Source organism: Hyla sarda, chromosome 4, assembly GCF_029499605.1.
Source record: "Hyla sarda isolate aHylSar1 chromosome 4, aHylSar1.hap1, whole genome shotgun sequence".
NCBI lineage: Eukaryota > Metazoa > Chordata > Amphibia > Anura > Hylidae > Hyla > Hyla sarda.
In genome coordinates, this window is record NC_079192.1 from 4718729 (window position 1) to 4790817 (window position 72089).

Below are 72089 nucleotides of genomic sequence, written 5' to 3' on the forward strand. Positions count from 1 at the left end.
GACGGGGAACAGGTCAGGTACGGGAGCCGAGATGCGCATCGCGAGCGGGCGCGTCCCGCATCGCGAATCGCATCCCGGCTGGGAGTAATATCGCAGCGCACCCGGTCAGCAGGTCTCACCGGGGCGCTGCGAATGAGAGAACACTGCGAGCGCTCCGGGGAGGAGCGGGGACCCGGAGCGCTCCGCATAACAAGAGTGATGTGGGAGGCGGTGTTGCCAGCGTTCAGGGTCCTGAAGCAGACACTGTTGAGGAACCTGAGGAGGGCATCAGTGACGTGCAGACACAAGTCGATGATAATGATGAAGCTGATCGCACTTGGGAGCCGGGTACAGAAGGGGCTTCATCATCATCAGGTAAAGAGGGTTGCAGGTTTCCCGTGAGGCAGCAGCTGAGCCAACAGGGTAACATCATTAAAGGATAAAGGAGAAAGTTACCGTTCTCAAGCTCTTGAGAATGGTAACTTTCTCCTTTATACTTTCATTATATTGAGGTTGTCTAGGGTACACAACCTTTTACCTGTACTCGTTAGATTCTGTATACATATCTGTTGAGCTACCTATTCCTTCTTATTCAAAAGGTGGTAGCATGGTTGGCAGTCAGCATGGTGGCAGAAGTGGAAATTCTGGAGCCAAAAGTACATGGGGTAGACCACCTGCTTCACGGCAGCCTACCTTCCCGGGAGGTAGTGGAACAGGGTTTCCTGGAGTCGGCAGCAGTAGCAGTCAATCAGTGCGGACTGTTGGTGGGAAAATCAGCTACTCGGCGGTGTGGCAGTTTTTCATCATGCATCCGGAGGAGGTTAACGTAGCCACATGCAAAATGTGTCGGCAGAAGGTGAAGAGTGGCCAGGGTCCCAATGTTGGCACCACGGCCCTGCCTCAACATATGCTTCGTCACCAAAAAGCAGCCTGGGAGAACTGTGGCTCTGATGCCACACCGTTCCCTGTTTCAGCCAACCAAGTTTCCACCCCCTCAGCCGAAGGGAGCTGTGTGTCATACCCACCTTCTGTCGCTCCAGATGCTCCTGCTCCTCCTACTTCGAGTCAGTAATTCCGCCAGCAATTCATCGGCTAAGCCATGTCCAAGAGACAACAGTATTCACTCACTAATACAACAGCTCAGAAGCTGAATATGCTCATCTCAAAGGTGTTGGTGCTGCAGTCTCTCCATTTTCAAGTGGTGGACTCTGCACCTTTCAGAGAACTAATGGCTTGTGCCGGGCCAAGGTGGAGAGTGCCAAGATATCATTTCTTTGCAAAGAAGGCAGTACCAGCCCTGCAAAATTTTATGTAAAAGAAGGTGGGCCAGTCCTTGAGCCTCTTGGTATGTACCAAAGCACACGGCAGCACCGATGTCTTAAGCTGTAACGACAGTCAGGGACAAAACATGTCCTTTACAGCCCACTGTGGTTCCTGCAAAGCAACAACAACAGCAACTTTGAAAGGCCAAGCCACTTCTGCCTCCATGCTTTTAGGCTGTTGGTCCTGTGTGCGATTTGCCTCCTCATCCTCCACCGTGTCCTCAGCCTCCATTGCATGGACAAGTATCAGTGCCCCTCCAGCATTCCATGTGTGCAGGGCACGGCGGTGCTAAAAGTAATTCATCAGGAAATCAAATCATGGCTTACTCTACGAAAACTATAAAAATGGGAACCATGGTGACCGACAATGGGAAGAACATCTTGTCTGCACTGTGACAAGGATGCCTGTGACATGCTCCCTGTATGGCACACGTGTTCAATCTGGTTGTCAATCGGTTCCTGAAGTGTTCCCCCCATCTGCAAGACATCCTAACAATGGGAAGGAAACGTTGCATGCACTTTAGCCACTAGTACAATGCAAAGTACACCCTCCTTGAGCTGCAGCGTCAGAAAGGTATTCCCCAACAAAGTCTGATTTGCTACGTTTCCACACGTTGGAATTCCACCCAATATATGTTGGACCGACTAGACGAACAGAAAAAAGTCGTCACGATTTCTTGATAATCCAAGCGCATAGGGGTACTCCTCGGTGTAACCTCATTGTCAACCAGTGGCAGCTCATACGTGACACCTGCCATTTGCTCAGGCCCGTTGAGGAAGCCACATTATTAGTAAGTCGCCAGGATTACGGGATGAATGATGTCATCCCAGTGCTTCATTTCTTACAACACATGTTGGAAACAATGGCTGGTCAATGCAATGGAGACATGGGGCCTACACCTCACAGCCACATGAGCCATGTGGGGGCTGAACTGGAGGAGGAGGAGGAGAGGGACGGGCACAGTGAAGCACAGTTTATGTTTTGCAAGATGGGCATTTTTTCTACTTATCTGACAGGAGAAGAGGAGCAGAAGCAGCTAGAGAAGCTGAGGGTTGTGAGGAAGGTGAGACAGAGGACCCAGAGATGTGGAGAAGGAGGCAGGGAGTCCCTCAGAGTCACTTGTACAAATGGCACGATGCATGCTCACTTGCTTGAGTAGTGACCGCCAAATTGTCACCATTTGGCAGCTGGATGACTTCTGGCTCTCCACCTTATTGGACCCTCACTACCGGCACAAAATGGGGGATTTTTTTACACCCACTGAGAGAGATTACAAACTGACTTACTACATAAATATCCTACATAGTAAGATGGCTGATGCTTATCTGCGCCATCGTCCATCCTCTTGCAGGTTTGATTCGGGGGGCCCTCTTCACTCACCTTCACTGCATGGCTGCTGGGTAGAGGAGGGGTGGCAGGCGCAGTACCAGCTACATCAGCAGCAGCCTGAGTCTACAGTCGCTGATGAGTAGCTATCTTCACCCGCATAGTGAAGCAACTCATCAGAAGCAGGTAGCCCTGGAGTAAGACCAGCACCACCTGAACCAGCAGGTGATGGCATACCTTGACATGCCCATGCCAACACACCTTGAAGATCCACTGGACTTCTGGGCAGCCAAACTTGATTTGTTTTCACAACTAGCAGAGTTTGCCCTGGAAAAGCTGTCCTGCCCAGCCAGTAGTGTGCCATCAGAGCGGGTGTTTAGTGCGGACGGGGCCATAGTCACCCCAAGGAGAACTCGTCTGTCCACAGAAAATGTGGAGAGACTGACCTTTGTTAAGATGAATCAGGATTGGATCAGCCAGGATTTCCACCCACCAATGTCTGATGCATCAGAGTAGATTGACCATGGGGCCACACCAACACTTCACAAATATGGATAGTGCAAAACATGTTTAAGGGGATGCTCCTCAGTTACAGTTACAAGTATTGAGGATATGCATTAGCTAAAACTTAACTTTTCTTAGGATAAAATATATGTACTCATTTTTTTTTTAAATCAAACAAAAGGAAAGGTGTGCAGAAAAGACCATGTGCCACCTACACCACCAAGTGTATCAATTTTAAGATACAAGTACAAGCTTTTTTACATCAGCCACTTCTAGCTTTATGTGCCCACTTATCCAATGGCACAGAAGATGAATGTGCTCATTTCCAAATTGTTGGTTTTAATAAATTCAAATTAAATTAAAAAAAAATTACATTTAAAATCTGCCACATATAGACGCTCTGAGGCAGATATTCTAATAGCGATGCCTGCAATCTGCATGTGATACTGAATAACAGTATTATTTCACTAACACAGCACATTCCCTATGTGTGTCGAACAAAGCAAAGTGTTTTACATCCCTATAAAGCCTCTCTGTAGGCCAGAAATAGCCATTTTTAATAGTGATTCATCGTAAATAAATTCGTAACAAACCATTTTTTTTCGGAAAATTCGGCAAATCGGCCAAATCGGATTTTTCTAAAATTTGCTCATCTCTAAAAAAGACCAATAGGGGTCCCCATACCATCCAGAAATTGATCATGTCTGGTGGCAGCTGCATTTTTGTCTAAGTTGAAGCACAGGCCGGGACAAAGTTCAAGAAGTGAGGGCGGGACTATCACTTCTCTGTGCTCAGTACTGTCCTATCAGACTGCAGCATAAAAACAGAGAGGAGGGGTTACAAAGCAGTCTGCAGAGATTGGTTGAAGAGACCCAGGGAGGAAGATGAGTGATGCAAAGTGAGGACACACCCTCTCCAGTGCACAGAATGACAAATCAAGTCAGCAATAGATGGAAGGTATTTGTGAGAGAAATATAGGTGCTCAACACATAAAAAATAGATTTACATGATCAGTATTGGCTACTGAGTGCAGCAGCAATTTTGGTCAAGAAATGGAGGCTATTAGCACACTTTTTGATCAAAAAGTGTCCCCCATCCACCATGCGGAGGTGGTCTCACTTCGGATGGGACCCTAACACGCTCATTCGACTTACCTCTGTTGGGCATATTGCCCCTGACTGGGTGATTAGTTAGAAGTGTAAGGAGTGTTATTACAAGTCACTAGTGATGTCATGAACATGAAATCTTCGGTTCGCGAAGGACGAACGCGAACTTCCACAAATGTTCGCGAACCGGGCGAACCGCCATTGACTTCAAATGGCAGGCGAATTTTAAAACCCGCAGGGACTCTTTCTGGCCCTAATAGTGATTTAAAAGTTGTTTCAAGGGGACTAATACCTGGACTGTGGCGTGCCGGAGGCGGATCCATGGCAAAACTCCCATGGAAAATTACATAGTTGATGCAGAGTCTGGTTTTAATCCACAAAGGGCATAAATCACCTATTATTCCTAAATTCTTTGGAATAATGTGCTTTAGCCCCCTTTAGGCAGCACATAGTTAGATCCCCCCATTAGGCAGTGCATAGATTCCCCCATATTAGGCAGCACATAGTTAGAGATCCCCTTTAGGCAGCACATAGGTAGAGCCTCCCTTTAGGCAGCACATAGAGCCCCCTTTAGGCAGCACATAGTTAGATCCCCCCTTTAGGCAGCACATAGATTCCCCCATGTTAGGCAGCACATAGTTAGAGCCCTCCTTTAGGCAGCACATAGAGCCCCCCTTTTGGCAGCACATAAATTCCCCCATATTAGGCAGCACATAGTTAGAGCCTCCCTTTAGGCAGCACATAGAGCCCCCTTTAGGCAGCACATAGATTACCCCATATTAGGCAGCACATAGTTAGAGCCTCCCTTTAGGCAGCACATAGAGCCCCCTTTAGGCAGCACATATTTAGATTCCCCCTTTAGGCAGCACATAGATTCCCCCATATTAGGCAGCACATAGTTAGAGCCCTCCTTTAGGCAGCACTGGTATTATTTAACAGCCAAAAAAGGTTGTTTTTTTTATTTGAACAACTGTCACAACAAATGTGATTTGCACTAGTGTGACAATGAGCAAAAAAGGTTGCCAGCGGAGTTCCCCTTTTAAGCAGAGGTTCCCAACCAGGATGCCTTCAGCAGTGCAAGACACACGGACTGAACTTATAGCCCTTTTAATACTGTAGTAAGTTGCTTGAAGGAACTTAAGTTTTACACAGGAGTTCCCCTTTTAACCAGCGGTCCCCTCCCAACCAGGGTGCCTCCAGCTGTTGCAAGACACACGTACTGAACTTATAGCCCTTTTAATACTGTAGTTAGTTGCTTGAAGGAACTTAAGTTTTACACTGGAGTACCCCTTTTAACCAGTGGTTCCCTCCCAACCAGGGTGCCTCCAGCTGTTGCAAGACACACGAACTGATATTTGAGCCCTAAAAAGGGCTTTTTGGGTGCTGTCCTTAAAGCAAATGTTAGACTAGTGCTTTAGGAGTAAAGTGGACCCTGAATACACCACCTAGCAGCAACCTAGCTATCGCTTTCCCTATACAGCAGGAGCAGCTTCTCTGTCCCTCCACTTTCTAAGCCTGCAGCATGCAGAATAAATATAAAATCCCATCCCTTCCCCAATATCGCGCCACACCCCTACCCCTTAATTCCCTGGTTGAACTTGATGGACATATGTCTTTTTTCGACCGTACTAACTATGTAACTATGAATGAAGGTAAAATGGTGTCCGTGCAAGAGGTAGGAGGGTCTGGAAGGGAGGGACTGCTGCTGATTGGCTGTAATGTGTCTGCTGACTCTGACTCACAGGGTCAAAGTTTACCGCAATGTTAAAGTATAGGGGGCGAATCAAACTTCATATATGTTCGCCCGGCGATGCGAACGCAAACATGCTAAATTCACCGGGAACTGTTCGCCGGCGAACAATTCGCGACATCTCTACAAGTCACGTCAATTTTATTTATATGTAGAAATAAGTTATTTGCTCATTCTTGGGTGGATGGTGGATGAGAGACATGATAAGAGCCTCCATTTTTTTTGACCAAGAGTGCTGCTGCAACCTTTTTGCAAACTCTTTAACTTTGACATTAACTTAGTCTTAAAACTAGTTCATGCCCACTTAAATATATTCATAGGTTACCTTAGCAGTGTTATACAGGGCTTTACATTTCTTAGGCAGTAATTTACACAACTTTTAGGGTTATTGCTGTTATCTTCTTCACAATCACATTGGCCCTCATTTACTTAGGAAGTCAGGTCGGGTTTCTGGTTGTATTAGAAGCCGACACCTTAGTTTCCTTGCTTATTTACTATTGTATCGCAGTCAATGTCGCAAGTAATTTTTTTTTGTGTCGCACGCTCGTATTTGTGTCGCATTTTTTAAGTAAAAAAATAATATATACATTAGAAACAATCAAATAAAAAAGAAGCAGTCACTAATTTATCAGACAAAACAATCACCCCAATAAATACAACATATCAGGCTTTCCATAGGTTAGATAGGGCTATTTGCAACAGGTCAGAGATGTGGGGAAAAAAAAAAAAAAAAGACAATTTGGGTGCTTTACAATGATAAATATCTGTGAAAGGGCCTTCTTTGTTGGGAAAAAACCCTTTTTCGGGTTCCATCCTTCCCAAGTCGGAGGAAGAACTCGGGAAGAACTGTCGCGCACTGGCGCATGATGTCTGCGACATGTCTGCGCCATGTCGCAGAAAAAATGCAACAAAAAAACCCGACAAAAGTTGTCGGGTTGTGAATAGTAAATGAGGGCCATTATGTATAAAGTTTGTTTTATATATTCTCATAAAGATTTGTCTCTGGGAATAATCGGCAAATTCTTTATCTACTGATTCCTCCATTGAACAGAGCCCTGTAGACTCCTCAGACGATAGCAGAGATATCTCCGGGGGGTTCTTCTACCTGGTCCCTTGTCTTCATCTTGTAGATAAATATCGGCAGGTAATGCTTCACATTCAGGGGTCTGGTGGTCATAGAAGCTGACGCTGCTCCTGTGTAACATTGTCCTCCATCTCCCCCCAGCGACCTGAGAACAAAGAGAAGAAATATTCATCTGAACATGAAGAATAAAGAAATATCTGATGTAAGTGATGATCGATAAATCTTCACGTAACCTACACTAAAAAATCCCATAGATAATTCCCATAGGTCTGGAATATGTTTATTGTAAAATAGGTAAAAGGTGCTTCATAATGTTCTTGATTTAAGATTCTAACCCTAAAAAGAAAAAGAAAAATTGATCCATGAATTGGTCTTGTTTTTCCAGCACATCCTAGTTTCTTTATTGGATTAAGATTTTGAGAATTTGGAGATCTTGTCATATAAGTTGATACATGTATCTTACCATGTATTAAATGTCACTGAATTGTATTGTAAACTAATAGTACACAGACAGTTATTTTTCCTTCTGATTAATTTCCAGTATGAAGGGCTTTATCGTTGGCCACTCACCCAAAAAACATCCCCCCCCCCCACACACACACACTTGTTGTTATCCACTCACAGTGAGGACTTATTTGAGGGGATAACAGACTCAGTTTCCGCTCCCAGTTGCAGACACTGCGTCCTACCTTCTGCACTGACTTCAAGTCTGACCACTTGGACCCTGAGCCACTTCCCCACTCTTCAGATACCCATTGCCTCTACTGATATCCTGAGGGTCTGGCCTTCTGGCTGCCATTGTCTTCATCTGCTTTCCCTATATTACCTTAAAAACCTTTTGAGGCTGGAAACCCACCATCTCAGGGGGGTAAGAATTCACACAGGAGACACTTCTTCCCTGAGCCTCATCGAGACTTATCTATAAGAAAGTTTTTCATTTCCTTGTGCAAACTCCATAGACTCAAGAAAGATCTGTTTTCCCTCAGGTTTGTAGACTTGTGGAAGACGCTTCACTCTTTGATCGATGACTATGGTTATCATTCTCTAGCTCACAACACCTATAGCACCTATGGTCGCCTGTACCATATTTTTATTTCCATAATCTTTTCCACAGATGCAACATTGTATAGAGTGATAACCTTAACCTCCTCACTGGGCCTCATCTAGACTGCATAGTTTTTTTCTCTTTGGTCGCATCCTGCTCTGGTGTTTCAGTTCCTTCCAGGGTTTCACATCCCTCTAGAAAGGTATTTTCTTAGAGACTTCATAATAACTTGATAAATTGCCTGTGTCTGGAGGAAATTACTTCCATGATCACAGCCTGCATGATCATTGGCCCGCTTCCCAGACCAGATTTCAGCCCTGCTTTTCTGGCTTTCTAAGGATCCTGGGAGAATGTCTTTCCCACATTTTTTTTCTTATAGTGTCTTTATTGGATGTGTGAGACAGATTGTAAATTTAATTCTGGATAGCCACCATCCCTAACCTGCTTACTCCTTTGGTTGGTAACCCCCTTCTTCTTGGTGACGGCCCTTGGATCTCCGTTATTGTGACCATCTGTCTCGCACCAATATTGAGTTTATGCTTTCCATGACCCTGCTCTTAGTAATCCAGTGATCCATTAGTAAAATGTAAAAGGTTCTCGTCAGGCATTTTGAAGAGGCTATAAGACAAATCCTTCCTAACCTGGGGAACTTGGGTTATAACAGATACAATTTCTTACAATACAATACCAATGAACCTCAATCCCTTTTTCCCCTTTAACCCCCAAAAAGGGTAAATTTTTTAAATAAACATATTTGGTATAGCCGCGTGCGTAAATCTCCAAACTATCAAAATATAATGTTAAGGATCGCGTACGGTGAACAGTGTAAACGTAAAAATGTAAAAAGTCACATTTTCTTAAAAAAAAAGAAATAAAAAGTGATCTAAAATTTTTATATATGCAAATGTAGTATCAATAAAAAGTACAGATGACGGTGCAAAAAATTAGCCCTCATACCGCCCCATATACGGAAAAATGAAATAGTTATAGGTTGACAAAATAGGGCAATTTTATATTACTGATTTTGTACAAAAAGTTTGAGATTTTTTTTAAGCAGTACAAAAATATAAAAGTATCTAACCATGGGTATCATTTTAATCGTATTGACCCAAAGAATAAAGAACACATGTCATTTTTACCGTAAAGTTTATAGTGTGAAAGTGAAACCCACCAAAAATATGCAAAATTGTGGTTTTCATTAAAATTTCCTCTCTAAGATTTTTTTTGGGGGGTTTGCCATACATTTTAAGGTAAAATGAGGGGTTGCATTAGAAAGTACAATTGGTCAGGCAAAAAACAAGCCCTTATATGGGTCTGTAGATGGAAATATAAAAGAGTTATGGATTTTAGAAGGCGAAGAGAAAAAAACTAAAACGCAAAACTGAAATTGGCCTGATCCTTAACCCCTTAACGACGCAGGACGTATATTTACGTCCTGCGCCGGCTCCCGCGATATGAAGCGGGATCGCGCCGCGATCCCGCATCATATCGCGTGGGTCCCGGCGCTAATCAACGGCTGGGACCCGCGGCTAATACCACACATCGCCGATCGCGGCGATGTGCGGTATTAACCCTTTAGAAGCGGCGGTCAAAGCTGACCGCCGCTTCTAAAGTGAAACTGAAAGTATCCCGGCTGCTCAGTCGGGCTGTTCGGGACCGCTGCGGTGAAATCGCGGCGTCCCGAACAGCTGATCGGACATCGGGAGGGCTCTTACCTGCCTCCTCGGTGTCCGATCGACGAATGACTGCTCCGTGCCTGAGATCCAGGCAGGAGCAGTCAAGCGCCGATAATGCTGATCACAGGCGTGTTAATGCACGCCAGTGATCAGCATAGGAGATCAGTGTGTGCAGTGTTATAGGTCCCTAAGGGACCTATAACACTGCAAAAAAAAAGTTAAAAAAAAGTGTTAATAAAGGTCATTTAACCCCTTCCCTAATAAAAGTTTGAATCACCCCCCTTTTCCCATAAATAAAATAAAACAGTGTAAAAAAAAAAATAAATAAACATATGTGGTATCGCCGCGTGCGTAAATGTCCGAACTATAAAAATATATCATTAATTAAGCCGTACGGTTAATGGCGTACGCGCAAAAAAATTCCAAAGTCCAAAAAAGCATATTTTGGTAACTTTTTATAACATTAAAAAATGAATAAAAAGTGATCAAAAAGTCATATCAAAACAAAAATCATACCGTTAAAAACTTCAGATCACGGCGCAAAAAATGAGTCCTCATACTGCCCCGTACGTGGAAAAATAAAAAAGTTATAGGGGTCAGAAGATGACATTTTTAAACGTAAAAATTTTCCTGCATGTAGTTATGATTTTTTCCAGAAGTGCGACAAAATCAAACCTATATAAGTAGGGTATCATTTTAACCGTATGGCCCTACAGAATAATGATAAGGTGTAATTTTTACCGAAATATGCACTGCGTAGAAACGGAAGCCCCCAAAAGTTACAAAATGGCGTTTTTTTTTCGATTTTGTCGCACAATGATTTTTTTTTCCGTTTCGCCGTGCATTTTTGGGTAAAATGACTAATGTCACTGCAAAGTAGAATTGGCGACGCAAAAAATAAGCCATAATATGGATTTTTAGGTGGAAAATTGAAAGGGTTATGATTTTTAAAAGGTAAGGAGGAAAAAACGAAAGTGCAAAAACGGAAAAACCCTGAGTCCTTAAGGGGTTAAGGTCAAAATAGGCTTGGTCCTTAAGGGGTTAAGACACCAAAATGACAGTAGAGTAAGTTGACTTCACATACTAGATTTTATTGTCTGTTCCATTGTTTCATGTTGCAGTGATGAGCAGCTATGGAGGCTGCAACCTTCATTTTGATGCAACTTCCCTTCATTTCCTTGTTTGTATTTTATTGGTGCCTTGACTTAAAATGAACACAAAGGTATCAGAAGACACTATGGATTTTTCCAAGTATTCCAAAAATGATCCCTTTTCAGGAGTTTAAATAGTAAAGAAAAAATTGCTTTTGTATAAAAGCTGAAAAAAAGGTCCCTTTTTGGGGGATTATGGGTTGTGTATGTGTAGACCTGATTGTACATAGCAGTAGCAAAGGTGATGGCCGACTGGTGGGGCTGGTATAAGCCAGTGTATAGCAGGAGGTGGCAAACTGGTGGGCATTGTAGTAGCCAATGGACAGCAGGTTGATGGTAGTACTGTCTAATCAGTGGCATTTGGCACAGGATGTTATAATTTTACACTGATCCATGCCTGATTCAATTTAACAAACATACATTTTTCTACATTGCTGGCAGACAGTCTTGTTAACTTAGGGAGGACTACCCTGCTTGCTGCGCTGAACACTCTCCCTGATGCCACATTGGAGGGTTGAGAAGTGGTTGTTCGTGTTTTTTTTTTTAAATTGTTTTTTCCACTGGTGCGACAGTAGTGCCCAGCATACAGCAGGAAGTGGCGGACTGGTAAGAATAGTAGTTCCCAGCGTTCAGTAGTAAGTTTTTAAAATGCTTTTAAAAAATTAGGTTTTTAAATATTTTCCAGGCCTAGCTGGTAGTAGATAGTTTCAGAGGAATAACTTGTAGCTTGTGGGCCCCAGTGCAAAATCTGTAACAGATCCCCATATCTACCATGTGTCATCTATGCCACTGGAGTCTTTTTATGGGGCAAAGGTACCTTGGGGCCCTTTCAGGCACAGGGCCCCAATGCAAATGCTACCTCTGCATATCTTTTATTTATTTACCAGGCAAGCAGCCTAAAACAGGAGGTGGTAGTTTGGTAAGAGTCATAGTAGGCAGCATACAGAAGGAGGTTTAAAAACTGATGTTCTTCAAATGTATTCAAAATGAGGTTAACCAAAGAAACAAAGAATGTGTTGGCAGATAAGAACTATTTGGCCCATCTAGTCTGCCCAATATTTCTGAATATTGTGTATTGTCCTTGTCCCTATCTTACATGAAGGTTAGCCTTATGCTTATCCTGCATATCCTTATGCTTAAACTCCTTCACTGTATGTACAGTTACCACTTCTGCAGGAAGGCTATTCCATGTATCCACTACTCTCTCAGTAAAGTAATGCTTCTTGATATTACTTTAAACCTTTGCCCCTCTAATTAAAAACTATGTCCTCTTGTAGTAGTCTTTCTTTTTTAAATAAACTCTCCTCCTTCACTGAGTTAATATTCTTTATGTATTTAAAAGTAGTGATGAGTGTCAGCGGGCATATTCAAATTTGCGATATTTCCCGAATATATGGATGAATATTCTTCCTATGTTTGTGAAATTTGCATATTCGCTATGTTCGTTTTTCATGAAAAAATTTGTAAATACATTTGCATAGTGCGCATGCACAATTATATATTTTACCTAAAAGAAGGGAGGGATCCGTGTCCAGTCTGTAAGTGCCGATATTTACATACATATTCACATAAATATTCACATAATAAAAAAAATATTCATCATTACGAATATATATCACTGAATTCTAAATATTCGTGAAATCGCAAAGGGCCGATATTGGTGGTAAAAATTTGCATTTAGAATATTCTCGCTCAACACAGTTTTAAAGTTTCTATCATATTCCCCTTTTTCTCATCTTTCTTCCAAGCTATACATGTTAAGGTCCTTTAACATTTCATGGGAAGTTTTAACCTGCAACCCATGTAATAGTTTAGTATCTTCTCTGAACTCTCTCTTGAGTATCTATATACACTTCTGGAGATACGGTCTCCAGTGCTGCGCACAATAGTCCAAGTGAAGTCTCACCAGTGCTCTGTACAGCGGCATGAGCACTTCCCCCTATACTGCTAATACCTCTCTCTATACACCCATGAGCACTTCCCTCTTTCTACTGCTTAGACCTCTCCCTATACACCCAAGCATTCTGCTAGCATTTCCTGCTGCTCTATTACATTGTCTACCTTCCTTTAAAGGGGTACTCCGGTGAAAACCTTTTTTCTTTCAAATCAACTGGTGGCAGAAATTAAAACATATTTGTACATTACTTCTATTAAAAAATCTTAATCCTTACTGTACTTATTAGCTGCTGAATACCACAGAGGAAATTCTTTGATTATTGGAATGCTCTCTGGTGACATCACGAGCACAGTTCTCTCTACTAACATTATTATAATAATAATAACACTTTATTTAGCGGGATTTGAACCCAAGTCCCCAGCACTGCAAGGCAGCAGTGCTAACCACTGAGCCACCATGCTAGCCTTAGTATATGTCTGCTATGCAGATGTCTGCTATGCAGATGTCTGATGTCTGCTATGCAGATGTCTGCTATGCAGATGTCTGCTATGCAGATGTCTGCTATGCAGATGTCTGCTATGCAGATGTCTGCTATGCATGGTTGCTAAATTGGACAGAGATGTAAGCAGAGAGCACAGTGCTTGTGATGTCATCAGTGTTCCAAAAAGAAAGGAATTTCCCCTGTAGTATTCAGCAGCAAATAAGTACTGGAAAGATTAAGATCTTTTAATAGAAGTAATTTACAAATATGTTTAACTTTCTGCCACCAGTTGATTTAAAAGAAAAAAGGTTTTCACTGGAGTACCCCTTTAAGTATTTTAAAATAATGACCCCTGAATCCCTTTCCTCAGATACAGAGGTTAGGAATGTATTACATATTCTATATTCAGTCTTTGGGTTTTTACATCCCAGGTGCATTATTTTGTACTTATTTACATTAAATTTAAGTTTCCAGAGTTCTGACCATTTATCTTGTTATCAAAAGGTAGCAACTGCAAGGGTGATGGCAGACTAGAGGGACTGTACTATTCAGTGTAAAGCAGGAGGAGGCAAACTGGCAAGCATTTTAGTAGTGATGGAGAAATATCTCAGGCATCAATCTCAGGTGTGGCTGCCAATTAACAAGACCGGTCAGGAGTTACACTGAATGACCACACGTACACAAGGGTGTGAAATCAACAATGCTCTAGCTTTATTTAGGAAGCATGTATTTTTATATGAATTAAAACAAAAGGGGGGCAACCCTCAGCCCAAGTGTCCTTTTTGCCCAGATATAGGGGCGCAGCCAATCAAATACTTAAGCTAAAAGTATCCAACCACAAGCAGTTCTGCACAGATGTGTGTTCCGGAATAGTGAACCATCTGTATCCTGAAACATAGATTTTACAGAGCTTTGTCTGTTCCTTTATTCTGTTCCTAAAATTAAAGCAACTATAGCGATTCAGAAAGTCTGAAAATAATAATTGTAATTATTTTGTAGAGTTCATTTATTTCAACCATTTGATTTCCTTATCAATTTCCCTCCTTTGATCACAGATCATCACTTTCCTCCTTAACACCACTTATGATATATTAAAAGAGTATCCTAAGATGTAAAAACTTCACTATTCATGTAAAGGAGGGGAGGGAATTTGTTCTAGTGATCAGTCAGTCACATTCTTGTGACTACCCATCTTCTAAAGAATTCAAACTGATTGTTTCCAGCCTTTGGCTTTATAACTTTTATTGTAACACAACAGCAGATCTTGATTGCATAATATAGGAACCAATAACAAATAAGAATAAATGTTCTCAATCATAATGCAATAACTATAATCTTTTAGCCAGCACCATGAGGAGACAATATAGTGGCTGAATGACACAGCCTGGAGTTGGCAGCAGCATGAGGAGTCAATATAGTTGCTGAATGACACAGCCTGGAGTTAACGGCAGCATGAGGAGAACATAGAGTGGCTGAATGACACAGTGTGGAGGTGGTGGCAGCATGAGGAGACTATATAGTGGCTGAATGATACAGCCTGGAGTTGGTGGCAACATATAGTGGCTGAATGACAGCCTTGAGTTGGCAGCAGCATGAAGAGATGTTATAGTGGCTGAATGACAGAGCATGGAGGTGGCGGCAACATGAGGAGACCATATAGTGGCTGAATGACACAGCCTGAAGTTTGGGCAGCATGAGGAGACAATATAGTGGCTGAATGACACAGCATGGAGATGTTGGCAACATGAGAAAACCATATAGTGGCTTAATGACAGAGCAAGGAGGTGGCGGTAACATGAGGAGACCATATAGTTGCTGAATGACACAGCCTGGAGTTTGGGCAGCATGAGGAGACAATATAGTGGCCGAATGACACAGCGTGGAGGTGGCAGCTGCATGAGGAGAATATATGGTGGCAGAGTGAGACAGCCTGGAGGTGGCAGCAGCAGCATCAGGAGTCCTGATAGTGACCAGGTGAAAGAGTGTTGCGGTGGGTGGCAATACACGTACCCGGTGACGAAGGTGTGTGAAAAAAAGAGAACTTGGCATCAGATGTGTGGCATCAGGCGGGTGGCAGGATCAGAATAGTAGCTCAGGCAGGTAGGCAGAAGAAAAACGGTCTCTTTTGTAAAAGTGTTAGTTTGCATAAGTAAGTATTGAGGATATGAATTACATAAAACTTATCTTTTAATAATATTCTTAGGATAAAATATATGTACCCCAAATTTTTTTTAAATCAAACAAAAGGAAAGGTGTGCAAAAACACCATGTGCCACCTACACCATCAAGTATTGATGTGATTCAAAGACCTCCAAAAGGTGGAAGGGAACAACTTATGGTCCATTGCAACCGGTAGGTGTAAAAACTTCCCCTGTAAGGCCCTACTCTCGCATTATTAATTGCCTTCATGGGAAGTGTTACTCACCCTAAAAAGGGCGGCCCCACACAGAAACCTCTCCTTATTTCCACCAACAAACTGCCATTTCCCAGGGTTTTAAGGTGGAAATAGAGATTGGTTCCTGTGTGGGGCCGCACTTTTTAAGACGAGTAACACTTTCCTCGAAAAGGTGGAAAGGAACAAAGTATTGTCCATTGTAGCAAGAGGGGGTAAAAACTTCCCCTGTAAGGCCCCACTCTCACCCTTTTAAATCCCTTCTTAGGAATTGTTACTCACTCTTAAAATTGCAGCCAATCACAGGAAACTCTCTCTATTTCCACGTAAAACCCCTGGGAAATGGCAGGGGGGAAGGGTAAATAGGGAGAGGTTCCTGTGTGGGGCTGCCCTTTTTAGGGCAAAGAAGGGAAATAATAATGCAAGAGTAGGGCCTTACAGGGGAAGTATTTACCCCCACAGGTTACAATAAAATATATGTTCTTCCCTTCCACCTTTTAGAGGTCTTTGCATCACATCAATACTTGGTGGTGTAGGTGGCACATGGTGTTTTTTTTCTGAACTTTCCTTTTGTTTGACTTTCAAAAAATGTTTGGGACCTATATTTTATCCTAAGAATATTATTAAAAGTTAAGTTTTACGTAATGCATATCTTTAATACTTACTTGTGGTCTGATGCAGAGGAATGTCTGTAACTGGGGAGCAGCATCTGAAATCTGTTTGGCACTATCCATATTTGTAAAGTGTTGGTGTGGCACCATGGTCAATCTACTCTGATGCATCAGGCATTGGTGGGTGGAAATCCTGGCTGATCCAATCCTGATTCATCTTCACATTTTACGTTGATAGACGAGTTCTCCTTGGGGTTGCTATGGCCCCACCACACTAAACACCTGCTCTGATGGCTCACTACTAACCTGGCAGAACAGCTTTTCCAGGGCAAACTCTGCTAGTTGCGGCCACAAATCAAGTTTGGCTGCCCAGAAGTCCAGCGGATATAAGGTGTGTTGGTATGGGCATGTCAAGGTATGCAATAACCTGCTGGTTCAGGTCTACCTGCTGCTGATGAGTTGATTCACTATGTGGGTGAAGAAAGCTACTCATCAACATCTGTAGACTCAGGCTGCTGCTGATGGAGCTGGCACTGCTCCTGCCACAAGCACCCTCCACATAGTGAATGAAAGGTGAGCGCAGAGGGCCCCCCGCGTAAGACCTGCTAGTGGATGGACGATGGTGCAGATAGGCATCGGCCAACTTACTACATAGGATGCCTCTGTAGTAGGTAAGTTTGTCCTCACTCTCAGTGGGTGTAAAAAAGGCTCTCATTTTGTGACGGTAGCGAGGGTCCAATAAGGTGGAGAGCCAGAAGTCATCCCACTGCCGAATGGTGACAATTCAGCGGTAACTACGCAAGCAACTGAGCATGCATCGTGCCATTTGTGAAAGTGACTCATAAGGACTCCCTGCCTCCATCTCCACTGCATACTGCCACGGAGTGTCTGGGTCCTCTGTCTCACCTTACTCATAACCCTCTAGCTTCTCTAGCTGCTCCTGCTCCTCCTCTCCTGTCAGACGACTAGAAAAATCATTTGCGCTTTCACATTGCGGGCGGCACTAAGAGGCAGGGGCTGGATCAAGCTCCATCTCTTCAGTTGTGACACCATATGGTCTCCCGACCCTGCTGCCGCATCCAAATGCTCTGCGGCAGTGATTCTAATAGTGATGCCTGTAATCTGCATGTCATACTAAATGACAGTATTATTTCACTAACACCGCACACTCCCTTTGCGTGTTACGACAAGGTAAAGTGTTCTACTCCCCCATTGAAGCTCTCTGTAGCCCTAAAATAGCCGTTTTTAATAGCGATTCACAGCAAACAAATTTGGATCGAACCAATTTTTTTCGGAAAATTTGGCGAATCAGCCTAATCAAATTTTCCAAAAATTTACTCATCTCTACTACTGACAATTCACATCTGTTTGTAAGGACTATTTTTTATTCAATTAAATAACATTTATTATTTCCAAATTTTGAGTTGAACTTTGCATTTCCCTGCTTAGACTACATCTAAAGATGGCTGCCGGATGCAAAATGGAGATTTGTGTCTCTCTGGTTCATTTTGACCTGGACAAAAGGCCTGACACCTCTTAAATCCTCCCATATGCTGTGTCCTCATTCACCTGGGAGCTGTATAGCACCTAATTCAAAGCAATGATTGGATAACCTGGGGTCATATGTTCTTGCTGATAGCTTCAAGGTATACCCTGGCTACCCTGATGTCATTTTAGTGTTCCCAATACTTCTTCCTTTCATTCAGGTGCCAAAGCACCAAGTGTTCTTCATCCCTTTTACTATTATTACCGCCGTTGCTAGGCTTGCATAAGTCGTGCATGGCAAAGTTCAAAAGTTTGGCGAGCTGCTGTTTCCCGCAAGGTTAAAAGCAAAATTGGGTTCACCAGGCTATCCTTGCTCATCTCTAGCTATACATGTTTCAAAAACTTTAAAATTAAAGGAGAACTGTAGTCTGAAGGATAGGGGATAAGTTACAGATTGCGGGGGGTCTGACCACTTGCCCCCCCCCCCCCCCCCCGCGTTCTCCTGTACAGGGCCGTGGTGTCTGCAGGAAGTGCTGAGACTTCAACTGTGATTGATGTATATGTGTGTATTTATACATTTTATATACTGTATATGTAAAATGCCCATTTAGGATGAAGACTCCACATTTCTGTTACTTGTCCGCTTCTCCCCCATCTGCTCTCCCCCATCTGCTCTCTCTCTCATATCACCCCTCCCATCGTGTGAAGACTTTGAACATAGAAAGCCCGCAAAGCTGTGCAGGAAAGGCATAGTAGGCGGGTGGGAACTTATGTTAATGACAAAGGTGATATAAGCTTGAACGATCGGAAATAAAGCTCAGTGGAAAGCACACAGAGAACGCAGAAGCATCTGAAACCGACAATGACTCTGTTTGATTTACTTCGTTATACTTCGGTATATGCATTCTGTATACGCATTTGGCCGGGAGTAAGATACTTACAAGAACACTGATAAAATCCACGTCAGATGGCGCCCAATGGGGGCCTGGGCTATTTCATTCATAATCTAGTCGCGCTGATTGGGGAATCATTTGAAACCAAGGGAGATGGCACAGAGGAAGGCAGTGGATCATCTCCGGTAAAACGGTAAGTACACCTTCTTGTACCTAGCCACAGTGCCCCTGCCCCTCCTTTGGTTTATCTTGATGCCTTAAGATGACTGTTTTGTGATGAAGAAGAGGCAGGTAATAATTCTCGCCCAGAGCCAATTACCCATGTACCTGTCATAAAAGTAGCTATCTACTGCCCGAGTGTGTACGAAATGTGAGTGAGTGAGTACGCAGGATCCTGGTGGGAGGGACTGGATCATAATCGGGGAAAGAATTGCAAAGTAAATTGTCATAAGTAGCCAGTTTCGTGTCTGGGATGAGTAGACATAGCATAGCTAGGACAAAGGCTATCATAAATAGCAGGTCTTTAACAGAGTGGTGCCGTATGCCAGATACTGTTGTAAAAAGATGCTGGATGTGAGCCTAGGACAGGGGACTTTCTGCAATATTCCTGGGACCTGACCCATTATAACTGATTGAATATGTCTTATGTTTTGTTTTTTGTGTCCATGGATTATTGTTAAATTAGCTAATTCAGACGAAGAGGGGGAAAAAACTTCCCTTCTAATACTAGATCTAATGTATTAGTGTTTTAAAGATATCTCCTAAAAGTGCAGGGTTGAGAGGGGTTTTAGTTTGCAACAGCTGGAGGCCCACCAGTTAAGAGGGGGCTGGTGGGTATGAGACAGAGGTTGCTGAAGCTGCAAGGAGTGGGCTGTGAAATTTGCAGATGTAACCTGACCTCACTGATAGAGTGAGTTGCTGACAGGAAAAAAAAAAGTGAAGTTTTGATGGAAAACATGTGGTGAGTTCGGAATTGATGAATTATAGATATTAAGGCAGTTGCAAGTTTGAAATATATTGATTGTTGATAGGATACGAAAGTTTATATATATATATATATATATATATATATATATATATATATATATATATATCAGGGTAATATACAGTTGTGTTTTGGTCATCTGAATGCATATAGATAGGCTGAAGTTGTTGGCTGTAAGTATGATGAAAATATTTAGGTAAATGAAATTAACACCGATGTACAGACATACATTTTTTTTTATAAACTAGTCATAACCCCAGACATTTTTAATATTTTACCTTTCTTTTTCTTTTCATTTTTTCCCATGCTTTCTCTCTCTTTCTCTCTAGTCTCTGCCACATGCTTACTCCTATGGGGGGGGCAGCCATGTTACCACCCCCAAAAGGGAAGTTCCTCCCCCCAGCAGCAATTTTAGCTCATCCAATTAGTTCCCATCTCCACTCCCCGGCAGCCATTTTTGCTCATCCAATTAGTTCCCACCTCCACTCCCTGGCAGCCATTTTAGCTCATCCGATTAGTTCCCACCTCCACTCCCCGACAGCCATTTTAACACACCTAGTATAATGAAGTAGGTATGATAAATTAGGAATACATGGGGTTTGACCAGTGAATAGTTTCTGATGAACCTGTGTATGTACAGGTTTATATCATAATGAACCTATTCGATGGTATTTTATTAATTTCTCAATAAGTTTGTTTTCGCGAGAGTGCAAGATGGATAAAAAAAAGGAAAATAAATTTATAAGGAAATGCAATTAACTGTCTGATTATATTATAGGAGTAACAAGAGAAGTTTGGCCAAGGAGAATAAAATAAAATGTAAAATAAATTAAAAAGTGATCACTAATTAATAAATATTACCTTGAGCATTTAAAATCAGCTAACGGTTTATTGATTATAAATAATGTGCATTGAAGGAGATTTTTTCCCAATTTTTTGAAAGAGCTCTGTATATTTTTATTCTTTAACATTTGGTTTTTGGTGAGAATGTGGGTTGTATGTTGAGTATTTGTAAATGTTGGTATTGTTACATGTTACCTGTGTATGGTATGTCTCCATGTAGACATTGATTGCTGAAAAGTTGTTGAGAAATGACCAAACCGAAAGGAGGACAAAAAGCCAGACTCAAAGGGGTGGTGACCAGTGACATAGAGGAGTGGGAGGAGAAAGGCGGGGCTTATAGGAAGATTGACTGAACAGCCTTGGTCTACTATTACACAGTCAGATTGGATTGAGGAAAGTAAATATCTACCATTTAAACTTGGATGTGTTAAAGTACCTGCATACAAAATGTGATATACCTATTCATTCTACATTGTATTTATTTAAATAGCATCAATTTTGAGTGGATAACTTTATAATGATATTTAGTGTAATACGAAGATGCTGATTGTCTTAAACTTATAAGGTAAAAAAAATGATGTAATACATAAGACAGGATATATGGTGACCACACGCAGAATGAAGTTCTACTGCAATAAACCACTCGATCTGAGCTGGTGGTTCAGAGAAGTAGAGTTGAAGGCATTCACTGAGATGTGTAAGATATCTGAAGGTATGACACAATGAGTACGGGTACACTTTAATTACCATCCACAAGTATGGGCCTATTGAAGTAAAAGTGTTGTTGAATCCTTGAGCGAACCAATCTGTAGTTTGTAATTCAAGTGTTCAAAGTCCGAGAGCTGCCAGAGAAAGTGGCCATCGTAAAGATCAGAGACACATAAAGGAAACAACCCCAGAAGCCAAGGGGAATGAATGGTGAAGGAGGTTGCCAAGGCTGCAGCGCTCCTGTTCCCCCACAATGATGGTACAAAGTGTACAGGTGGATGGGCAATGTGGAATTTTCTGGTTAGGTCTCTTGCAGGAACCAGTTATGCATGCTGAGAGAGACCAATGGAAGAAGAGAGAGGTGGTACAGGGCAAAGACGGCATCCGGAAAGAGTTGGTAAGAAAATGTATGTGCCAGCAGTCTTGTACCCCATGGTAACATATATGACCCCATACACTAAGCAACGGGGAGCAATGTGCATAGTAATGTCAGTACATTGGGTCGCCTCAGGATTCAATAATGCAGAAAGAAGGTTTGTACAGATGTCAGCATTTACATATGACATATGACCTAGGTAAAAACAATAAAGGTACCTGATCACACACTCCATAAACATCTTACCTGTTTCAAAGAATATGAGTAGACTTCATCTAACTGCCTGGGGTAGGTCAATATCAGTATCTCCTTGTCTACTTGTACTGATCCCTAAGCATAGATACAGTAAAGTATACAATTAAGAACCTTTTGTAAAACTTTACCTAGTTCAGATTCTGTAATTGTCACCCATTTCTTCAAAACCTATGCAGGAAATAAGTGAGGAAAAAGAAGATTGCATATGATGATCCCGTATAGATGTATCTCTGATAACTGTTAAATCTATGTCTGTGCATAACCATGGTTGTTCCAAAGGGAAAGATAATCACAACGGATTGTTAGGAGGTGACGTTGTATGAGGAGAAACAGTAGGTGAACATGTACAAAGAGCGGGATGAGTAAATGATGACTATCGTAAAGTATAGGATACTTGGGGATATGAAGTTTAGAGTCAAATTAGAAGAGAATTAAACTGGGGAATGCACATTAGGCAAGACATGCCTGCCCATACACACTTCCATTACCGAACCTACAAGGTAATCCAAACCACACTTTAGAGGTAAACGTGCAGCCCCTGCTGGGAGTTTTGATCCCTTTCTGTATTGTTACGCCTAGCGCTCCGGGTCCCCGCTCCTCCCCGGAGCGCTCACGGCGTCTTTCTCCCTGCAGCGCCCCGGTCAGTCCCGCTGACCGGGAGCGCTGCACTGTCATGGCCGTTGGGGATGCGATTCGCACAGCGGGACGCGCCCGCTCGCGAATCGCATCCCAGGTCACTTACCCGTCCCGGTCCCCTGCTGTCATGTGCTGGCGCGCGCGGCTCCGCTCTCTAGGGCGCGCGCGCGCCAGCTCTCTGAGACTTAAAGGGCCAGTGCACCAATGATTGGTGCCTGGCCCAATTAGCTTAATTGGCTTCCACCTGCTCCCTGGCTATATCTGGTCTCCTCCCTTGCACTCCCTTGCCGGATCTTGTTGCCTTGTGCCAGTGAAAGCGTTTAGTGTGTCCAAAGCCTGTGTACCTGAACTTCTGCTACCCATCCTGACTACGAACCCTGCCGCCTGCCCCCGACCTTCTGCTACGTCTGACCTTGCCTCTGCCTAGTCCTTCTGTCCCACGCCTTCTCAGCAGTCAGCGAGGTAGAGCCGTTGCTAGTGGATACGACCTGGTTGCTACTGCCGCAGCAAGACCATCCCGCTTTGCGGCGGGCTCTGGTGAAAACCAGTAGCCTCTTAGAACCGGTCCACTAGCACGGTCCACGCCAATCCCTCGCTGACACAGAGGATCCACTACCTGGAAGCCGAATCGTGACAGTAGATCCGGCCATGGATCCCGCTGAGGTGCCGCTGCCAAGTCTCGCTGATCTTCCCACGGTGGTCGCTCAGCAATCGCAGCAGATTGCCCAACAAGGACAGCAGCTGTCGCAGTTGACCGCCATGTTACAGCAACTTCTGCCTCTGCTACAGCAGCAACCATCTCCTCCGCCAGCTCCTGCACCTCCTCCGCAGCGAGTGGCCGCTCCTAACCTCCGCTTGTCCCTGCCGGACAAATTTGATGGGGACTCTAAACTCTGCCGTGGATTTTTGTCTCAGTGTTCCCTGCATATGGAGATGTTGTCGGACTTGTTTCCTTCAGAACGGTCTAAGGTGGCGTTCGTAGTAAGCCTTCTTTCAGGAAAGGCCTTGTCTTGGGCCACACCGCTCTGGGACCGCAATGATCCTGCCACAGCCACAGTCCAGGCCTTCTTCGCTGAACTCCGGAGTGTCTTCGAGGAGCCAGCCCGAGCTTCTTCTGCCGAGACTGCCCTGTTGAACCTGGTCCAGGGTAATTCTTCAGTGGGCGAGTACGCCATCCAATTTCGTACTCTTGCTTCCGAGTTATCATGGAATAACGAGGCTCTCTGCGCGACCTTTAAAAAAGGCCTATCCAGTCGCATCAAGGATGTGCTGGCCGCACGAGAGATTCCTGCCAATCTGCAAGAACTCATCCATTTGGCCACCCGCATTGACATGCGTTTTTCTGAGCGACACCAAGAGCTCCGCCAGGAAAAAGACTTAGATCTCTGGGCACCTCTCCCACAGTATCCGTTGCAATCTACGCCTGGGCCTCCCGCCGAGGAGGCCATGCAAGTGGATAAGTCTCGCCTGACCCAGGAAGAGAGGAATCGCCGTAGGGAAGAAAATCTCTGTCTTTACTGTGCCAGTACCGAGCATTTCTTGGTGGATTGCCCTATCCGTCCTCCACGCCTGGGAAACGCACGCACGCACCCAGCTCACGTGGGTGTGGCGTCTCTTGGTTCCAAGTCTGCTCCTCCACGTCTCACGGTACCCGTGCGGATTTCTTCTTCAGCCAACTCCTCCCTCTCAGCCGTGGCCTGCTTGGACTCCGGTGCCTCTGGAAATTTTATTTTGGAGTCGTTTGTTAATAAATTCAGCATCCCGGTGACCCGTCTCGTCAAGCCGCTCTACATTTCCGCGGTCAACGGAGCCAGATTGGACTGCACCGTGCGTTACCGCACAGAGCCCCTCCTCATGTCTATTGGACCCCACCTTGAGAGGATTGAGTTCTTCATTCTCCCCAACTGTACCTCTGAGGTCCTCCTCGGTCTGCCTTGGCTCCGGCTTCATTCCCCCACCATTGATTGGACCACCGGGGAGATCAGGAACTGGGACTCTGCCTGCCACAGGAAGTGCCTCTCCCCCCCTCCCAGTCCCGTCAGGCAAGCCTCTGTGCCTCCCCATGGCCCCCGTCCTGGTGTCACACTGCCCCGTGCCAGGCCTCGCCCTCTGCCCTCCCTCCCCATTCCCACTCCTGCTGTACTGCCTGCCGTTGAGGAAACCCTCCATTCTTTCCCGGTGTCCTCATCCCAGGGGAGGCAGTTACCGGACAAAGAGAAGGGGAGACCTAAGGGGGGGGTACTGTTACGCCTAGCGCTCCGGGTCCCCGCTCCTCCCCGGAGCGCTCACGGCGTCTTTCTCCCTGCAGCGCCCCGGTCAGTCCCGCTGACCGGGAGCGCTGCACTGTCATGGCCGTTGGGGATGCGATTCGCACAGCGGGACGCGCCCGCTCGCGAATCGCATCCCAGGTCACTTACCCGTCCCGGTCCCCTGCTGTCATGTGCTGGCGCGCGCGGCTCCGCTCTCTAGGGCGCGCGCGCGCCAGCTCTCTGAGACTTAAAGGGCCAGTGCACCAATGATTGGTGCCTGGCCCAATTAGCTTAATTGGCTTCCACCTGCTCCCTGGCTATATCTGGTCTCCTCCCTTGCACTCCCTTGCCGGATCTTGTTGCCTTGTGCCAGTGAAAGCGTTTAGTGTGTCCAAAGCCTGTGTACCTGAACTTCTGCTACCCATCCTGACTACGAACCCTGCCGCCTGCCCCCGACCTTCTGCTACGTCTGACCTTGCCTCTGCCTAGTCCTTCTGTCCCACGCCTTCTCAGCAGTCAGCGAGGTAGAGCCGTTGCTAGTGGATACGACCTGGTTGCTACTGCCGCAGCAAGACCATCCCGCTTTGCGGCGGGCTCTGGTGAAAACCAGTAGCCTCTTAGAACCGGTCCACTAGCACGGTCCACGCCAATCCCTCGCTGACACAGAGGATCCACTACCTGGAAGCCGAATCGTGACATGTATATTGATGTTATAGGAGTCCCAAGGGGGGTTCCCAGATGAGTTTTATAGCTATAGGTCAAGTAAAAAGCCAGAGTTGAGTCAATAAAATCCTAGATTTCCATGAGTAAAACAAATTGTATCTATTATAACCAACAAAGATTAATACATTTCTTTGTAAATGCTCTTTCAGGTCAGGCCGAACAATTAAGAGCCACATCCGCTATAACATTCCAAAATGGTATGGCATTCGATATGATGTAAGGGGGTAAGAGGAAAAAGGGGGGTATATAAGATGTTTGGGAGACTTATTGCACGTATATCTCAGCCAATATAGAACCGGTAAGATAATTATACTTATAATTCTAATAATCTTGCTTTGTTGTGTGTTTTTTTTTTGCCTGGCCTGAAGACGAAGTGTGAGACGACCGTCGAGAATGCCACGCCAGTGATGACAAATGAGGACTTTGAGATTACAGATGAAGCCTATACCCCATTACAGAGCTTTAATGCCATTTATAATGCCAGTGACCCATAGGGACAGCATCTGACTCCATATGTGTAAAGTCTGAGTCTAAGGGGGTCCATAGATAAGCCATGGGTCGTCTAAAGTATAGTGAAGCGTTCGAGAAAAAACATTGGGGCAGATGAGTTATAATGATGGAAATTATGGGAAGGGAAAATGGTAATTTTAGGGGGGCCTGTGATAGATGTATATGTGTGTATACATACATTTTATATACTGTATATGTAAAATGCCCATTTAGGATGAAGACTCCACATTTCTGTTACTTGTCCACTCCTCCCCCATCTGCTCTCCCCATCTGCTCTCTCTCATATCACCCCTCCCATCGTGTGAAGATTTTGAACAAAGAAAGCCCGCAAAGCTGTGCAGGAAAGGCATAGTAGGTGGGTGGGCACTTATGTTAATGACAAAGGTGATATAAACTTGAATGATTTGAAATAAAGCTCAGTAGAAAGCACACAGAGAACGCAGAAGCAACTGAAACCGACAATGGCTCTGTTTGATTTACTTCATGTTACGCCGAGAGTTCCGGGTCCCTGCTCCTCCCCGGAGCGCTCATGGCGTCTCTCTCCCTGCAGCGCCACGGTCAGACCCACTGACCGGGAGTGCTGCACTGACATTGCCGGAGGGGATGCGATTCGCATAGCGGGACGCGCCCGCTCGCGAATCGCATCCCAAGTCACTTACCCGTCCCGGTCCCCGGCTGCCATGTGCTGGCGCGCGCGGCTCCTCTCTTTAGGGCGCGCGCGCGGCAGCTCTATGAGACTTAAAGGGCCAGTGCACCAATGATTGGTGCCTGGCCCAATTATCCTAATTAGCTTCCACCTGCTCCCTGGCTATAATACCTCACTTCCCCTGCACTCCCTTGCCGGATCTTGTTGCCTTGTGCCAGTGAAAGTGTTTAGTGTTGTCCAAAGCCTGTGTTACCAGATCTCCTGCTATCCATATTGACTACGAACCTTGCCGCCTGCCCCGACCTTCTGCTACGTCTGACCTTGCCTCTGCCTAGTCCTTCTGTCCCACGCCTTCTCAGCAGTCAGCGAGGTTGAGCCGTTGCTAGTGGATACGACCTGGTTGCTACCGCCGCAGCAAGACCATCCCGCTTTGCGGCAGGCTCTGGTGAATACCAGTAGCCTCTTAGAACCGGTCCACCGGCACGGTCCACGCCAATCCCTCGCTGACACAGTGGATCCACAACCAGCTAGCCGAATCGTGACACTTCAATATACTTCGGTATATTCATTCTGTATATGGATTTGGCCGGAAGTAAAATAGCTACAAAAACACTGCTAAAATCCACGTCACAACTATTGACTTCAATGAGGATTGTGGTGGTTTTTCCGCAGCGGAAATTCTGCGGCCGAAAATTTGCTGTGGACAGCAACGGAGAGCCCACTTTCAAATATGCAGCGGGAAACCCGCAAATAAGTATGCTCGTGTAAAGGAGCCCAAAGTCTTGTATCTTGTAGTCTAGTATGATAAGAGTCATTTCTTCCAGATTTATAACACACCTTATATCTACTGCCTAGATCTACATACAGGAGAACAACAGGACGGAGGTCACAGAGTTCCTTCTCTTAGGATTTCAGGTCAGTCGAGGGTTAAGACTTTTCCTGTTCTGTCTGTTCCTTGTGGTTTATTGTCTGATAATATGTTGGAATCTCCTGATCATCACCCTGGTGTCCACCAGCAAGAACCTCCACACCCCAATGTACTTCTTCATCTCACATCTGTCCATCAGTGACATCTTGTTATCCACAGATATTGTCCCCAACCTTCTCCACATCCTCCTGAATAATGGGGGGACCATGACTTTTATTGGTTGTATCACTCAGTTTTATTTTTTCAGCACCTCAGAAGGATTTGAATGTTTCCTCCTCACAGTGATGTCTTATGACAGATATGTGGCCATCTGTAATCCTCTCCGTTACTCCTCTATCATGACAAGTGGACATTGTGTTATACTGACCGTCATCTGTTGGTTGTTTGAATTTTCTCTTATTTTGACTTACACTGTAACAATAGCAAAGCTAAACTTCTGTGTTTCTAATATCATTGACCATGTATTCTGTGACTTTGTTCCTTTACTAGAACTTTCCTGTTCCAACACATTCATTGTTCACTTGGAGACCTATATCATAAGTATTCCAATAATCATCATCCCAACCATTATCCTTGTTGTGTCTTTTACTTATATTATTTTAGCAATCCTAAGGATCTCATCCAATACTGGTAGACAGAAAGCCTTCTCCACCTGTAGCTCCCACCTCATTGTGGTCTCCATATTCTTTGGGACTTTGGGACTCGGTGTTTATATTGTCCCAACAAAAGGACAAACAATGACCATGAGTAAAATCCTCTCCCTGCTATATACTGTTTTTTTTTTTCAATTCAAAATATTTTTATTGTTTTCGTCAGAAAAGCACATCAGAACAAAAGGAAATTCACATTAAGGGAACACTTAATACAAGCACTTGAGGTTGAAGGTGAGCAATTGTAGTCCAGAATATCACAACTCCACTCCTCTTAGGAAAATATCTAGCTCCAGGGCTAGTCTGGCAGAAAGTCCTGGGATCTTGTAGTGAGAGGAGTGCATTAATCATCAGGAAATAGACAGTGAACTAGTACCCATAAGATTTTATACAACCCAGTAAAACATAACATATAACTTTAAGCGGCAATAAGAGAAATAAAGATAAAAGATAATCAAGAGGAAGGGGGTGAAAGGAGGTGGAGGAGAGAAAGGAGAGAGAAGGGGAGGAAGGGGAGGAGAGGATGGAGAGAAAGAGAGGGGTAGGAAGCAATAGTAAGGGGGACGTGTAAGAACAATTACCTCACAGGGCGGACCATCTCCAGCAACTCTTGGCAAGTTGTTTAAAAGGGGGCTGACGAGGTCTTCATGGTAGGTATAAGACGCATGGCAGAGTAGTGTACAGGGGGGTAGGTCTGCGTCTTAAGTCGCAATATAGGTGGTGTTACGGTATAAGGTGTAAGGACGCAAACTCTGGGGAGTTCAGGAAGGCGAGCCAAGAGCTCCAGGTAAGTGTGTAAATAGTCATCGTGTCTCTCGTGTCAGCCGTCAGTTCCTCCATTCTGTGTATGTGGGACACTTCCTGGAGCCAGGAAGTAACAGTAGGGGAGACTGTAATTTTCCATAGTCTTGGTATTACTGTTCTGGCAGCCAACAAAAGGTGCACAACCAGTCTAGAAGTGTTTTTGGGCAGGGAGGGGGGAAGAATAGACAATAAGGTGATCTCAGGAGTCGGTCGGAGTTGTACTGAAGTTATGTGATGGATGACGTTGAGTACGTTTGCCCAAAAATAGGACAACGAGGGACAGGTGAGCCACACATGAAGCATCGTGCCCTTTTCTGTTTTGCAGCGCCAACATCTGTCTGAGACTCCCGGGTAGAAGGATGCTAACAGTGAAGGAACTCTATACCAACGTGTCAGTATTTTATAATTAGTTTCCTGTGCTTTACAGGACAGGGAGGATTTATGACAGAGCTGAATCGCTTTCAAGCTGTCTACTTCGGGTATGAGATGTCCTATCCCCTCCTCCCATTTTTTCATGTACGGGAGAGGCTGAGAGGACATGTCATCCAGGAGAATAGCGTACAAATAGCTAACAGAGTGAGCTACACGAGAAGGAGACACACATAATTGTTCAAGTTTGGTCAGGGATCGGTTCAGGTGCATGCTGTCCCTCCTTGTCCGATAATAGTGTTGCAATTGCATGTACTGATAGCGTTGTAGAGAGGACAGGGGGCCTCCAGTCACTAGCGTCGACAAGGGTTTCAAGTTAGAGTGTTCCACTAGAGAGTGGAAAGTTATACCAGCGCTTTGCTGAAAGTCCAGGAAGGTGCGTCTAGATTTCGTTGGGGGGAAGACGGGGTTGTGAAACAATGGGGTGAGGGGGCCATCTGCTGGGAAGAGATCAGATTTAGACAGGTATAGTCTGCGTGCACGGTGAATCGAAGAGAGTATTGGAGGCAGAGCACTAAGCTTACTGGGGCACACAGTGGAGCCTGGACTCCAAAGAAATGCCTTCAAATCAGTGTCCACTATGCGGCTCTCCAGTGTCACCCATTGTTTTGTGTCATCTTTAGAGCAGCAGTCCAACACTCTATTCAAGACAGCCGCTAGGTAGTAAGAAAGGAGGTCCGGCAAAGCCAGGCCACCATCCTTTTTCCTTCGGACAAGGACACGTCTCGCTAACCTCGACTGTTGTTTGGCCCATACAAATTCCCTCTGGAGTGTCGCTAAGTCTCCAAAGAAGGATCTAGGGAGATGGAGGGGTATGCAAGAGAATAAGTAGAGCAACCTGGGGAGGACATTCATTTTTAATATGTTCACTCTTCACAGCCAAGAGAAATCTTTTCTCTCCCATCTCTAGAGATCCCCCTTCAGGGAGGCGAGGAGGGGTGGAAAGTTGAGTTTGAAAGTGTCAACTAGTTTGGACTGTACCTGTATTCCAAGATATTTAAGAGATGAAGACTGCCATTTGAAGGGATAAGTGTCACCGAGGTGTTGAATCATAGGAGTCGGGAGAGTCAAATTTAAAGTCTCACATTTGGTTGGATTGAGTTTATAGTTACTAAATTTTGAGAAGCGGTTTATGGTAGAAAGTAGCGAAGGGAGGGAAGTGATAGGTTGGGAAAGATATAATAAAAGGTCATCTGCAAAAGCAGCACATTTGTCATGGCACGTTCCAATGTCCAGACCTCTAATGTTGGGGTTCTGTCTAATGTCCACCAGTAGATGTTCCATACACAAAACGTATAGTAAGGGTGAGAGAGGGCAGCCCTGTCGCGTGCCATTGCAAATGTTGAAAGGTTGGGAGAGTCGACCATTTATTCTAATTTGTGCTTGGGGCTGGGTGTATAGGGCCATTATCCGTGACATCATTTTTACTCCTAAACCAATTTGTGCTAGAGTGGCCTACATGAATCTCCAGTCCACCCGGTCAAAGGCCTTCTCGGCATCCAGAGAAAGGAGGAAAAGGGGGGTTCCCGACGTATGAGCATAATGAACAGTCGAGAACGTACGCAAGGTATTGTCTCTGGCTTCCCTCCCCTTAACAAAACCCACTTGGTCCTGGTGGACTAGAGATGTCATGTGGTCAGATAGTCTGTTGGCTATAAGTTTAGCAAATAGTTTGGCATCAGTGTTTATTAGTGAGATGGGGCGGTAACTGGAGCACATCAGTGGGTCTTTACCCTCTTTTGGAATAACTGTGATATATGCCCGTAAAAAGGAAGGTGGCGGGGGGGGGCATGAACTGGAAATGTCATTGAATGCCGTTAAGAGGAGGGGAGATAAATCAGATTGAAGTGTTTTATAGAGTTTTGAGGTATAGCCGTCGGGGCCCGGACTTTTACCTGCGGTCAACGAGGAGATGGCCTTGTCCAGTTCCAGTGCTGTAAATGGAGCTTCTAGGTTTTGTATCACTGTCGGGTCTAGGCGTGGGAGGGCCGTCTGTGAGATATAGTGAGATAACGTTTCCTTTTGTGTCTCTGCGGACGGGGATGTGGGCTGGGCTGGGAGATTGTACAATGATAAATAATATCAGGTGTAAGGACACATGGGGAGCCCTTGGGGTCCTTAATTGAGGGAATAAATAGGGAGGACCTTTTCTCTCTAAGGGCCGCTGCAAGAAGCCTACCGGCCTTGTTGCCCCATTCATAAAAAAGGCGGCCAGTAATCTGCTTGTAATATTTATGTTGTGATGATAGCAAGGCAAGGAGTTCACCTCGAACTTTAACAAGTTCTCTCATTATACTATCTTGTTGAGTGTGTATATGTTGTGTTTCCAGTGTAATGTTTGGTGTAGTTGTGACAGCTTCGCCGACGCCTCCCTCTTCAACCTGGCACCGTGTTTAATTAACACTCCCCTAAGTACACACTTTAGAGCCTCCCATTTCATCATGGGAGAGGAGTCATCAGAGGCATGGTCTGTAATAAAGTTTTGTATCGTGTCTCGTAAGTCGTGTAAGCACACTGAGTCCTTAAGCAGGGACTCATTCAGCTTCCAAGAGGATTGGGGTCTCTCGAGAGAAAGAAGCGTCAGCGAGCAGGCCACTGGGGCATGATATGAGAGGACACGAAGCCCTATAGAGGTGTGTCTGATAGAAGGAAGCAAGGAGTGTGGGCAAAAAATGTAATCTATTCGACTATATGCTTGCCTAGAGTGGGAAAAGAACGTATAATCCTTATCATTTGGATGGAATACTCACCAGGCGTCACTCAGCTGCATGGAGTGGAGTTTTGTACGTAATGCTCGCAATTTACTATGCGAAACTGTAGAGGAGCCCGTAGAAGTATCCATCCTCGGGAATAAGGATATGTTGAAATCTCCACTCAATAGTATGGGGCCCGTAGCAAAAGCAGAGAGGGATGTAAGAGTTTTGAGGAGAAATGGTACCTGGTCTCTGTTTGGTGCATAAATAGACGCTATTGTCAAGGGACGGTTAGCAATCTCACAATTAGTAAAGATAAATCTGGCATTAGGGTCAATTTGAGAGGATATCAGTTTGACAGGGATGGATTTATGAAAGGCTAATGACACTCCCTTTGACCTAGTATCTGGGTTCGTGCTATGGAGCCAAGATGTATAGTATTTTGATGGAATGTTCGGGACGTGTCCTGTTTTAACCCCTTAACCCCTTAAGGACCGGAGGTTTTTCCGTTTTTGCATTTTCGTTTTTTGCTCCTTGCCTTTAAAAAATCATAACTCTTTCAAATTTACACCTAAAAATCCATATGATGGCTTATTTTTTGCGCCACCAATTCTACTTTGTAATGACGTCAGTCATTTTGCCCAAAAATCTATGGTGAAGCGGGAAAAAAAATCATTGTGCGACAAAATTTAAAAAAAAACGCTGTTTTGTAACTTTTGGGGGCTTCCGTTTCTACGTAGTACATTTTTCGGTAAAAATGACACCTGATATGTATTCTGTAGGTCCATACGATTAAAATGATACCCTACTTATATAGGTTTGATTTTGTCGGACTTCTGGAAAAAATCATAACTACATGCAGGAAAATTAATACGTTTAAAATTGTCATCTTCTGACCCCTATAACTTTTTTATTTTTCCGTGTATGGGGCGGTATGAGGGCTCATTTTTTGCGCCGTGATCTGAGGTTTTTAACGGTACCATTTTTGCATTGATAGGACTTATTGATCGCTTTTTATTCATTTTTTCATGATATAAAAAGTGACCAAAAATGCACTATTTTGGACTTTGGAATTTTTTTGCGCGCACGCCATTGACCGTGCGGTTTAATTAACGATATATTTTTATAATTCGGACATTTCCGCACGCGGCGATACCATTTATGTTTATTTTTATTTTTATTTACACTGTGTTTTTTCTTTTATGGGAAAAGGGGGGTGATTCAAACTTTTAATAGGGAAGGGGTTAAATGATGTTTATTCACTTTTTTTTTTCACTTTTTTTTTGCAGTGTTATAGGTCCCATAGGGACCTATAACACTGCACACACTGATCTTCTATGTTGATCACTGGTTTCTCATAAGAAACCAGTGATCAACGATTCTGCCGCATGACTGCTCATGCCTGGATCTCAGGCACTGAGCAGTCATTCGGCGATCGGACAGCGAGGAGGCAGGTAGGGGCCCTCCCGGTGTCCTGTCAGCTGTTCGGGATGCCGCGATTTCACCGCGGCTATCCCGAACAGCCCACTGAGCTAGCCGGCATGCTTTCGGTTTCACTTTAGACGCGGCGTTCAACTTTGAACGCCGCGTCTAAAGGGTTAATAGCGCGCGGCACAGCGATCAATGCCGCGCGCTATTAGCCACGGGTCCCGGCCGTTGTTAGAGGCCGGGCCCGACCCGCTATGACGCGGGGCCACGCCGTGGCCCCGCGTTATAGATCGGGAGTGGACACATGACGTTCCAGTACGTCATGTGTCCTTAAGGGGTTAAGGACTCAGGGTTTTTCCGTTTTTGCACTTTCGTTTTTTCCTCCTTACCTTTTAAAAATCATAACCCTTTCAATTTTTGCACCTAAAAATCCATATTATGGCTTATTTTTTGCATCGCTAATTCTACTTTGCAGTGACATTAGTCATTTTAGCCAAAAATGTACGACAAAACGGAAAGAAAAATCATTGTGCTACAAAATCGAAGAAAAAACGCCATTTTGTAACTTTTGGGGGCTTCCGTTTCTACGCAGTGCATATTTCGGTAAAAATTACACCTTATCATTATTCTGTAGGTCCATACGGTTAAAATTATACCCTACTTACATAGGTTTGGTTTTGTCGCACTTCTGGAAAAAATCATAACTACATGCAGGAAAATTTATACGTTTAAAAATGTCATCTTCTGACCCCTATAACTTTTTTATTTTTCCACGTACAGGGTGGTATGAGGACTCATTTTTTGCACCGTGATCTGAAGTTTTTATGGGTATGATTTTTGTTTTGATCGGACTTTTTGATCACTTTTTATTCATTTTTTAATGGTATAAAAAGTGACCAAAATACGATTTTTTGGACTTTGGAATTTTTTTGTGCGTGCGCCATTGACCGTGCGGTTTAATTAATTATATATTTTTATAGTTCGGACATTTTCGCACGCGGCAATACCACATATGTTTATTTTTATTTTTTTTTACACTGTTTCATTTTTTTATGGCAAAAAGGGGGGTGATTCAAACTTTTATTAGGGAAGGGGTTAAATTACCTTTATTAACACTTTTTTTTTACATTTTTTTTGCAGTGTTATAGGTCCCATAGGGACCTATAACACTGCACCCACTGATCTTTTACACAAATCACAGGCGTGTATTAACACGCCTGTGATCAGTGTTATCGGCGCTTGACTGCTCCTGCCTGGATTTCAGGCACGGAGCAGTCATTCGCCGATCGGACACCGAAGAGGCAGGTAAAGGCCCTCCCTGTGTCCGGTCAGCTGTTCGGGACGCCGCGATTTCACCGCGGCGGTCCCGAACAGCCCAACTGAGCAGCCGGGTCACTTTCACTTTAGAAGCGGCGGTCAGCTTTGACCGCCACTTCTAAAGGGTTAATACCGCACATCGCGATGTGTGGTATTAGCCGCGGGTCCCGGCCGTTGATGAGCGCCGGGACCGACGCGATATGATGGTAGGATAAAGCTGCAGAACGAATATATATGGAAACCAAGAGGTGAGGGCAGTTTTATAATTTGATTGTCTATTAACCAAAATAAAGAAACTTTGGATGCCTTAAAGGGGTAATCCAGTGGAAAACATTTTTTTTTAAATGAACTGGTGTCAGAAAGTTAAACAGATTAGCAAATTACTTCTATTATAAAATAAAAAAAATATTTACCCTTCTATTACTTTTAAGCAGCTGCATGCCACAGAGGAAATTCTTTTCTTTTTCAATTTATTTTTTGTCTTGTCCTCAGTGCTCTCTGCTGACACCTGATGCCTGTACCAGGAACTGTCCAGAGCAGGAGAAAATCCCCATTGCAAACCTATGCAGCTCTGGACTGTTCCTGATACAGGCATCAGGTGTCAGCAGAGAGCACTGTGGACAAGTAATTTACAAATCTGTTTAACTTTCTGGCACCAATTGATTTAAAAAATAAAATAAAATATTTTCCACCGGAGTACCCCTTTATTGTCTATTATCAAATGAGAGATATGTTTTCAGAGGGTTTTATAGCATTACAAGGGAGACACATATCTAGAATACGTACAGCGATGTGGGTTATTTACAATATATATTTATTTATGTATTATTATAACAAAAGGAAACAATCAATCCAGTCAAAAAAAGAAATAGTTGTGTATGCAGAGTGGTGTGGAGCAAACCAAGCCCATAGAAGCTGTGTTCAGGCAGAAGTGTTAGAAATACTTTTTTAGTCACAAATATTGCCCACTTCGCTCCGGACAAAGCTGGTTACATGGTGCAAATGCCAAATTAGGATTCAACATATGATGTTGGCGCCATTTACACACAGGAAAATGAAGAAAAGAGTTGGATAAAGAGTTAGCCCAGAATACTGTGCAGCTAGCAAGATCATAGAATAAAGATAAGCAGTCAATTTACTGAAAAGTGCACTGTGCTAAATTGCACTGTCCCACCCCCTCTTATAGACTTGCATTGAGGGGCGGTGTGCGCCGTCATGGGGGCGGGGTTATGATGTCACGTGCTCACGGCATCGGCTCCAGCTTTCTGCACAGTTTGTTCCAAACGCTGAGCAGCGGAGTACCCCTTTCGTATTTTCCTCCTCACCTTCTAAAAATCATAACACATTAAATTTTGCACCTACAGACCCATACGAGGGCATGTTTTTTGAGCCACCAATTATTCTTTGTAATGACATCAATCATTTCACCATAAAATCTATGGGGGAAAAAATAAAATAAAATCATTGTGGGGCATAAGTGAAAAAAAAGCCATTTTGTAACTTTTGTTGGCTCCCAATTTAACACAGTGCACTTTTCAGTAAATTGGCAGCTTATCATTCTTCTGTAGGTCCATATAATTAAAGTTATACCCAACTTGTATACATTTTATTCAGTTTTACTTATTTTAAAAGATTTGAATGAAAATTTGCATGTTTAAAAATGTCCTCTTCTGACCCCGTATAAAATTTTTATGTTTCCACATACGGGGCCATATGAGGGCGCATTTTCTGCGCTGTGAGTTTTTATTGATAAGGGACTTTTTGATCGCTTTTTATACATTTTTAGGGTACACAAAGTGACCAAAAATAAACAATTTTGGACTTCTGTATTTATTTTTACGTATACGCCATTGACCATGTGGTATAATTAACGGTATATTTTTATAGTTATGCACACAGCAGTACCACATATGTTTCTGTTTATTTTTGTTTACATATATAGTTTTTAAATGGGAAACAAGGGGTGATTCATCCATTGTATACATCCATTGTCCTAAAGGGGTTAAGGGAAAGGTAAATAAAAAAAGAAGGAAAACCTTAATAAAAGGCAGTACATTATTGCATACCACTCTTACTATGTAACTTGAAAGAGTTTAGCCCTTATCTTAGATCTTTTAGTCATTCACATATCTTTTCACTTTTACTATGAAAACATTTTTCCATTTTTGAATTTTCAGGTCTACATTGTCAAACTAGGACGAGAGAATTAATAGTGTAACCAAGAAAACCTTAACAAAAAATGTATTATGTTTTAAAAATTCCACAACATCCCCCAAAATGGTCACTTATACAGAGAAGTCTGTCATACAATCATATTTATCCTCCAATTCCTGAAATATCGCTGCCCAGAACTGTTAGACCTTTGGGCAGTCCCAGATTATGTTTGTGTGTCTTCTCTTCACCACATTGTGAACATCTTGAGGTCTCTCCTCCCTTCATCTTCCAAAGGATAAAAGGGAAGTCGAATAACCCCATAAGGACATGCACCGAAAATGTTTGGGGGGTATGTCAAGTAACTTTGTGTACAGTGCCTTACATTTACGGCGTGGCTATGAAGCAAGCGCTGGAACAGTGCACGCTACATAGGGGGTAAGCTTCTGCTGCTATCAGCAGCCGAGGACTCATAGATAATTGCGGACATCAGCAGATCATGGCATCTCAAGGGAAAACAGAGGTTCTGGTGGGCTTATCGGACCCCTGCTGTGCAATTGCAGGGGTTCATTAGGTGCTGATGGCTGCTGGAGGTCTCTTACCTTCCTCCAGTGTCAGGATGGCCGAGCTTCTCGCACAGCCTGGAAATCAAGGCTGTACAAGAAAATCGCCGATAATACTAATTAGTACTGTTAAAATTTTTGCTATTAATAGTCCTCTATTGGAAGTTAGAAATTTTAAAAAGAAAAAAGAAAGTGTTTACATTTTTTTTTAATAAAAAAAAACCCTTCCCCCAATTCAAATATAATTCACCCCCCTTTTTCCATAAAAAAATAAATAAAAAAAATTTAAAAAAAATTTAAAAGAAGCTACATTTCTGGTATTACTTTGTGCGTAAATATCCGATGTATTGAAGGGGTACTCCGCTGCCCTGTGTCGGAAGCTCTGCTCCCCAGCGTCCGGAAGTTTATTGTTACGAACGCTGTGTGCAGGCTTCCGTGTTCAGGGCCGCCCCTCGTGACGACACACCTGCCCCTCAGCAAAAGTCTATGCGAAGGGGGCGCGATGGCTGTCACGCCCCCTTCCCATAGACTTTCGTTGAGGGGGGCGGGCATTACGTCACGAAGGGGGTGGGCATCATGTCACGAGGGGCGGCCCTGAACACGGAAGCCTGCACACGGCGTTCGAAACAATAAACTTCCGGACACTGGGGAGCGGAGTTCCGACACAGGGCAGCGGAGTACCCCTTTAAAATATGTTTATTCTCCTGCACTATGGATGTTGTAAACATGAAACAAATTCAATCACCAAAATTGCCGATTTTTGGTCACATCATATGTCAGAAAAAAAATAATAAAAAGGCATCAAAAAGTTCCATCTAAACAACAATGGTACATAAAAAAAAACTACAAATTACGGCGCAAAAAATCACATATCCCCATATACGGATAAATAAGAAGGTCAAAATCAGACGATTATAAACATACTGATCGAGTTTTTTTTTTAAAGCAGCACAATAATAGTAAAGCGTGTAAACGTGGGCATCAATATAATTGTACTGACCTGCAGAATAAAGAAAACATGTCAGTTTAACAATGAAATGTAAAAGTAGCTAAATTGCGGTTTTTCAATTTCAATTTCTCTTCACAAATGATATTTTTTTTGTTGCGCCATACATTTTATGGTAAAATGAGGGATGCCATTACAAAGTAAAATTGGTCACACAAAAAACAAGGCCTTATATGGGTATGTGGATGGAAAAATAAAAGCATCATTGTCATGCCCGGGGGGTTGACAGGGAGAGTGAGCCCTAAACTGTCCCTAGAAACACTCTCCCTGCTTACTTGCCCATCCACTTTAAATGATGGATCGACAACTGGGTGCCGGTCCCTTCCTGCGCTAAAGTGCAATGGGTGTAAATGTACGCCAAAAAAAAAAAAACAGTACATAGTTGGGGATAGGCCTGAAACGTAATGGTAATACAAAAGCCAGAACAGATACAGAATTAATATACAAACAATGCAGAATAAAGTGTACTAACAAACAGTTCAGAAACTGGAATCAATATTGAAAGCAGATATAAATATATTAACAATACTAGATATGGAATAAGTATACAGCTGAAACCAGAAGATGCAGGGGATGAACCGATGACCTGAATGTCAAACACTAAACAGGTCAGGAAACAGAACACAGTTCACATTGGACACTGAACAAAGAAACGGATGAGTCTGAACTCCACAAAAGCCAAACTCCAAAATATGGAGGAATACGGATCTAGATAACAAACAGGAATATAACAATGCCAAACTCCATAACATGGAGGAATATGGGTCAGGACTCTAAACAGGAATACTAAATATCGAGCACGGGGCACAAGACTAACAGTGTGAACACAGACTAAGATATGAAAAGGTTAGAGCAGAACGGACATACACAATGCTAAAAGCCAACAAATGTACTAAAACCAAGCAGGCTAAACTCTATATCATAACAGGAAACAACCATGGTAAAACAGTCATAGTCAGAGTAGAAATAATCATCAGCCAAGAGGACCAGCACAGCTCGAGTTTTAAAACCCCTCCCAAGCTGTGATAGGGTGAGAGCATTAACTATTCCAACCCCAGGAAGTATTAGCACAGAAACTGTTCAGACATAAAAACAAAGACTGAACAGGACCAAAAACCAAAAAAATGCAAAAACACAGAAGTAGACATTACAGTTATGGCTCTTAGAAGGAAGGAAAAAATGAAAATAGGAAAATGAAATAGTCTGTGTCTTTAAAGGAGATATCCAGGATTTAAAAACGAATCCCCTATCCTAAGGATAGGGGATTCACTTTAGATTGCGGGGGACCCCCTGCAATCTCCCTTACAGGGCCCCGGCAGCCCGCAGGAAGGGGGCGTGTCAACCACCGCACGAAGCGGTGGCTGACATGCCCCCTCAAAACAACTCTATGGCAGAGCCGGAGCACTGCCTTCGGCAATCTCAGGCTCTGTCATAGCGCTGTATTGAGAGGGCATGTCAACAGCGGCTTCGTATGGTGGTCAACACATGCTCTCTGGCTGGAGATTCGGGACCCCGTACGGGAGATCATGGGGGTCCCAGGGGTCGGACCCCCCACCATCTGAAACGTATGCCCTATCTTTAGGATAGGGGATACGTTTTTTAATCCTGGATATCTCCTTTAACCCCTTAAGGACTCAGCCCATTTTGGACTTAAGGACTCAGACAATTTAATTTTTACGTTTTCATTTTTTCCTCCTCGCCTTCTAAAAATCATAACTCTTTTATATTTTCATCCACAGACTAGTATGAGGGCTTGTTTTTTGCGCGACCAGTTGTCCTTTGTAATGACATAACTCATTATATCATAAAATGTATGGTGCAACCAAAAAACACTATTTTTGTGGGGAAATTAAAACGAAAAACGCAATTTTGCTAATTTTGGAAGGTTTCGTTTTCACGCCATACAATTTATGGTAAAAATTACGTGTGTTCTTTATTCTGAGGGTCAATACGATTAAAATGATACCCATTATTACATACTTTTATATTATTGTTGCGCTTAAAAAAAAGTCACAAACTTTTTAACCAAATTAGTACGTTTATAATCCCTTTATTTTGATGACCTCTAACTTTTTTATTTTCCGTATAAGCGGCGAAATGGGGGCTCATTTTTTGTGCCATGATCTGTACTTTTTTTTGATACCACATTTGCATATAAAAAACTTTTAATACATTTTTTATAATATTTTTTTTTAAATAAAATGTATTAAAAAAGTAGGAATTTTGAACTTTTTTTTAATTTTCGTTCACGCCGTTCACCGTACGGAATCATTAACATTTTATTTTAATAGTTCGGACATTTACGCACACGGCGATACCAAATGTTTCTGAAAAATTTTTTTTTACGCTTTTTGGGGGTAAAATAGGAAAAAATGGACGTTTTACTTTTTATTGGGGGAGGGGATTTTTCACTTTTTTTTTACTTTTACTTTTACATTTTTTTACATTTTTTATTACACTTGAATAGTCCCCATAGGGGACTATCCATAGCAATACCATGATTGCTAATACTGATCTGTTCTATGTATAGGACATAGAACAGATCAGTGTTTTCGGTGATCTTCTGCTCTGGTCTGCTCGATCACAGACCAGAGCAGGAGACGCCGGGAGCCGGACGGAGGAAGGAGAGGGGACCTCCGTGCGGCGCTATGAATCATTCATTCAAATCGCGCACTGCCGCAGACGCTGGGATCTGTATCGATCCCGGCACCTGAAGGGTTAATGGCGGACGCCCGCAAGATTGCGATCAGCAGCCGGGATCAGCCGCGCATGACACGGGCATCGCTCCGATGCCCGCGGTTATGCACAGGACGTAAATGTACGTCCTGGTGCGTTAAGTACCACCTCACCAGGACGTACATTTACGTCCTGCGTCCTTAAGGGGTTAAGGGGTTAAAGGATGTATCACTCTTAGTTTTTATAAATGTATGCATCATGTTACTGTAGCAGATGTCTAGATCAGCTCAACCCCAAAGCCCACTGGATCGAGCACTGAAAGGGACGGACTATTCCCAGCTTGGATGCACAAAGAAAGAGAGATTCCAGCTCGTTCTTGGATCTGATACCCGTCTTTATTCAAGCAAAGTTACATGGATCACAGGTACATGGCAGGATGTGACTCTCCTGCCCTGTACCTGTGATCCATGTAACTTTGCTTGACTAAAGACGGCTTTCAGATCCACGAATGAGATGGAATTTCTCTCTCTTTGTGCATCATGTTACAGTAGAACAGTTTAACCCCTTTGGTGACCCATAATGAATGTTATCCATATTAGTGCCTCTAAGGGTGTATGGAGCGGGCTCCTGATTCAACCACCCTCTCCATACCCGGCATCCACCTATTGAATTCAGTAGCTGGGGGCCTCCGCTTATTGCCTAAATGCAGCACTGACAGCTATCAACACTTTAAATGTTGGATCTCCTGGCCTCGGTGCTATTGCGGCAAGGAGATCCATTGTTCTGGCAGCCAGAGCTCTTACCTGAGCCTTCATGTCTGCCGATCTGCAGATTTAATGGATCAATATATATATATATATATATATATATATATATATATATATATATATATTTACATATATTGTGACGGATCCATCTGCTGGTTAACCTCTTGGCTCCAATTAGAAGGTTGTGGTTAACCGCAGACACTGCTCCATTCCATGCGTACGGGTGGTCATCGTTCGCCGACCACGAGGCGACGGCCGTTTTTGGGACCCGAGGAAAAATCAGCAGTGTTTGGTACAAATCCTATGGAACTAAAAACGGACCCTTTATCTACCAAACACCGCTGGAAGCTGCCGCCCGCCTTCTAATTCGTCATTTATATGTTTCAATGTGTTTTCTTGTGTTCTGGGATGGCGATTGTCTCTGTCCTGGGAGATAATTGGATTTCTTCATCCTGGGAGATAATTGGATTTCTTCAGTTGTCTGGGGGATAGAGAGGAGGGAGGTATGGGTAAAGTGGGAAGGGCTTATGTTGAAGCCACTGCGATTGGCTACTGTCCACTATGTTTTACAGTCTTCCATCAGGTCTCCTAGGGGAGTGTCCACCTGGTGAAGACCTGCATAAATACCGGGCAGGTAGCCCCATTAAAGTCATTCCTGTTTGACCCTCAAGACAGAGCTGGTCTCGTTTGTGGGGGGAATTACTATTGGGACAGCGCTTTCGTTATTTCTAGCTATGGAAGGAGTTCAACTGATTTTCTGATCGGGAGCGGCCACGTTCGTATCCTCCGGTCGGGAGTTGGACGGTCGGCTGGAACAAACCTGCGTTCCTGGAGAAAGGGATCATTCCAAGCAGTGGCTTCCTCTACCTGTCATGGAGTGTCGTAACGGTACCACCTCTTTTGTCTCCCCTGGGCCACCTGGAGATTTTCTCTTACCATCAGAGACAGTTTCTCCATGCGGTCACGGAGTTCCAGGACATACGGCACTATAGGGGTCCTTTCTTGCTCTGTCTCCCCCTCCCAGTGGCCTCTAATGAGATCTATGGGTCCGCGGACCCTTCTCCCATATAGCAACTCAAAGGGGGAGAACCCAGTAGATTCCTGTGACACCTCTCTGTAGGAAAACAACATATGAGGCAGGAATCGCTCCCAGTCTCTGCAAGTGTCGGAAAAGGTCCTCAACATCTGTTTGAGGGTGCCATTAAATCGCTCACAGAGACCGTTAGTCTGTGGATGATAAGGTGTGCTAAGCAGTGGTTTAATGCCCCACACCTCCTACAGTTGTTGGGTGGTAAATTGGGTTCCCTGGTCAGAGAGAATCTCCTTAGGGAACCCAACCCTGGTAGAAATCCTAACCAGGGCATCAGCAACTGTCTCTGCCTCTATATTAGACAGCGCTACTGCTTCTGGGTAGTGGGTGGCGTAGTCCACCATGGTGAGAATATATTTCTTACCGGATGGACTAGCCCTGGCCAGTGGACCTACAATGTCAATGGCTATGCGGGCTCCCTAATGATAGGCATAGACATAAGCCTAGCTCTTGGGTGGTCCCCCCGCTTTCCTACCCGTTGACAAGTGTTACACGTACTACAATATATCTGCACAGCCTGATTGAAATTTGGCCAAAAGAAGTTTTGCAGGATCCTATAGGCTGTGCGGCGGGATCCTAGATGTAAAGCTAGCAGAACATCATGCCCTATCCGCAGAATCTCCTGTCGGTATTTTGCGGGTACTACCAGCTGTCGATTCGGCGGAGGGGCAACACTTCTTGGGGAAGGCTTAGGGATCCTATATAACCTGTCCCCCACCCACTCATACCGCTCCCCATCTACTCCTTCTTCTCCAGTATCCGCCCTGTCTCTGTACTTCTGGAGCGTCGGATCTGCTTGGGTTTCCCTCCCAAACTCCTCTGGGGAATTCCAGCTAACAAAGGTCGGTTCTAGGTTACCAGTCGGGGAATCGGGTCTTACCTGGGTCTCAACAGCAGGTGAGCTGGTTCCAGCAGCACGGGTCTGAGCACGGGTAGTCACTGGGTTAACATCTGCAGGTCCCATTGGAGCATAAGCAGAAACCAAAGGGGCCAAGTCATTCCAGAGCAAAACATCGGCAGGTAATTCTTTCATGAACCCCACATTCACATGTCCAGAGCCCGCTCCCCAATCCAAATGAACCCGGGCAACAGGTAGACGGAACACGGCGCCTCCTGCTACCCTCACTGCTACCGTATTTCCAGTATGTTGGTGTACCGAAACCAGGTTCTTTTGAAGCAGGGTCATAGTGGCTCCGGTGTCTCTCAGACCAGTGACCATTTTGCCATTCAGTTTAACGGTCTGCCTGTGCTGTTGATGGTTATCCTACTGGGCTGCTTGTACTGGGTCCACATCATGTAGTATACCCCAAACTTCCTCCTGCTCAAGACAGTGAGCGGAGGATTGGGGTGGCTGCTGATTTTCGCCGGCTGGTCTTCTCCATGACTGGGCTTGGTTGGAATTGCTCAACGGGCACTCTGGTCTCTTGTGCCCCAATTGTTTGCACCCATAGCACCGGATAGGCTGGGAGTAATCCTGGGCGTTGAATCGGGCTGGTTGAACATAATTGTTCACTGGTGGCATCGTGGGAATGCATTGCGCTGGGGGGTGATACACAGTAGAGGTTGGAGGTGCTGCCGGTTTGTACTCCACTCGGGTAGGGACCTTGGTTGTTGCCTGGTCCAGCTTCCGTGCATCTGTGTACTCATCAGCCAGACGAGCAGCTTCGGGTAAGGTAGCGGGTTTGCGGTCCCTAACCCACTCTCGGACTCCTGCAGGTAAACGATCAAAGCAGTGCTCCAACAAAAACACTTGTAGCACCTCTTCCCCAGTTACCGCTTGGCACCCTGCCATCCAGTGGGCTGCGGTGCAGTCTGCATTCCCACTCTACAGAGGAATCACCAGCTTGTTTGTTAGTGTCCCGGAATCGCCGCCGGTACGCCTCAGGGGTTACAGGGTATCTGGCCAAAAGGGCATCCTTTACTGCCCGGTAACTTGTAATTTCCTCCTCTGGGATGGCCCGAAACGCCTCACTGGCCCAGCCGATAACTTCCCAGAGGGGATGGTGACCCATTCTTCTGCGGGTACCTGGTGTAAGGCACACTGCCTTTCAAAATCAGCCAGGAACTCGTCAATCTCTCCTTCTGATTCAACAAAATTTTGCACCTGCGCTACAATATCTGCTGCAGGGTTGAGGCTGAAGTGTGCCAGCCTTATCTGGACTGCCCGGTTAAATTGTACCTCCTCGGGTGTTAAATCCAGTATGCCAGGCACATTAGCTCCATTCCCTGTGCCGCATCCATTTCCAATAATATGGCAATAATCTCTCTTTTCTTGAGATTACTCGCTGATCGTCCTCTACGTTCCAATATATCTTTAAGGGTAACCCACCTTAATTCTCCATACTGCATTTCCATCCTGGGATGTGTAGCTGGCCTTCTGGTCGATGGGATTCGTCCCGCCGTTTGCCACCAATTGTTACGATACTCCCCGACAGGTAGAGGAAGCCGCCGCTTGGAATCATCCCCTTCTCCAGGAACGCAGGTTTGTTCCAGCCGACCGTCCAACTCCCGACCAGAGGGTACAAACGCGGCTGCTCCCGATCAGCAAATCAGTCGAACTCCTTCCATAGCTAGAAATAACGAAAGCGCTGTCCCAATAGTAATTCCCCCCACAAACGAGACCAGCTCCGTCTTGAGGGTCAAACAGGAATGACTTTAATGGGGCTACCTGCCGGGTATTTATGCAGGTCTCCACCAGGTGGACACTCCCCTAGGGGACCTGATGGAAGACTGTAAAACATAGTGGACAGTAGCCAATTGCAGTGGCTTCAACATAAGCCCTTCCCACTTTACCCATACCTCCCTCCTCTCTATCCCCCAGACAAGTGGGAAGAAATCCAATTATCTCCCAGGACGAAGAAATCCTATTATCTCCCAGGACAGAGACAATCACCATCCCAGAACACAACAAGAAAACACATTGAAACATATAAATGACGAAATAGAAGGTGGGCGGCAGCTTCCAGTGGTGTTTGGTAGATAAAGGGTCCGTTTTTAGTTCCATAGGATTTGTACCAAACACTGCTGATTTTTCCTCGGGTCCCAAAAACAGCCGCCGCCTCGTGGTCGGCGAACGACGACCACCCGTACGAATGGAATGGAGAGGTGTCTGCGGTTAACCACAACGTTCTAATTGGGGCCAAGAGGTTAACCAGCAGATGGATCAATCACATATATATATATATATATATATATATATATATATATACACACACACACAGAATCTCCCATAAGTAAATCCACTCCCCATATATATATATACATATACAGTACAGCAGGTGTGTTCAATTTTGATGTTATTGCTCTCATACTCTCTCATACTGGTCACTAGAAGTTCAACATGGCCCCTCATGGCAAAGAACTCTGAGGTACTGAAAAAAAAAGAATTGTTGTTCTACATAAAGACTTGGCCGTAAAAAGATTGCCAAAAATCTAAAACTGAGCTGCAGCATGGTGGGAAAGACCATACAGCAGGCTACACTCAGAACATGCCTCACCATGGCGAAAAAAGAAGTTGAGTACACAAGCTTAGTGTCATATCTAGAGGTCTTCTTTGGGAAATAGATATATGAGTGCTGCTAACATTGCTGCAGAGGATGAAGGTGTGTGTGTGTGTGTGTGTGGGGGGGTCAGCCTGTCAGTGCTCAGACCATACACCGCACACTACATCAAATTGGTCTGCATGGCTGTCCTCCCAGAAGGAAGCAGATTAAGGACAGGGATTGCTGGAACCACAACCTGTGGTCAGATGAGACCAATATAAAATGATTTGGTTCAGATAGTGTCATGCGTGTGTAGCAACAACCATGTGAGGAGTACAAAGACAAGTGTGTCCTGCCTATAGTCTAGCATGGTGGTGGAGTGTCATAGTCTGGGCCTTTATGAGTGCTCCCGACACTGGGGAGCTACAGTTCATTGAGGGAACCATGAATGCCAACATGTACTGTGACATACTGAAGCAGAGCATAATACCCTCCCTCCAAAGACTGGGCCACAGGGCAGGATTCACACATGATACAGATAATGGTAATGGACAAGTATGTATCCAGACCTTAACCCTATTGAGCATCTGTGGGGCAACCTCAAACGGAAGGTGGTGGAGCACAAGGTCTCTAACATCCACCCGCTCTGTGATGTCATCATGGAGGATAACGAGGTCTACAGAGACAACCTGTGAAGCTCTGGTGAACTCCATGTCCAAAAGGCATAAGGTGGTGCTGGAGAATAATGGGGACCACACAAATTATAGAAACTTTGGGCCCAATTTGGACATTTCCACTTAGAGGTGTCCTCAATTCTTTAACCCCTTAAGGACAATGGACGTACTCCTACGCCCCCGTTTCCGAGTCCTTAAGGACCGAGGACATAGGAGTACGTCCTGTCCTTTCCCGGCCCCCCGCTGCTAGCCGGAGGGGAGTCGGTGCCCGATGCCTGCTGAAATCGTTCAGCAGGCATCGCGGCATATCGCCCAGGGGGTTCATTATGTCCCCCCATGTCGGCGATGGCCGCAGATCGCTGGACAATTCAGTCCAGCGATCTGCGGCGATTCTGGGTCAATCGGGTCTCCAGTGACCCGGTGACCCGGAATTACTGGCTGATCGGGGCCGTCAGAGACGGCCCCGAACAGTCAGAGCCTGCAGGGGTGAGGTGGCACTGGTGCCACCTCACGATCGCCCTGATTCGTCGGCCGGATTACCGGCCGACCAATCAGGGCGCCTGCTGCGGGTGTCACTCCCGCACCCGCTCCGCCCCTCTTCCGGAGCGGGTGCGGGACGTGCAACCCTGGTGCTGGGGACCCCGTTCCCCGGCGTTAATGTTGGGATCGGGGCCCCAGGAGCGACGACGGCGGCGGCGGCGGGACTGACCTGTACGGCGATCAAGCAGCAGCAGGAGGTGAGTGACAGCCTCCTGCTGTTGCTTAGCAACAGCTCCCAGCAAACAAAAAGGGCATGCTGGGAGCTGTAGTTATGCAACAGGAGGAGGCAGACCACCACAACTCCCAGCATGCACTTATGGGCATGCTGGGACTTATGGTTTTGCAACAGCTGGAGGCACATTCTTTCTATGGAAAAGTGTACCTTCAGCTGTTGTGTAACTACAACTCCCAGCTTGCACAAACAGCTTAAGTGCATGCTGGGAGTTGTAGTGGTGCATCTGCTGGTTGCATAACTACAACTCCCAGCATGCCCGTTGGCTGTCGGTGACTGCTGAGAGTTGTAGTTTTGCAACAGCTGAAGGCACACTGAGTTAAGTAGCAAACCAGTGTGTCTCCAGCTGTTGCATAACTACAATCCCCAGCATCCCCAGCCAAAGTAGTATGCCTCCCGCTGTTGCATAACTACAACACCCAGCATGCCCTTCCGCTGTCCGTACATGCTGGGGGTTGTAGCTTTTGCAACAGCTGAAGGCACACTGGTTGCAAAACACTGAGTTTGTTGCCAAACTCGGTGTTTCACAACCTGTGTGTCTCCAGCTGTTGCAAAACTACAACTCCCAGCATGCACTGATAGACCGTACATGCTGGGAGTTGTAGTTTTGCAATAGCTGGATGTCCCCCCCCCCCCCCCCCCCCAATGTGAATGTACACTCACATGGGCGGAGGATTACAGTATGTATCCGGCTGCAAGTTTGAGCAGCAGCAAATTTTCTGCCGCTGCTCAAACTGCCAGCGAGAAACTACTGTGAACCCCCGCCCGTGCGACTGTACCCTAAAAACACTACACTACACTAACACAAAATAAAATGAAAAGTAAAAAACACTACATATACACATACCCCTACACAGCCCCCCTCCCCTCCCCAATAAAAATGAAAAACGTCTGGTACGCCACTGTTTCCAAAACGGAGCCTCCAGCTGTTGCAAAACAACTACTCCCAGTATTACCAGACAGCCACTGACTGTCCAGGCATGCTGGGACTTTTACAACAGCTGGAGGCACCCTGTTTGGAAATCACTGGCGTAGAATACCCCTATGTCCACCCCTATGCAAGTCCCTAATTCAGGCCTCAAATGCGCATGGCGCTCTCACTTTGGAGCCCTGTCGTATTTCAAGGCAACAGTTTAGGGTCACATATGCGGTATCGCCGTACTCGGGAGAAATTGTGTTACAAATTATGGGGGGTATTTTCTGCTATTACCCTTTTTAAAAATCTAAAATTTTTGGAAAACCAACATTTTAGGTAAATTATTATTTTTTTTTTTACATATGCAAAAGTTGTGAATCACCTGTGGGGTATTAAGGTTCACATTACCCCTTGTTACGTTCCCCGAGGGGTCTAGTTTCCAAAATGGTATGCCATGTGAGGTTTTTTTGCTGTCCTGGCACCATAGGGGCTTCCTAAATGCGGCATGCCCCCAGAGCAAAATTTGCTTTCAAAAAGCCAAATGTGACTCCTCCTCTTCTGAGACCTGTAGTGCGCCAGCAGAGCACTTCTCACCCCCATATGGGGTGTTTTCTGAATCGGGAGAAATTGAGCTTCAAATTTTGGGGGGTATTTTCTGATATTACCCTTTTTAAAAATGTAAAAATTTTGTGAAACCAAGCATTTTAGGTAAAAAAAAATGTTTTTTTTTACATATGCAAAAGTCGTGAAACACCTGTGGGGTATTAAGGTTCACATTACCCCTTGTTACGTTCCACGAGGGGTCTAGTTTCCAAAATGGTATGCCATGTGTTTTTTTTTTTTGCTGTTCTGGCACCATAGGGGCTTCCTAAATGCGGCATGCCCCCAGAGCACAATTTGCTTTCAAAAAGCCAAATGTGACTCCTTCTCTTCTGAGACCTGTAGTGCGCCAGCAGAGCACTTCTCACCCCCATATGGGGTGTTTTCTGAATCGGGAGAAATTGGGCTTCAATTTTTGGGGGGTATTTTCTGCTATTATCCTTTTTAAAAATGTAACATTTTTGGGAAACCAAGCATTTTAGGTAAAACATTTTATTTTTTTTTTTTTTTTACATATGCAAAAGTCGTGAATCACCTGTGGGGTATTAAGGTTCATTTTACACCTTGTTACGTTCCCTGAGGGGTCTAGTTTCCAAAATGGTATGCCATGTGTTTTTTTTTTGCTGTCCTGGCACCATAGGGGCTTCCTAAAGGTGACATGCCCCCCAAAAACCATTTGACGCTCCTTCCCTTCTGAGCCCTCTACTGCGCCCGCCGAACAATTAACATAGACATATGAGGTATGTGCTTACTCTAGAGAAATTGGGTTTCAAATACAAGTAAAAATTTTCTCCTTTTTACCCCTTGCAAAAATTCAAAAATTGGGTCTACAAGAAGATGCGAGTGTAAAAAATGAAGATTGTGAATTTTCTCCTTCACTTTTCTGCTATTCCTGTGAAACACCTAAAGGGTTAATACACTTATTGAATGTCCTTTTGAATACTTTGGGTGGTGTAGTTTTTATAATGGGGTCATTTATGGGGTATTTCTAATATGAAAACCCTTCAAATCCACTTCAAACCTAAACTGGTCCATGAAAAATAGCGAGTTTGAAAATTTAGTGAAAAATTTCCAAATTGCTGCTGAACTTTGAAGCCCTCTGGTGTCTTCCAAAGTAAAAACTCAAAAAGATGCAAACATAAAGTAGACATATTGTATATGTGAACCCAAAAATGTTTTATTTTGAATATCCATTTTCCTTACAAGCAGAGAGCTTCAAAGTTAGAAAAATGCTAAATTTTCATTTTTTTCATCAAATTTTGGGATTTTTCACCAAGAAAGGATGCAAGTTACCATAAAATTTTACCAATAGGTTAAAGTAGAATATGTCACGAAAAAACAATCTCAGAATCAGAATGATAACTAAAAGCATTCCAGAGTTATTAATGTTTAAAGTGACAGTGGTCAGAATTGCAAAAAACACTCTGGTCCTTAAGGTGTAAAATGGCCTGGTCCTTAAGGGGTTAATCAAGATTTAGATATTAATGAATGTGTTGAGTTATTTTGGTGTTGAGTTATTTTGAGGGGGCACAACATTAAATACTGTTGTACAGGCGTGCACTCCCTACTTTACATTAAGCAGTGGGTCATTTCTTCAGTGTTGTCACATGTAAAGATAGAAGTAGAAATGAGCAAATCGAAGCTGACGAAACCAAATTTGTTACGAATTTCATGAAATATTCAATTTGCAACTAATGCGAATATCGCCACGATTCTATTGCGCAAATCTCTTCATTAAATTCCATTTTACAGCATTCACGGCTAAAGGAGACCTAAAATGGCAGATCCACATGTGAGTACATGGGGCAGGGGATTATGGGAGGGCGGGAAAGTACGTCGGGAAAGGAAGGTAGACGGGATGACCCTGAATCACATGTGAGATGCAGCCTATCAGTATTCATTGACCCCTGTGATGTCACAGCCCTATAAAATCGACAGCCATTTTGCCTCTCTACATTTCGTCCATGCACTCAGAGGGAGTGGACGGACTGCGCGTCTGTGTGTGAATAGCTCATACCACAGCGTACCACTGCAACTGCTCGTCACATCAGCATTGTGGACAGACAGGAGTGCAGAGTGCTGTGCTGTTCTCACTGAGAAGGATCTTACGGTATATAAACCTCCTATTCACGTTATTGAGCATTGCAGCAGAGAGGGGCAGATAGCTGTCAGCTGCCTCATACAGATCTCCAAGCGGCCTGAACTTTATCAACCATCTCATCACCTTATTTTTCAGCGCAATTCTGTGCTTTTTTTGCTCCACAAATCATCTGCTGCTCAGAATTGTGTGTAGACTGTATAAAAACCAGTGTACACCATTCCTAACACCCTGTGACAGAGGGCAATTTAGGGTTTAATCCCTGTTTTCTTTTCTTTTTTTTTTTTTTGTGGCGCTGCACTGTTGGGTCCTGCTGCTGTTCACAAATACGTTTTTTCAGTGGACTGTAGTGCATTTGTCTGCCCTCATAACACATGCCTACATCAAAGCAGTCTACTATTCTGTATCTGTAACAAGTCTAGATATAGGGAAATTCCTGGCAAAAGTACCCACCGGCTGGTGTTTTACAAAAATACAGATTTTTTTCTGCGTATTTTTGCGCATTTTTCTGCCCTCATCAGTGCATACCGCATACGTACATCCAAGTAGTGTACCATTTTATACCTGTTAATCTGTCAAGGGCCTAAATAAGGTGAAAGTCCAAACAATAATACTGACTGCCTGGTATTTTACAAAAATTTTGGAGTTATTTGGCTAATTGTAGCGCATTTTTCTGCCCTCATCAGTGCATACCGCATACGTACATCCAAGTAGTGTACCATGTTGTACCTGTTAATCTGTCAAGGGCCTAAATACGGTGAAAGTCCAAACAATAGTACTCACCGGCTGATGTTTTACAAAAATACAGATATTTTCTGCGTATAGTTGCGCATATTACTGCCCTCATCAGTGCATACCGCATACATACATCCAAGTAGTGTACGATTTTATACCTTTTAATCTGTCAAGGGCCTACATACTGTGAAAGTCCAAACAATAGTACTCACCGGCTGGTGTTTTACAAAAATGACATAGTTTTTAGGCTCATTATAGCGCATTTTTCTGCCCTTATCAGTGCATACCGCATACGTACATCCAAGTAGTGTACCATTTTGTACCTGTTAATCTGTCAAGGGCCCACATACTGTGAAAGTCCAAACAATAGTTCTCACCGGCTGGTAGGAGACAGGTAGATCAGCTCACCGGATAGACATCCTTTCCACAGCAGGCGTATGGCTACACCAAACAACAGGAAAAAGGGCAGGTTGCCAGCGTGGAATGTGCAGAAAATCCTTTATTGAATACCATTTTGAATACCACCTGTTAATCTGTCAAGGGCCTACATACTGTGAAAGTCCAAACAATAGTACTTACCGGCTGGTAGGAGACAGGTAGATCAGCTCACCGGATAGGCGTCCTTTCCACAGCATGGCAGGCGTATGGCTACACCAAACAACAGGAAAAAGAGCAGGTTGCCAACGTGGAATGTGCAGAAAATCCTTTCTTGAATACCATTTTGTACCTGTTAATCTGTCAAGATCTGTCAAGGGTCTACATACTGTGAAAGGACAGCCATAAGTAATCACCTGCTGCTGTTCTAGACAAATACTGTTTAAAGAGTAGCGTAGCGTATTGTAATACCCTCATATACGCACTAAGTATGTCAGGCAGAGAAGTGCCAGGATGTGCACAGAGGAGTGACAGAGGCCCAAATACTTCAGGCAGAGTTTGCAGAAGACTAGGGGCGAGAGGCAGCAGGAGTCGCAGCGAGAGGCCTGAGCTCCTGTTATCAGCTAGTGGTCATGTCTCGACCAGCAACCCATCTGCCGTCATCGATTGGTTAACACGCTCATCCAATTCATCACAAATGACATCTGACACCCCAGTCAACAGTCGGTGGGTTCCTCAGACACAACCCTCAGTTGGCATGGCCCGGGAGCAGTCCCTGTCCTCCCATTGCCTTTGTCCTATGCTGTTCCCTATCCTAGAGAATTATCTCATGTTGTGGGTTCAGCTCCACTACTCACTGAGAACGATCTATTAGAGAACAGTCTGCAGCTACTGCCCAGCCAAGAAGGGGAGGAGACATGCGCTGCTGATAGGCGTCCAAGTAGTGATGTGGAGAGTGACGTGGGAAGCGGTGTTGCCAGGGTTCAGGGTCCTGAAGCAGACACTGCATGTCACTGATGTCCTCCTCAGGTTCCCAAACAGACACCTGTTGATGATGATGAAGCCAATCGCAATTGGGAGCTTGAAGAAGGTGCTTCATCATCATCAGGAGAAGAGAGTTGCAGGTTGCCCTCGAGGCAGCAGCTGAGCCTGCAAGGCGGTAGCACGGTTGGCAGTCAGCGTGGTGGCAGGAGTGGAAATTCAGGAGCCAAATGTGCCCAGGGAGACCACCTGCTTCGCGGCAGCCTACCTTTCCGGGAGGTTGTGGAACAGGGGTTCCTGGAGATGGCGCCAGTAGCAGTCAATGAGTGCGGACTGTAGGTGGGAAAATTAGCTACTCGGCGGTGTGGAAGTTTTTCATCAGGCATCCGGAGGAGGTTCACGTAGCCACATGCAAGATCTGTCGGCAGAAGGTGAAGTGTGGCCAGGGTCCCAATGTCGGCAACACGGCCCAGCGTCAACACATGCTTCGAGACCATAAAGCGGCCTGGGAGAACCGTGGCTCCGATGTAGTGGTCCAGTCTGCTGCATCACCCAGTGGCCATCCGCTCCCTCCTTCATCCAGCCAAGGCGCTACCACCTCAGCCGAAGGGAGCTGTGTGTCAAACCCTCCTTCTGTCTCTCCTGCTTCTCCCGCTTTTAGTCAGCCATTCCGCCAACAATCCATCGGCAAAGCCATGTCCAAGAGACAACAGTATGCGCCCACTCATCCAACGGCGCAGAAGTTGAATGTGCTCCTGTCCAAGGTGCTGGTGCTGCAGTCCCTATCTTTTCAAGTTGTGGACTCTTCAACTTTCAGAGAATTGATGGCTTGTGCCGAGCCGAGGTGGAGAGTCCCAAGCCGTCATTTCATTGCGAATAAGAGAGTTACAGCCCTGCATAAGTTTGTACAAGAGAAGGTGGGTGTTACGCCGAGCGCTCCGGGTCCCCGCTCCTCCCCGGAGCGCTCGCTTCTCTCCCTCCGCTGCAGCGCTCCGGTCACGTCCTCTGACCCGGGGCGCTGCGATCCTGCTGCCAGCCGGGATGCGATTCGCGATGCGGGTAGCGCCCGCTCGCGATGCGCACCCCGGCTCCCCTACCTGACTCGCTCCCCGTCTGTTCTGTCCCGGCGCGCGCGGCCCCGCTCCCTAGGGCGCGCGCGCGCCGGGTCTCTGCGATTTAAAGGGCCACTGCGCCGCTGATTGGCGCAGTGGTTCCAATTAGGGTTTTCACCTGTGCACTTCCCTATATTACCTCACTTCCCTTGCACTCCCTTGCCGGATCTTGTTGCCTTAGTGCCAGTGAAAGCGTTCCTTGTGTGTTCCTTGCCTGTGTTTCCAGACCTTCTGCCGTTGCCCCTGACTACGATCCTTGCTGCCTGCCCCGACCTTCTGCTACGTCCGACCTTGCTTCTGCCTACTCCCTTGTACCGCGCCTATCTTCAGCAGCCAGAGAGGTGAGCCGTTGCTAGTGGATACGACCTGGTCACTACCGCCGCAGCAAGACCATCCCGCTTTGCGGCGGGCTCTGGTGAAAACCAGTAGTGGCTTAGAACCGGTCCACTAGCACGGTCCACGCCAATCCCTCTCTGGCACAGAGGGTCCACTACCTGCCAGCCGGCATCGTGACAGTAGATCCGGCCATGGATCCCGCTGAAGTTCCTCTGCCAGTTGTCGCTGACCTCACCACGGTGGTCGCCCAGCAGTCACAACAGATAGCGCAACAAGGCCAACAGCTGTCTCAACTGACCGTTATGCTACAACAGTTGCTACCACAGCTTCAGCAGTCATCTCCTCCGCCAGCTCCTGCACCTCCTCCGCAGCGAGTGGCCGCTCCTGGGATACGCTTATCCTTGCCGGATAAATTTGATGGGGACTCTAAGTTTTGCCGTGGCTTTCTTTCCCAATGTTCCCTGCATCTGGAGATGATGTCGGACCTGTTTCCCACTGAAAGGTCTAAGGTGGCTTTCGTAGTCAGTCTTCTGTCCGGAAAAGCCCTGTCATGGGCCACACCGCTCTGGGACCGCAATGACCCCGTCACTGCCTCTGTACACTCCTTCTTCTCGGAAATCCGAAGTGTCTTTGAGGAACCTGCCCGAGCCTCTTCTGCTGAGACTGCCCTGTTGAACCTGGTCCAGGGTAATTCTTCCGTTGGCGAGTATGCCGTACAATTCCGTACACTTGCTTCAGAATTGTCCTGGAATAATGAGGCCCTCTGCGCGACCTTTAAAAAAGGCCTATCCAGCAACATTAAAGATGTTCTGGCCGCACGAGAAATTCCTGCTAATCTACATGAACTTATTCACCTAGCCACTCGCATTGACATGCGTTTTTCTGAAAGGCGTCAGGAACTCCGCCAAGATATGGACTCTGTTCGCACGAGGCGTTTCGTCTCCTCGGCTCCTCTCTCCTCTGGTCCCCTGCAATCTGTTCCTGTGCCTCCCGCCGTGGAGGCTATGCAGGTCGACCGGTCTCGCCTGACACCTCAAGAGAGGACACGACGCCGTATGGAGAACCTCTGCCTGTACTGTGCTAGTACCGAACACTTCCTGAGGGATTGTCCTATCCGTCCTCCCCGCCTGGAAAGACGTACGCTGACTCCGCACAAAGGTGAGACAGTCCTTGATGTCTACTCTGCTTCTCCACGTCTTACTGTGCCTGTGCGGATGTCTGCCTCTGCCTTCTCCTTCTCTACAGTGGCCTTCTTGGACTCTGGATCTGCAGGAAATTTTATTTTGGCCTCTCTAGTCAACAGGTTCAACATCCCAGTGACCAGTCTCGCCAGACCCCTCTACATCAATTGTGTAAATAATGAAAAACTGGACTGTACCATACGTTTCCGCACGGAGCCCCTTCTTATGAGCATCGGATCTCATCATGAGAGGATTGAACTTTTGGTCCTCCCCAATTGCACCTCGGAGATTCTTCTTGGACTTCCCTGGCTTCAACTTCATTCCCCAACCCTGGATTGGTCCACTGGGGAGATCAAGAGTTGGGGGTCCTCTTGTTCCAAGAACTGTCTAAAACCGGTTCCCAGTAACCCTTGCCGTAACTCTGTGGTTCCTCCAGTAACCGGTCTCCCTAAGGCCTATATGGACTTCGCGGATGTTTTCTGCAAAAAACAAGCTGAGACTCTACCTCCTCACAGGCCTTATGATTGCCCTATCGACCTCCTCCCGGGTACTACTCCACCCCGGGGCAGAATTTATCCTCTCTCTGCCCCAGAGACTCTTGCCATGTCCGAATACGTCCAGGAGAATCTAAAAAAGGGCTTTATCCGTAAATCCTCCTCTCCTGCCGGAGCCGGATTTTTCTTTGTGTCCAAAAAAGATGGCTCCCTACGTCCTTGCATTGACTACCGCGGTCTTAATAAAATCACGGTTAAGAACCGCTACCCCTTACCCCTCATCTCTGAACTCTTTGATCGCCTCCAAGGTGCCCACATCTTCACTAAATTGGACTTAAGAGGCGCCTATAACCTCATCCGCATCAGAGAGGGGGACGAGTGGAAAACGGCATTTAACACCAGAGATGGACACTTTGAGTATCTGGTCATGCCCTTTGGACTGTGCAATGCCCCTGCCGTCTTCCAAGACTTTGTCAATGAAATTTTTCGTGATCTGTTATACTCCTGTGTTGTGGTATATCTGGACGATATCCTAATTTTTTCTGCCAATCTAGAAGAACACCGCCAGCATGTCCGTATGGTTCTTCAGAGACTTCGTGACAACCAACTCTATGCCAAAATTGAGAAATGTCTGTTTGAATGCCAATCTCTTCCTTTTCTAGGATATTTGGTCTCTGGCCAGGGACTACAGATGGATCCAGACAAACTCTCTGCCGTCTTAAATTGGCCACGCCCCTCCGGACTCCGTGCTATCCAACGCTTTTTGGGGTTCGCCAATTATTACAGGCAATTTATTCCACATTTTTCTACCATTGTGGCTCCTATCGTGGCTTTAACCAAGAAAAATGCTGATCCCAAGTCCTGGCCTCCTCAAGCAGAAGACTCCTTTAAACGACTCAAGTCTGCCTTTTCTTCGGCTCCCGTGCTCTCCAGACCTGACCCTTCCAAACCCTTCCTATTGGAGGTTGATGCCTCCTCAGTAGGAGCTGGAGCTGTTCTTCTACAAAAAAATCCTTCCGGGCATGCTGTCACTTGTGGTTTTTTCTCTAGGACCTTCTCTCCAGCGGAGAGGAACTACTCCATCGGGGATCGAGAGCTTCTAGCCATTAAATTAGCACTTGAGGAATGGAGGCATCTGCTAGAGGGATCAAGATTTCCTGTTATTATCTACACCGACCACAAGAACCTCTCCTACCTCCAGTCGGCCCAACGGCTGAATCCTCGCCAGGCCCGGTGGTCTCTGTTCTTTGCCCGATTTAATTTTGAGATTCACTTTCGTCCTGCCGATAAGAACATTAGGGCCGATGCTCTCTCTCGTTCCTCGGATGCCTCAGAAGTTGATCTCCCTCCGCAACACATCATTCCACCTGACTGCCTGATCTCCACTTCTCCTGCCTCCATCAGGCAGACTCCTCCAGGAAAGACCTTTGTTTCTCCACGCCAACGCCTCGGAATCCTCAAATGGGGTCACTCCTCCCATCTCGCAGGTCATGCGGGCATCAAGAAATCTGTGCAACTCATCTCCCGCTTCTATTGGTGGCCGACTCTGGAGACGGATGTTGGGGACTTTGTGCGAGCCTGCACTATCTGTGCCCGGGATAAGACTCCTCGCCAGAAGCCCGCTGGTTTTCTTCATCCTCTGCCTGTCCCCGAACAGCCTTGGTCTCTGATTGGTATGGATTTTATTACTGATTTACCCCCTTCCCGTGGCAACACCGTTATTTGGGTGGTCGTTGATCGATTCTCCAAAATGGCACATTTCATCCCTCTTCCTGGTCTTCCTTCTGCGCCTCAGTTGGCTAAACAATTTTTTGTACACATTTTTCGTCTTCACGGGTTGCCTACGCAGATTGTCTCGGATAGAGGGGTCCAATTCGTGTCTAAATTCTGGAGGGCTCTCTGTAAACAACTCAAGATTAAATTAAATTTTTCCTCTGCATATCATCCCCAGTCCAATGGACAAGTAGAAAGAATTAACCAGATCCTGGGTGATTATTTGCGACATTTTGTTTCCTCCCGCCAGGATGACTGGGCAGATCTCCTTCCATGGGCCGAATTTTCGTATAACTTCAGGGTCTCTGAATCTTCCTCCAAATCCCCATTTTTCGTGGTGTACGGCCGTCACCCTCTTCCCCCCCTCCCTACCCCCTTGCCCTCTGGTCTGCCCGCTGTGGATGAAATTTCTCGTGACCTTTCCATTATATGGAGAGAGACCCAAAATTCTCTCTTACAGGCTTCTTCACGCATGAAGAGGTTCGCGGATAAGAAAAGAAGAGCTCCCCCCGTTTTTTCCCCTGGAGACAAGGTATGGCTCTCCGCTAAATATGTCCGCTTCCGTGTCCCTAGCTACAAGTTGGGACCACGCTATCTTGGTCCTTTCAAAATTTTGTGTCAAATTAATCCTGTCTCTTATAAACTTCTTCTTCCTCCTTCTCTTCGTATCCCTAATGCCTTTCACGTCTCTCTTCTCAAACCACTCATCCTCAACCGTTTTTCTCCCAAATCTGTTCCTCCCACTCCTGTTTCCGGCTCCTCGGACGTCTTCTCGGTCAAGGAAATTTTGGCTGCCAAAAAGGTCAGAGGGAAAAATTTTTTTTTAGTAGACTGGGAGGGTTGTGGTCCTGAAGAGAGATCCTGGGAACCTGAGGACAACATCCTTGACAAAAGTCTGCTCCTCAGGTTCTCAGGCTCCAAGAAGAGGGGGAGACCCAAGGGGGGGGGTACTGTTACGCCGAGCGCTCCGGGTCCCCGCTCCTCCCCGGAGCGCTCGCTTCTCTCCCTCCGCTGCAGCGCTCCGGTCACGTCCTCTGACCCGGGGCGCTGCGATCCTGCTGCCAGCCGGGATGCGATTCGCGATGCGGGTAGCGCCCGCTCGCGATGCGCACCCCGGCTCCCCTACCTGACTCGCTCCCCGTCTGTTCTGTCCCGGCGCGCGCGGCCCCGCTCCCTAGGGCGCGCGCGCGCCGGGTCTCTGCGATTTAAAGGGCCACTGCGCCGCTGATTGGCGCAGTGGTTCCAATTAGGGTTTTCACCTGTGCACTTCCCTATATTACCTCACTTCCCTTGCACTCCCTTGCCGGATCTTGTTGCCTTAGTGCCAGTGAAAGCGTTCCTTGTGTGTTCCTTGCCTGTGTTTCCAGACCTTCTGCCGTTGCCCCTGACTACGATCCTTGCTGCCTGCCCCGACCTTCTGCTACGTCCGACCTTGCTTCTGCCTACTCCCTTGTACCGCGCCTATCTTCAGCAGCCAGAGAGGTGAGCCGTTGCTAGTGGATACGACCTGGTCACTACCGCCGCAGCAAGACCATCCCGCTTTGCGGCGGGCTCTGGTGAAAACCAGTAGTGGCTTAGAACCGGTCCACTAGCACGGTCCACGCCAATCCCTCTCTGGCACAGAGGGTCCACTACCTGCCAGCCGGCATCGTGACAGTGGGCCAGTCCTTGAGCCTGTCGGTGTGTTCAAAAGTGCACGGCAGCGCCGACGTGTGGAGATGTAACTACGGGCAGGGAAAATACTTGTCTTTTACGGCCCACTGAGTAAATGTGGTTCCTGCACAGCCACAACAGCAACTTGGACAGGTCACACCGCTTCCTCCTCCACGCTCTCGCTCTCAGGCAGTTGGTCCTGTTACAGTGTGCGACGCCGCCTCCTCATCCTCCACTGTGTCCTCCACTACACGTCCAAATCTCGGTGGACCTTCATCGTACCATGTGTGTAGGGCACGGCGGTGTCAAGCTGTTCTTCACATGGTTTGTCTTGGCGAACGGTGTCACACAGGGGTGGAACTGCTAAAATTCATTTGTAAAGAAATCGAGTATGGCTTACTCCGCGAAATCTGGAAATGGGAACCATGGTGACCGACAACGGGAAGAACATCGTGTCCGCGCTGCGACAAGGAAGTGTGAAACATGTGCCCTGCATGGCACACGTGTTGAATCTGATTGTCAAGCACTTCCTGAAGTCTTCACCCCATTTGCAAAACATCCTGACAATGGCAAGGAAACTCTGCATGCACTTCAGCCACTCGTTCACCGCAAAGCACACCTTCCTTCAGCTGCAGTGTCAGAACGGTATCCCACAACATAGTCTTATTTGTGACGTTGCCACACGTTGGAATTCCACCCTCCATATGTTGGACAGACTATACGAACAAAGAAAAGCCATCACCAATTTCTTGATTATCCAAGCAGATAGGAGTACTGCCCTGTGTAACTTCAATGTGAACCAGTGGCATCTCATATGTGACACCTGCTGTTTGCTGAGGCCCTTTGAGGAAGCCACATTATGTGTAAGTCACCTGGATTACGGCATGAACAACATAATTCCACTCCTACATTTCCTACAACAAATGATTGAAAGATGGCTGGTCACGGCATTGGAGACATTGCACCTACATATCAAGGCTACATGAGCCCTGTGGGGGCTTGTTGGATTTGGTCCTTCGTACCCACACGCTGGAGTCCGGGCCCCTCAAAGTTTGATTTAAATTTCAAATTAAAAAAACAGAGTGGAGCACAGTTTAGCTTGGATGAGATGGCCGAGGTTTCTAGTCATCGGACAGGAGAGGAGGAGCAGGAGCAGCCAGAGGAGCTAGAGGGTTATGAGGAAGGCGAGACAGAGGACCCAGACACACCGTGGCAGTATGCAGTGGAGATGGAGGCAGGGAGTCCCTCCGAGTCACTGGCGCAAATAGCACAATGCATGCTCAGTTGCTTGCATAGTGACCCCTGAATTGTCAAAATTCGTCAGCGGGAAGACTTCTGGCTCTCCACCTTATTGGACCCTCGCTATCGGGAGGACAAACTGACCTACTACAGAGAGATCCTACGTAGTCAGTTGGCCGATCGGAGACATGGTTCATCCACTCGCAGGTCTGACTCTGGGTCCCTCTGCACTCACCTTCCACTGCCGTGGCTGCTGGGGAGGGGAGGGGTGGCAGGACCAGTACCAGCTCAATCAGCAGCAGCCTGAGTCTACAGTCGCTGATGAGTAGCTTTCTTCACCCGCATAGTGAAGCAACTCATCAGCAGCAGGTAGACATGGGGCAGGACCTGAACCAGCAGGTGGTGGGATACCTTAACATGGCCATGCCAACAAGCATTGAAGATCCGCTGGACTTCTGGGCAGCCAAACTTGATTTATGGCCGCAACTAGCAGAGTTTGCCCTGGAAAAGCTGTCCCGGGCAGTAGTGTGCCATCAGAGCGGGTGATTAGCGCGGCCGGGGCCATAGTCACCCTAAGGCGAACTCGTCTGTCCACGAAAATGTGGAGAGACTGACCTTTGTCAAGATGAATCAGGGAAGGATCAGCCAGGATTTCCAGCCACCAATGTCAGATGCCTCAGAGTAGATTGACCATGCTGCTACACCAAAACTTATGAAACCTTCTTGGGTTATCAATTAGGGTTATGAAACTGTCTTGCGTACTGCGAATGCCTGCTCCTGGCTCAGGCTGTGTCTCTTTCAGGAACTACTTGCTTCACTGATGCTTCGGGCCTTGGGCCTTTAATTTTTGGAAGCTTAGCAGTAGCTATATACATGCTTAATTCAAACTTCAACATTGATCTTTAAATATAAGGGGTTATAAAACCCTCTTGGGTATTGTGAATGCCTGCTCCTGACTCATCCTGTCTCTCTTTCAGGAACTACTTGCCTCACTGATGCTTCTGGCCTTGGGCCTTTAATTTTTGGAAGTTTAGCAGTAGCTAAATACATGCTTAATGCACATTTCAACATTGATCTTTAAATGTAAGGGGTTATGAAACCCTCTTGGGTACTGTGAATGCCTGCTCCTGACTCATCATGTGTCTCTTTTAGGAACTACTCGCCTGACTGATGCTTCTGGCCTTGAGCCTTTAATTTTTGGATGTTTAGCCGTAGCTAAATACATGCTTAATGCAAATTTCAACATTGATCTTGCAATGTAAAGGGGTTATGAAACCCTCCGGTGTACTGCTGATGCCTGCTCCTAACTGCTCCTGTGTCTTTTAGGAATTACTTGGCTTACTGATGCTTATTGGCTTGTGCCTTAAATTTTTGGATGTTTAGCACGAGATAAATACATGCTTAATAGAAATTTCAACTTTGAACTTTCAATGTAAGGGGTCATTAAACCCTCTTGTGTACTGCTGATGCCTGCTCCTGACTGTGTGTTTCAGGAACTACTTGGCTTATTGATGCTTCTGGGCTTGGGCCTTAAATTTCGATGTTTTGCACTAGCTTACATACATGCATAATTGAGATTTCAACATTGATCTTTCAATCTGAGGTGTTATGAAATCTTCTTGTGTACTGCTGATGCCTTTTCCTGACTGTGTCTTTATCAAACTACTTGGAATGCTGATGCTTCTGGGCTTGGGCCGTAAATTTTAGGATTTTTGGACTAGATACATACATGCTTAATTTAAATTTCAAAATTAATGGTGCAATGTATGGGGTTATTAAACCCTCTTGAGTTCTGTTTTTTTCAAATTTTCTGATAATTTTCTCAGTAATAAACTTGAATTTTCCAGATAAATAACCATGACACCATGGAACGCTTGTTGTGTGTGATTTTTTAATTAAAATGTTCCCAAAATAACGCGGTGAGGGATGAACTCTGCTTCTTTATGTCAGAACACATTACTTTAGAGAAGACTGTCTTTTTGTGGTCCACCGTCATTCATTATAGAGTCTTCTGGACTCTTGGATATGCGCTTATTCTTAAACAAAGGTATTTCGTCAGACAACATACCTAAAACAACTTTAATATTTTCTTCTGACTGAGAGAACAATCAAATTCTTCTAGTACACCTTTTAATAGACACTGAAGTTACCCTTTTTTTATTCAGTCTATTCTTAATTGTGGGAATCTCAATTTTGTGCAAGCCTTTATTTGATGGAACTGGGCTACAGCTGACTGCTGTGCCATGTGACTCAACACTGTTATCCACTTTTAATGAGAGTGTCTAAAGGTTGTCATTTTTACTTCCTATTAAAATTGGATCAGGTGATCTTGAGTTAAATAATTAAAATCCTCAAATTAATTGATATTTCAATCTTATTGCTTATTAAATCCCCCGGTGTACTGCAGATGCCCTTTCCTGACTGTTTTTATACGGCCTTGGCCATCAAATTTTGTGATATTTAGCACTTGCTTAATTGAAATTTCAACATTGATCTTGCAATGTAAAGGGGTTATGAAACCCTCGGGTCTACTGCTGATGCCTGCTCCTGTATCTTTCAGGAATTACTTGGCTTACTGATGCTTCTGGGCTTGGGCCTTACATTTTTGGATGTTAGCACTACCTAACATGCATCTCCAATAGAGATTTCAAAGTTCACCTTTTAAATTTAGGGGTTGTGAACCCCTCTTGTGTACTCATGCTGCTTCCTGCTCAACTCTGTCAGCCCGTTGGTCCTGTGACAGTGTGCGACTCCGCCTCCACATCCTCCACTGTGTCCTAAGCCTCCACTGCCCGGACAAGTCTCAGTGGCATGTGTGCAGGGCACAGCGGTGTCACGCTGTTCTTCACATGGTTTGCCTTGGTGAAAAGTCTTGGAAACAATGGCCGGTCAGGGCAATGGAGACGTTGCGCCTACATCTCAAGGCCACTTAACCCCTTTGGGGGCTTGTTAGATTTGGTCCTTTGTACCCACACGCTGGGGTCCAGGACACTCAAACTTTGATTTAAATTTCAAATAAAAAAAATCAGACAATGGTCTCCTCATGCATCAGCCAACTCCAGGCTGTGTCATTCAGGCAATATATGGTTTACTGATGCCGCTGCAGGGCCTGGGTCTGGGAATTTCACATTTTCTCAAAGGTAGCACCCGCTATCCAAAATCTTCTTCAAAAATTTCAAAAATTGTTTTTTTGGGGGGGCATTGTGAAGCCCTGGTGTGTATTCAAGCATCAGCCAACTCCAGGCTGTGTCATTCAGGCAATATATGGTTTACTGATGTCGCTGCTGGGCCTGGGTCTGGGAATTCCAAATTTTCTCAGAGGCAGTGGGAGATTAGGGAGGTGAACAAGTGGCTTAGAAGCTGGTGTAGGAAGGATGGGTTTGGGTTCATGGAGAACTGGGCTGACTTCGCTCTCGGTTACTGGCTCTACTGTAGGGATGGACTGCACCTCAATGGGGAGGGTGCAGCTGTGCTTGGGGAGAAGATGGCTAGAAGGTTGGAGGAGTGTTTAACTCCTTGGGGACGGAGCCCATTATAACCCTAAGGACGGGAGCATTTTTTGCAATTCTGACCACTGTCACTTTAAGCATTAATAACTCTGGAATGCTTTTAGTTATCATTCTGATTCCGAGATTGTTTTTTCGTGACATATTCTACTTTATGTTAGTGGTAAATTTTTGTCGATACTTGCATCATTTCTTGGTGAAAAATTCCCAAATGACAACTCCCAGAATGACAACTCCCAGAATGCACTGACAGACCGTACATGCTGGGAGTTGTAGTTTTACAACAGCTGTAGGCACACTGGTGGGGAACCATTGAGTTAGAAAACAGACTCTAGCTCAGTGATTCCAACCCATGTGCCTCCAGCTGTTGCAAGACTACAACTCCCAGCATGTACGGTCTGTCAGTGCACTCTGGGAGTTGTAGTTTTGCAACAGCTGGAGGCACACGGGTTGGAATCCCTGAGTTAGGAAACAGATTCTAGCTCAGTGTTTCCCAACCAGTGTGCCTACAGCTGTTGCAAAACTACAATTCCCAGCACAGCCAGACAGTCAGGGATGCTGGGCGTGTAGTTCTGCAATATCTGGCCCTTCAGATGTTGCAGAACTACAACTCCCAGCATGCCTGGACAGTCTGGGCATTCTAGGAGTTGTAGTTATGAAACAACTGGGGAAGAACAGTGGCCTCCAAACTGTAGCCCTCCAGATGTTGCAAAACTACAACTCCAAGCATGCCCAGACTGTCCAGGCATGCTAGGAGTTGTAGTTCTGCAACATCTGAATGGCCAGATATTGCAGAACTACACGCCCAGCATCCCTGACTGTCTGGGCATGCTGGGAATTGTAGTTTTGCAACATCTGGAGGGCTACAGTTTGGAGACCACCATATAGTGGTCTCCAAACTGTGCCACTTCAGATGTTGCAAAACTACAACTCCCAGCATGCCCAGACAGTCAGTGCATGCTGGGAGTTGTAGTTTTGCAACATCTGGAGGACCACAGTTTAGAGACCACTACACAGTGGTCTCCAAACTGTGACCCTCCAGATGTTGCAAAACTACAACTCCCAGCATGCCCAGACAGCCTTTTGCTGTCTGGGCATGCTGGGAGTTGTAGTTTTGCAGCTTTTAGAAGGCCACAGTGAAGATCACTTATCGCGATCTTCACTGCAGCCTTCTCAGCCGCACTTTCCGGCCGCCGCTACTCCTGCTTGCGCCGCTTGTTCCTGCTGCCGCCGATGCCGCCGATGCCAGTCCGGGTAAGCCGAGCCATGTCCCCCCCTCGCCGTCAGTGTTCCCCCCGCTCTGTACCAACTTCGATCGGTGCGAAGAGCGGGGGGAAATTAACTCTAACCCCCCGCCCCCCTCCTGCCATTGGTGGTCAGCCTGACCGATCAAAGGCAGGGGATTGGAGGGGGTGGCAACACTGCCACCTCGCTCCTATGCTTTAGGCTGGTCGGAGCTGTCTCTGACAGCTCCGATCAGTCTTATTTTCCGGGAGATCGGGTCACCATTGACCCGATTTGCCTTGATCGCGGCAAATCGCAGGTCTGAATTGACCTGCGATTTGCTGCGATCTCCGATATGGGGGGTCTCAGGACCCCCTCTAGGCATTGCCACGGGATGCCTGCTGATAGATATCAGCAGGCATCCCGGTCCGATCACCGCCTGGCGAGCGGCAGTGATCAGAAATACGAAGGGCGTATGGATACGCCCTCCGTCCTTAAGTGACGGGACGCGAGGGCGTATGCATATGCCCTTCGTCCCCAAGGATTTAAACTAGGGACTGGGGGGGAGGGAACCTACAACATAGAGAGGGAAGATAGTGTAGATAGAGAGGGGGGACTTATTAAAGTACCTCGGGGTGGAGCGGAGGGAAGGGTTAGAATAGTTAATAGGGATAGGCTTCAAAGGAAGAAAAACCATATGCCATTAAATTGCATGTTGACTAATGCCAGAAGTCTGACCAATAAAACTGATGAACTGGAGTGGTTGATGTCTGAGGAGGATTATGACATAGTGGGTATAACAGAGACTTGGTTGGATAATACCTGTGACTGGGCGGTCAACATACAGGGTTATAGTTGTGGTAGCCCTTGGGGGGTGTATGGTAGTGGTGGTATGGTAACAGTATATGAGGGGTTAATGTTTAACCCGAGAGTTCGTGACGCCAGGCTGAGGGCTATTCTGCTGAATAAATGTTCCGGCCTATCGCCGCCCTACCCAGGAACAATAGGTGGAAGAAATGACTGAAGGTCCACAAAGAGATTAAACTTGAACTTGAACAACTTTACTGAAGTACTTGCAATATCCACAGCACAGTAATAGTCTCATACAGACAGTCCTTTTGTTGCTTAGTGACTGACAGTTGTTGCGGACCATGAATTAGTAAACAGTCTTTGAATTTAGGGAGAGATTTGCAGATCCGTCCGGATTTAGGGGAGTTATTAGGTCCGGTGATGCTGCAGAGTGTTTGGAAATAGCTAGACACTAGATTTGGCTTGATCCGGCTGTTGCCGCAAGGCTCGGGTCTAACTCACTGCGACAGCTGCGGTACAGATGCTTCTCCTTTGGTGGTGCAGGAACAAGAGAGATGCTGCTTGACTGGCAGCCAGGAACAAGAGAGATGCTCACAGTTTGGTGGTGCAGGAACAAGAGAGCGAAAAGATGACCGCCGCTCCCTTATATGATAAAAACAAGCAATCTCCAGGTAGCAGAGCGGGATCAATGGAAGCGCTACCTGGAGATTGCTTGTTTTTATCATGATTCTATTTCAGCGGGACGAAGCTGCAGAGACCCTTTGATGATACGCCCTGTTCCATTGTTGTACTTGGTTGGAGTACAACTTCATGTGGTAAGCGCAATTCACACTTAGCGTTACCAACTCACCTTTGGTGTTACACTACGGAGCGCATGAGTTTGTGCTTTTTTATTTCAGCTCCCTTATATGGGCAGGGGGCGGGGCGAATCTGATTGGTCCGAACATCTGCCATTCACCATTACATGGTGTAATGGGATTGATGACGTAGCAGGGCCTCCGAAGGTCCTGAAGCCAAATACCATAGAGTTCCCCCAGTCACATGACCCGCAGATCCTGCAATGCTTATAGAAACAGGTAATTAACTCTTTCTTTACATATATTTAACTCAATTTACAAAAACCTTATAGGCTTCCATCCTATTTGAGCTGTAATAGAGGCGACTAGGGGCAGACTATACCACAGGGCTCCCTACGTCCTAGGGACTCTGGCTATGGGGACCCAACAACATACAGGTACCGGATTAGATGCGGGACCGGGACACCACATAGTATATTAAGGAGGATCGGACAAAACGGAAAGGGGGAGGAGTCTGTCTTTATGTAAAGTCCAGTCTGAAGGCCGCACTGCAGGAAGATATACGGGAGGGAAACAATATTGTGGAGTCATTATGGGTAGAAATATATAGAGATAAAAATAATAAAATTCTGATAGGGGTTTACTATAAGCCACCAAACATAATGGAAGAAGCAGAAGATCAATTAATGAGGCAAATAAACAAGGCAGCAAATCAGAATGAGGTGATAATAATGGGGGACTTTAACTGTCCTGATATAAATTGGGAGACTGAGTCCTGTGAATCTCATAGAGGAAACAGATTTCTGACTATAACTAAGACAATTAAAATGGTACAGGGCCCAACCAGAGGGGGTGCCCTACTAGACTTAATATTAACCAAAAGACCTGACAGAGTAATTAATGTGCAAGTTGAAGGACGCCTAGGAAATAGTGATCATAATATAATACATTATAACTTGTTCTTCAATAAGGGAATCTCTGGAGGGGCCACAAAAACAATGAAATTTAGGAAGTTTGCTGAACTCAGAGAAGCCCTTAACAATATAAAATGGGATAATGTCCTCAAAAACAAGAATACTGACACTAAATGGGAGACTTTTAAAAATATCTTAAACTCTCACTGTAAGATGTATATACCTTATGGAAATAAAAGGGTTAGAAATAAAAGAAAACCAATATGGATGAATAAACATGTTAAGGGAGCAATAAATGACAAAAATAAAGCATTTAAGCTACTAAAACAGGACGGCAGTGAAGAAGCATTAAAAAGCTATAGAGAAAAAAGTAAAATATGTAAAAAAACAGATAAAAGCCGCAAAAATAGACACAGAAAGACTCCTTGCAAAAGAGAGTAAAACTAACCCCAAAATGTTCTTTAACTATATAAATAGCAAAAAAGGTCAAAAATGAAAGTGTAGGCCCTTTAAAAAATTATAAAGAAGAAATTATAAACGGGAATCAGGAAAAAGCGAATAAATTAAACAAATTCTTCTCCACTGTATTCACCGAGGAAAATTAAATGCCAGGTTAAATGCAGCGATATAAGGTAAACTCCCCAGTACAGGTCACCTGTCTAACCCAGGAAGAAGTACAGGTCACCTGTCTAACCCAGGAAGAAGTTCAGTGCCGCCTACAAAAAATCAAAATAGACAAATTACCAGGTCCAGATGGCATTCACCCCCGTGTTCTAAAGGAATTAAGTAGTGTAATAGACAGACCTCTATTTTTAATATTCATGGACTCTATAGTGACAAGGACTGTTCCCCAGGACTGGGGCATGGCAAATGTGGTGCCAATATTTAAAAAGGGGACAAAAGGTGACCCCAGAAATTATAGGCCTGTTAGTTTAGCCTCGGTTGTATGCAAATTGTTTGAGGGTTTTCTAAGAGATGCTATTTTGGAATATCTTGATACAAATAAATGTGTGACTCCATATCAGCATGGCTTTATGAGGGATCGGTCGTGTCAAACTAACCTGATCAGCTTTTATGAGGAGGTGAGCTCCAGACTCCAGGACCATGGGCAATCGCTGGATGTCGTATGTCTGGATTTTTCCAAACCATTTGATACGGTTCCACACAAACAGTTGGTGCATAAAATGAGAAGGATCGGGCTGGGGGAAAATGTGTGTAAGATGGTAAGTAACTGGCTCAGTGATAGGAAACAGAGGGTGGTTATTAATGGTACTTATTCTGATTGGGTGACTGTAACTAGTGGGGTACCAAAGGGGTCAGTATTGGGTCCTGTCCTATTTAATATATTCATTAATGACCTTGTAGAGGGGTTGAATAGTAAAGTAGCAATCTTTGCAGATGATACTAAACTCTGTAAAGCGGTAAAAACAATAGAGGACAGGGCACTGTTACAAATGGATCTGGATAGGTTGGAGGCTTGGGCTGGGAAGTGGCAGATGAGATTCAACACTGATAAATGTAAGGTAATGCACATGGGGAGGAAAAATCTGGCCTGGGATTATGTATTAAATGGGAGAACACTTGGGACGACTGACGTGGAAAAGGACTTGGGAGTTTTAGTTAACAGTAAATTTAGCCGTAGTGACCAGTGCCAGGCAGCAGCTGCCAAGGCAAATAAAATCATGGGGTGCATCAATAGGGGCATAGATGCCCACGACAAGGAAATTATTCTTCCGCTGTAGAAATCACTAGTCAGACCACACATAGAATACTGTGTACAGTACTGGGTGCCAGTGTTCAAGAAAGATATAGTGGAGCTGGAGAGGGTTCAAAGACGGGCAACAAGGGTAATACTGGGAATGGGAGGACTGCAGTACCCAGAAAGATTATCAGAATTAGGGTTATTTAGTTTAGAAAAAAGAAGGCTTAGGGGAGACCTAATAACTATGTATAAATATATCAGGGGACAGTACAGAGATCTCTCCATTATCTATTTATACCCAGGACTGTATCTATAACAAGGGGGCATCCTCTATGTCTAGAGGAAAGAAGGTTTCTACACTAGCACAGACGTGGATTCTTTACTGTAAGAGCAGTGAGACTGTGGAATTCTCTCCCGGAGGAGGTGGTCATGGGGAACTCTGTAAAAGAATTTAAAAGGAGTCTGGATGCATTTTTGGAGAGTAAGAACATTGCTGGTTATGTAAATTAGAATTATAAGGACAGAACGTCGATCCAGGGATTTATTCTGATGCCATATTGGGAGTCGACAAGGAATTTTTTACCTCTAGTGTGAGTTTTTTTTTGCCTTCCTCTGGATTAACTCAGTAGGGACTAATTAGGGATATAGGTTGAACGTGATGGACTCTGGTCTTTTTTCAACCTTATGAACTATGTATGTTACTATGTATCCAAAGTCTTCTTAAAAAAAATTCTAAAATTGTTGTGTTTTTTGGTGGGATTGTGAAGCCCGGGTGTGTACTCATTCATCAGCCAACTCCAGGCTGTGTCATTCAGGCAATATAGGGTTTACTGATGCCGCTGTTGGGCCTGGGTCTGGGAATTTCAAATTTTCTCGTAGGTAGCACCTAGAGATGAGCGAACTTTCCAAAAAAGTTTGTTTCGATCTGAATTTTTTTGCGCCAAATCTATATTAAAAAAGGCTATTTCTAGCCTACATACAACCTCTATAGGGCTATAGAACACTTTGATGTGTTCTAAAACGCATATGGAGTGTGCTGGGGTAGTGAAATAATACTGTTGTTCAGAATAACATGCAGATTACCGGCATCACTTTTAGAATCACTGCCGCACAGCAGCACAATGACAGAGCCTGTTGGTGGCATCAGTGTCAGGAGACCATATAGTGGCTGAATGACACAGCGTGGAGGTGTTGGCAGCAAGAGGAGACCATTTAGTGGCTGAATGGCACAGCGTGGAGGTGTTGGCAGCAATAGGACACCATATAGTGGCTGAATGACAGTGTGGACATGTTGGCAGCATGAGGAGACCATATAGTGGCTGAATGACACAGCTTGGAGGGGTTGTCAGCATTAGGACACCATATAGTGGTTGAATGGCACAGTGTGGAGGTGTTGGCAGCATGAGGAGACCATATAGTGGCTGAATAACATAGCATGGAGGTGTTCGCAGCATGAGGAGACCATATAGTGGTTGAATGGCACAGCATGGAGGTGTTGGTAGCATGAGGACACCATAAAGTGGCTGAATGACACAGCTTGGAGGTGTTCGCAGCATGAGGAGACCATATAGTGGCTGAA

The 72089-nt window shown here is 45.4% G+C and overlaps 1 protein-coding gene across 1 annotated transcript; it reads left to right on the forward strand.

Moving 5' to 3' along the window:
• The first annotated feature begins 18777 nt into the window (after window positions 1-18777).
• LOC130366723 (olfactory receptor 1500-like) lies at window positions 18778-37093 on the forward strand. The gene is made up of 4 exons (XM_056569045.1): window positions 18778-18896; window positions 25628-25694; window positions 27490-28335; window positions 37061-37093. The coding sequence occupies exons 1-4, from the start codon at window positions 18778-18780 to the stop codon at window positions 37091-37093; spliced, it is 1065 nt and encodes a 354-aa protein (XP_056425020.1).
• The last annotated feature ends 34996 nt before the right edge of the window (window positions 37094-72089 follow it).

Coding starts and splice junctions, on each gene's coding strand:
- LOC130366723 (XM_056569045.1), top strand. CDS start 18,778: ATGGCGCCCAATGGGGGCCTGGGCTATTTCATTCATAATCTAGTCGCG. Junction 18,897..25,627: donor GGATCATCTCCGGTAAAACG/GTAAGTACACCT, acceptor ATGCTCTTTCAG/GTCAGGCCGAACAATTAAGA. Junction 25,695..27,489: donor GGTATGGCATTCGATATGAT/GTAAGGGGGTAA, acceptor TCTACTGCCTAG/ATCTACATACAGGAGAACAA.